At 42.3% G+C, this 72089-nt stretch overlaps 1 pseudogene; it reads right to left on the reverse strand.

Annotated features, from left to right (window-relative positions):
* Positions 1-29394: 29394 nt before the first annotated feature.
* On the reverse strand, positions 29395-29512 carry LOC126268512 (5S ribosomal RNA; annotated as a pseudogene).
* Positions 29513-72089: the final 42577 nt, after the last annotated feature.

Consider the following 72089-nt stretch of genomic DNA (forward strand, 5'->3'; position numbering starts at 1 on the left):
GATTTCTTCTTCACCTACGGCACGCAAAATCTCTGTGCATATTATTTAATATTGTAAAATTGTTTGGTGACAATTTTTCCGAAGTCTTTTAATCGCTGAGTAAATTGTTAAATTTGACTCTCAAGAAAAGTGTATAATAAAAAAGCGAAGCAGGTTTGTAAACTCCTGATCCACTCCTTCCCGAAATATCTGGTAGTAATGGTACAACAACGGATCTTCCAGGATATTAATGCGCAATGTATAACATTTATTTCAGCTGAGGGTCAGCTATTGGACCCTGCACCTATCGTCGATCCAAGGCAGGTCCTGCATTGCACAACAACTTTATAACACTACGACTGCTCTATGCAGTATAGTATCAGCCACCAACAGCTTCATGAAGCCTCCGACACTGATCCGCTAGGTCGTTTATCTATATTGTGAACACTATGATATTGTATCACTCTCTTCGGATTTGTCCAAAGTTATTTTTATGACCGAGGAACATCTCCGATAAGAATGACGTCTTGTCTACTGTTTGGTAACAACTTTGCAATCCAGTCACAGAGCTGCTCTGATAATAGGCTCATGTAACACTCCCTTCAGATATGGTCGACGCTATTTTCTACGTCCGGGGAATCCCTCCGTTGACGATAACATCGTATGCTCTATTTCCTAAGAACTTTCCAGTCCATTTAGAAACCTGCTCTGATGTTAGGCACGCTCGTATTTTGTTCTTGGGTGACAGTGGCGAATTGTATAAGACGCCTTGTGAAAATATTTTTCAGAAAGTCTTTGCTCCTTTAACGTTTTTAATCAAATGCGAAGTCAACATATTCACTATTTTTATTTAGATATTTACTCTTCGTTTATTTGTTGTAGACCACTTTCCTGATTAAAATAATGGACTGTTACATAGAAAAATGATTTTGCGTGAATTTTCATCGTAATCAATTTTCCTGTCCCTTTCCTTTCTGTTCTGAACATGAATTAAGTTTAAATTGTCTGTAACACTGTTTTTCCCTGTCTTTGTTCTACTGGTATCTCCAACATCTCGGTGGCTACGTGTCTTTTCCTGTGGCACCTCTGTCCATCCTCAGTCGAGTCTTCCTTCACTGAGGATATCCATTCCCAGCGGTGCACATTTCCTGGACCGCCCAGGACCATCGATAAAATGGGGACCAATTTTCCTTCCTCCCATAATGCCGCACCACACATCAACCCGCCAAGGTCACTGATGTTCCACTTGTCGCAGCCATCGTGGATTTTCCGTTCCCAATATTGCATCTTATGCAGGTTTACGTTACCGCTGTTGGTGAATGACGCTTCGTCGCTAAACAGAACGCGTGCAAAAAATCTGTCATCGTCCCGTAATTTCTCTTGTGCCCAGTGGCAGAACTGTACACGACGTTCAAAGTCGTCGCCATGCAATTCCTGGTGCATAGAAATATCGTACGGGTGCAATCGATGTTGATGTAGCATTCTCAACACCGACGTTTTTTGAGATTTCCGATTCTCGCGCAATTTGTCTGCTACTGATGTGCAGATTAGCCGCTACAGCAGCTAAAACACCTACTAGGGCATCATCATTTGTTGCAGGTCGTGGTTGACGTTTCACATGTGTATGAACACTTCCTGTTTCCTTAAAAAACCTAACTTTCCGGCGAACGGTTCGGACACTTGGATGATGTCGTCCAGGATACCGAGCAGTATACATATCACACGCCCGTTGGGCATTTTGATCACAATAGCCATACATCAACACGATATTGGCCTTTTCCGCAATTAGTAAACGGTCTATTGTAACATGGGTAATTATGACGAAACAAATACCGTCCGCACTGGCGGAATGTAGGTTACAGTACGCTTGTTCGCCCACTGCTTGAATACTGCTGAGCAGTGTGGGATCCGCACCAGATAGGGTTGATAGAAGAGATAGAGAAGATCCAACGGAGAGCAGCGCGCTTCGTTACAGGATCATTTAGTAATCGCGAAAGCGTTACGGAGATGATAAACTCCAGTGGAAGACTCTGCAGGAGAAACGCTCAGTAGCTCGGTACGGGCTTCCGTTAAAGTTTCGAGAACATACCTTCACCGAAGAGTCAAGCAGTATATTGCTCCCTCCTACGTATATCTCGCGAAGAGACCATGAGGATAAAATCAGAGAGAGATTAGAGCCCACACAGAAGCATACCGACAATCCTTCTTTCCACGTACAATACGAGACTGGAATAGAAGGGAGAACCGATAGAGGTACTCAGGGTACCCTCCACCACACACCGTCAGGTGGCTTGCGGAGTATGGATGTAGATGTAGAATGTTACGTGATACCACGTACTTATACGTTTGTGACTATTACAGCGCCATCTATGACAAAGCGAAAAATGTGGTCCAATTAAAACATTCATATTTCTTTACGTACTACACGAATATGTAATAAGAATTGGGGATTCCTATTTTAAAAACGCATTTGATATCCGTTTGACCTATGGCAGCACTCTAGCGGGCAAAGCATAGCGCCATCTGGTTTCCTCCTTCAAGTTAGACGAGTTTCGTTCTCTGTAGTTTTTTCGTTTAATACTTATTTCGTGAGATATTTGGCCCGATCACTATCTCTGGTCCACCCAGTATAAGTATCTTATTTCGGCTAATAAAAATAGGATTGAAGACTTTTTGATTCGCCCTCAAATTAAAAAATGATTAACATTTTCGTTTCAGTTTCTGTCTTAAAGTATTTCATGGTATCCCACAGTAAGGAATTTCGATTTCCGTTCCTTTTTTGATTACTAGGGAAGCTCGAGATTTAGTTTTGGGGTAAAAAGACTTGTTCGAGAACAGAATGTGTTCTACTCTGTAGGCGTTTGTCACTTGTTAGGCACCGAGGAACGATACCTGGTCTTGCCGCTGCATTTCAGCACTTACTTATGCTAAAATAAAGTGAGTTCTATTTCCTGTAGTGTTTGGATAACTTTTTGTAGGTAAATGAATGACAACTTGCTCGGTTTAACGCTGCTTCAGCTGCTTGCGTGACAGTGTCAGTAATGATTTGCTTGAACAACTTCTCTCATTTTGTTTCGTGCTGAAGGGAGTCCGCTCTACAACTACAATCGAATATGAGGTGGAGCAGTCGATACTCTTTCTTATAGTACGCCATAAATGTGTATGGGCCACATTTCTGCCCTTGCAGCGAATTTTAAAGGTAAGGATGAGCATTCTTGAGGTTTTGCAGCCTTTAACAACAACGTGCTTTACACCTTATTCCAGAGAATAAATTCGGAGCCTTAAGTCATATTTTTTAAAGAGACATGAGATACCCGCGTGCAGCTGACACTAGGCATTTTTTGGCAACCAGTTACTTTAGATGTGTGAAAAGCAGAAAGGCAGGAGATACAAGTGAGCAAATGTTCCAGATGTTCATATCCCAATTCCTCAATGTTCGCTTGGTTAAGACAGGGTCGCCACGACGTCCAAAACTTCATGTTTGCACAATGTGCTGCCTGCGAGCGATAAAAGGCTAAGCCTGTCTCGGCACTGGTCGATGTGTCTGTTATACTCATTCGTTCTCGGCATTTAGCAGTGGGAAGCGACACTTTCTCCCAGCTTTTAATGAGGCTTATTTGATCGTCACGACTTTCTTCAGTTCAGCAGAACCATGATATAAGCGCTGTTTATCCTTCGCTATTTGCCCATGGTGTAAAGGAAGTTCCCAGGTCCAGTGACTGTTTGAACAGAAAGAGCCAGTCTAGAAATCTACGTTGCAAACCTTTAAAAATGTATGGGAACCACAGAGGAGAAGGATAAAAACTCTTAAGCATCTTTTTTGAAAAAGTATAGTCAAAGGGTATTGCAAATTTGGACTGAAACCACACTAAAACGCCATGCAGAAAGAATTTAAAGATGTAGTTGACGATGGAAGAGCCGAAAGTAGTAGCGGTAAACTTGTGTTTGGCATGGGATTCACTGTTCTGTACATCGAGACTCACATGAAGCCATGAAAACATGATGGAATTGGTGGTGCAGATAGTAAATTTTACGTAGTCGCGCACATTATTACGTCGTCAGTTGCAACAGATTTTTTTATGAAACTGAACGAATAGTGTGGAGACACTATGTATTACGTTGGTTAAGACAAAGGGATTACGTGGAAAGAGTTTTCGATTTAAGACCCGCTTTTTTTTAGTTCGTGATGGTGAAAGGAAAGCAAGAACGAAAATTAGAAGATCCTAAATATATTGCAGACTTAGCATTTGGAGCCACACAGAACATATTGACCATTCGTATTGTATAATACAGATGTTTACACACAAGTATTAAAACTTCTAAAAAAACTGAATGGGAAGTCCACTAGTCTGCAATAGCTCTATTTATTGAAGTCGATTACAGTCTCACACAACCGGTTTCGCAGCTTTTCAGCTGCTTCATCTGGTGTATATCCGTAAAGAAACTGCTGGCCGGTGTGGCGTGCGGTTCTAGGCACTTCAGTCCGGAACCGCGTGGCCGCTACGGTCGCAGGTTCGACTCCTGCCTCGGGCATGGATGTGTGTGATGTCCTGAGGTTAGTTACATTTAAGTAGTTCTAAGTTCTAGGGGACTGATGACCACAGATGTTAAGTCCCATAGTGCTCAGAGCCATTTTGTAAGGAAATTTTTATAAGTACTTTGATAATTAATGTAAACGAGGAAGAAAATATTGTGCATGTGATTAGGAAATTAGATGCGGATCACATACACCCCACTAAGAATTGTCCTAATGATACATAATAAATGAGATTTGTAATTTCAAACCAAAAGATGGTTACTTAAAACGCTGTGTCATATGATATAGAGAGCGATTACAGAATGCCTCAGAGTAAATGGCGTGGCTAGACAAAGTTCACAGCCTCCTTTAGTTGGTAAAAACATCATCAATAGGATAAATGTCCAATCTATGAAAGTGAAGGAATGGAATTACTAATCAAAAACTGATCCTTGACAAAAAAAAGCTCTGTAGTGGTAACTAAAGAAAAAAATAACAGAGATGGTGACAGTCACAGGTACCTGGAACAACTGACAAAAAAGGGATTGACCCCACTGAGGAATTATGGTCGTCAAGCGAACTATTGCACTAGTTACCTGTGTTACATAAGAACAGATCGTGGGCGATAAAAACAATGATGTTACTATGGTGAAACAAAATTTTAAATCGTTCTACTCATTTCTGCAATATAAAATTCTTATATGGGTTGCTGAGTGCCTTTTCACAGTGTCTATATTTTTCACCTAAATTCTGCGGGATAAAAAAAAGCAAGATTTATATAAAACTTTTTTAAATGTTTTCGAATTATTTCTAAAAAGGGGCATTAGTAGGGAATGCGATGGTAGTTCTAGTTGTTTTTGTTCCGCTTAACATCAATAAAGTGGTGAAAATGTAGAGTGGTTAATGGAAGAAACTGTCTTCCTCAATAATTCTTTACAAATACTGCGAACAAAATTTATATCGTAACCACTAACAAGTGCGATACTTTGCATGACTTGGTGCTCACAGTCAAAAGCCTTGGGGGATAGGATGAGTGTTGGAGGCGGTGGAGAAGCAGCCATTCTATATTTCATGGTGTGATTTGAAGAAAGGTGGAGCTCAGTGTCAGTGGTGACGGTTTGCGGTAAATATAAAGAAGTACTGTTTCTTAATGTGATTTAGAGGTCGTCTGTTGAGAATTCATATGGCCTAGTAGAGAACTACAAAACATATTGGGACCTTTATATATTAAGAGAACGTAATAAACATAACGAAACCAACGATAAATATCTACACCGTAGGAAGGATGTTGTTTGCACAAAATCGCATTCAAATTCAAACAAAAATTGTTTCCCAGACATTAAGATAATGAGTAACCCATTACTAGTCCCTGTTTTTGAATAAAAAAGTAATTACCAAAGTCAAGTACATGTAATTACGAACAGTTCCTAACAACTTCAGCACTTCATTAATTCATCAAGCAGACGACTGCTTTTCAGCAATAATATTCTGGACTTGGTCGATAGTTATACCGGTATACATACTTTTGATGTCTAAAGATGTTATGTTGGTGGCACTGCTCATGTCGTTTAGTATGGAAATTAGACGTCCACGGTTGCATAATGAAAAGTTAGCAGGGTGTACGCAATGCTTGCTAATGTAACTGGCTGCTAACAACTACTCTACTTGATATCCAACACCATTTCTGGCTTTGATGATCGGACGCGCCTGAAGATATGTCCTATGTAACTGAATAACCGCTCTTAACCTGGAAGCTCGTGGATTCATAGGATGAGAGCTCTGTTTTGAAAAGAGGTGGGAAAAGATTAATAGGATTTTACATGTGTCTTCAGTTGGGCAGAAATCTTTGCCGTCAGATCGAATATAAATAGTTGACTGCAGGCTGCCCTCAGTAAGACATTGCAAGATGAGAAGCATCTTATTTCTGATTTCGTGGCGAAACGGTATGTACTTAAAAAGAAAATGGCACTGTGGAAGCGACAGTTTGACAAGGGATATTGTCCATCTCAATAACCTCAATGCCGTTAAAAAAAATGCGAATTTTGAACGGTTCATTGTGGTGTTGAAGGAATTACTGGAATATCTTTCTAGACGTTTCAGGACACTGCCAATATTACATACGTTTTACAGTTGTTTTCTAGACTGTGTGCCATATCAGTTGAAAGCGCCCCTGTGCATCTGCAGATGTATCTGGTCGATCTGCAGAGTTGTTCCCGTTTGAAAGAAATTTTCTTTTACGTTAAAACTGTCCTTGGGAAGAGTTTCCATTCTCCACAATGAGAATGCAAACGTCGTGTCAGTGTTTGAATCTATATATAAGCGTGAAAGGCTTCTTTTCATTATAAAACTAAGCAAGTCACAATTACTGGGCAACGTGAGAGACAAAAATCTGCCAAACTGTCTGCATCTATACGTATCCCGACAGTTTGTGCAAGCTACAAATTTTATCATACCTTCAGCACGCCAAAAATAAACAATATTAAAACTTTGTTTTATTTATGGTCTGTTTGTTGAGAAACATGAAATATGAAACAAAGCTGAATGCAGCATTTTCGCAGTCCCCGCCTCCCCTTTCCTACTTTCCCCTCTTCCCGCTCAGACAGCATGGCGTAGTAAAGGGGGAAGTGTGTACTGAGGAATGAATGTGCTAGGGTAAATAACATTCCACAAGATTTCGTGCAAACTTTAGACATTTTGAAGGCACACACCATATCGAAGACGAAAAGAGATGTCTATCGACTTTACTTAGCGTTCGGTTCACAATATGTGAGTTGAACATGACATTCAAAATAATAATATTCACCTCAAGTAGAGAGAACTGAAAGTTAAGCTTTCTCTTTATTGTAGGGTACGTTGATAACCTTGAAGTTACGTTATTTATAAATGTGAGAAGTTCTGCATTCATTTGGACTGGGCAGTGGATAAGGGAGAGTTAAAGTGTTTGCAAGAATCAAACACGAAACTTACTGAAAAAATTTTGCAAACTATTTTTCCTAATGCACGTTCATAAAACCCGAAATGAGAAGACTTGCTGATTCACAAGCAAAAAAACTGGTTCAAACCAGCCAACATTCAATTTAATAACGCATATGTTCAACAGTGTTTATTAAGGTGTCACAACTACATAAGCGTATTTTCAGACACTCTAAAACATAGTTCAGAGGTTGGTCTGTAAGTAGAAACGGTGGATAGACATTGTAGCAGATGAAATAAAGCAGCAGCTAGTTTGTCGTATGTTTTGTGAATAACGTACGTCCTCAATTATGTGCTGGATTTATTCCAATCTTTGTTTTCCTCCATAGTTTTTACATTCTACAGCTCCTTACCGTACCATGGAAGTTAGTTCCTAATGTCTTAACAGATGTCCTATCATCCTATCCATTCTTCTTGTCAGTGTTTTTCATATGTTCGTTTCTTCAGCGGTTTATCAATCCACCTAATTTTCAACACTCTTCTGTATCATCACATCTCAAAGGCTTCGATTCTCTTCCGTTCCAGTTTTCCTACAGTCCGTATTTCACTACCATACAATGGTGTGCTCCAAACTTACAATCTAGGAAATTTCATCCTCAAATTAAGTCCTATGTTTGATACTAGCAGACTTCTCTTGGCCATGAATGCCGTTATTGTCAGTGATAGTCTGCGTAATACGTACTTGCTCAGTCCGTCATGAGTATTTTGCTTCCTAGGTATCATAACCACAGTAACTTCGTGATCCCCAACTCTAACGTTTGTAACACCATAGCTTTGACACTACATACCTTTTGTTGATTCATTTTGCTTTCTATTTTGTTCAACATTCCATCGTTAAGCTTCTGTAATTATTCTATGATTAATTCGGTACTGCATAAAAATGTTTAGTTTTTTCTTTGTACAAACTTTGATGTCCTGATAAAATGCTATGGCTTTATTATTTAAATTCTTAGCCTCATTTGGAGGGAACAAAACTTAGTCTATATAAATGTAATTTTGTTTAAATAATTTTTATAGAAATACCAATATGAGCAAACGATATGTTTTGTTGAGAGTAATTACTTGCTGTTATGTAAAGACTGATCCTCAATAGGGGCTTTCAGTTGTTCGGTATGTAAAAGGTGGTGTGGAACTTATTAGCACGCGCAAAATGTGGTTGGCATGGATAGAAAGGTGGAAGGGAGAGTCAGTCGGGGATGAGCCACTAAACCACCAACAGCTCACGAAAAGGTTGTGAATTGTGCTGGTTAAGGAGGGGCTGTTTTGTGCCGTTTTCCAATGTGCCAAAGCCTCCGATGGATGCACTAACTAGCTGGAATTATGTTGGGGTTGGTGTCTATCATCACCACCAAGAAATGACAGGAGTCCAGCAATTCTACGTGCAAATCCACCTACCAACATGCACTCGCCACCACATTGTGCAATCAGTGTAATGGAACAGAACTATAGTAATGTACAGTGAAGGATCAGCTCACTATCCATGAGCTGTTAAGCTGATTGTGAGATAACTTTCGCCCTTGTCGGCTCTTGCTGTCTTCGGAATTATGTGCATTGTTGTTTCCCGAATGTCTGATGTATCGCCAGTCTCACACATTTTGTACACCAACGTGAATAGTTGTTTTGTTGCCACTTTTCCCAATGATTTTAGAAAGTCCCATGGAATTTCATCGATCCCTTGTGCCTTATTTTATCTATAGTCTTCCAGAGTTATTTTAAATTTTGACTCAAATACTGGATCTTCTTTGCCTTCTATATCGACGCCTGTTTGTTCGTCTATCAGGTTGCCAGGTAAGTCAGTCCTCTCACAGAGGCCTTCAGTACATTTTTTCCTCCTACGTGCTCTGTCCTCTGTGTTTAAAAGTGGAATTCCAATTGTAGTCCTAATACTACCGCATCAGACCTCCCGATGACCGTTTCTTTTCCTATTTCTTCACATTTATCATGCAGCCATTTCTCCTTGGTTGCTCTGCATTTCCGATTTAATTCCTAAGTAATTTTTATTGCTGTTTACCAGTCTTTCCCAGAACATTTTTGTACTTACTTCTTTCGTCGATGATGTGAAGTATCTCTTGTGTTAGCCAAGGTTTGTTGGAGTTACCTTCCGTGTATCTACATTTGCGTGAGCAACATCAGTGAGTGCCCTTTGTAGAGATGTCCACTCCTCTTCAATTGAACTTCCTACTTTGGTATCCCTTATTACAATATCTATATCGTGATTTAACTTCAGACATGTCTCATCATTCTCCAGTACTTGAATATCGCATTCCCTTCCACAATGATTCCTCCGGGCGATTCTCTTGAATTTACGTCTGCTCTTCATCATTACTAAATTCTGATCTGAGTCTACAAGTGCTCCTGGGTACGCCTTACAATCCAATATCGACTTCGGAATCTCTGTCTGTAATATAACTGAAAGCTTTCCTGTCTCCAGGCCTTTTCTAATTGTACGTCCTCCCCCTTGTGATTGCTGAACAGTGTATTCACTACCACAAACATATTTATTGCAGAACTCATTTAGTCTTATTCTGCTCACGTTCCTACTAAAAGTACATAATTTCCGGTAACCCTTTCTTCTACTTCCTCCATTACAACCGTATTCCAGTCAGCCTTGACTAATAGATCTATATCGTGATTTAACTTCAGACATGTCTCATCATTCTCCAGTACTTGAATATCGCATTCCCTTCCACAATGATTCCTCCGGGCGATTCTCTTGAATTTACGTCTGCTCTTCATCATTACTAAATTCTGATCTGAGTCTACAAGTGCTCCTGGGTACGCCTTACAATCCAATATCGACTTCGGAATCTCTGTCTGTAATATAACTGAAAGCTTTCCTGTCTCCAGGCCTTTTCTAATTGTACGTCCTCCCCCTTGTGATTGCTGAACAGTGTATTCACTACCACAAACATATTTATTGCAGAACTCATTTAGTCTTATTCTGCTCACGTTCCTACTAAAAGTACATAATTTCCGGTAACCCTTTCTTCTACTTCCTCCATTACAACCGTATTCCAGTCAGCCTTGACTAATAGATTGTCATCTCCTTTTACGTACTGGGTTAGCTGTTCAGTATCCTCATATGCTTTGTCTATCTCTTCATCCTGTGCTTGTAAACCTGAGCTATTGTTGTCAGTATTGGTTTCCTGCCGACTTTGGTAACAGTCGGATCAGTGTATTGTTCACAGTAACTCACTCTCTGCCCTACCTTCCTATCCACAACGAATTCTGCTACCATTATACCATTTTCTGCTGCTGATGATACTACCGTAAACTCATTTGACCAGAGGTCCTTATTTTCTTTTATTTCAACTCACTGACTCTTACTTTATCTAGATCGAGCCTAAGAGTGGCCCATTCGAAAGTCACTTTTGTACGTTTTTCTTGAATATTTTTATAGCTTCCCTGCCACGTTCAAACTTCCGACGTTCTACGCCCCGACTCGTAGAACGTTATCCTTTCGTTAGTTATTCAATATTTTTCTCTGTATCACGTCCACCTTGGCAGTCCTCTCCCAGAGATCCGAAAGCGCGACTAGCTCAGAATCTTTTGCCAATGGAGAGATCATCACAACACTTTTTCAGTTACAGGTCACACGTCCTGTGGATAAACATTATGGGATTTCAAAGCAGTGGTTTGCCATTGTCTTTTGCCTCCTCAGGTCGTTGATCATAACTGATTCTTCCCCCTTTAAGGGCAGTTTCCCATTCCAAGGACAAGAGAGTGGCCTGAACCTCTGTCCGCTCATCCTCCCTCTTTGACAAGGCCATTGGTAGAATGAGGGCGACTCCTTATGGCGCAAGTAAGCGATCGCCATTGTTGATGATTTTATTCAAAGTTTAAGCAGTGGTAGAGATCTAACCGGGAACCGAGGATGTTTCGATTTCTAGTTAAAGGTGCTAAAGCTAAAACGCGAGTGCACAATTCCCTTTTAATTATTTCGCAAATGTGTCACTTTTTTTCTATGCTTTTTTATTCTATTGGTAATTTGGTTTACTAAATGATTAACGAGTTTTGAGTATGTATTCGCATTTGCGTGTTTCATATTTAATTTTTTTAACTATTGACAATGACAACTCACTCCTGAGAGAGAGGGAGAGAGAGTTCTTTTATGTGTACATAACATAGGATACTACAGAACATACTTCTATGAAAGTAACCTTTTAGAAATGCGAAGGCGAAAAAAAGTTATACTTGGCGGTACTCGTACTCTCTACACTTCGAAACTCCTGAAACCCCACGCCTATAACTAGTATATTACACCGCGATGTCCTTTCGAAATTTCTGGCTTTGTACTGCAACTTAGATCTCATGAAGGCTTTAACCGCCAGTGCGTCATTAAGTGACGTTTAATCATAGCAAATCGTAGCAATAACGACGTGATTTTATAAATCTTTGCCGGCCGGTGTGGTCGAGCGGTTCTAGGCGCTACAGTCTCCAACCGTGCGACCGCTACGGCAGCAGGTTCGAATCCTGCCTCGGGTATGGATGTATATTATGTCCTTAGCTTAGTTAGGTTAAAGTTCTAGGGGACTGATGACCTCAGAAGTTAAGTCTCATAGTGCTCAGAGCCATTTGAACCATTTATAAATCTTTAGTGCATCGTGGGCTTGAAACGGCATAGTTTCATGAGACGCAAGTTACGATCTTCGGCAACTCCATGCGACGTCAAAATGACGTCACGTGTCCACGAAATCGTGAACTGTAGGTCTTCCCAAAAGTTCTGCGAGCTATCTCCGGGTTAAGGCCGGTTTGAGGGCAGCTACATTGGCCTTGCAGTGGCAACGGTGTCTTCGTCGACCGCACACGACGCGCTGCGCGACGCTCACAGGTTCGAGGGGGACGGTACGCTTAAACGTCCCACCATCGAGCCTTCGCGAACCCCACTCTTTCCAGCGCTCGCCGTCTCCTACAGGAGGAGCAACGGACGCCACCAAAGGAATTCGTCTTTGCATCACTCACTGCACTGAACTGTCTCCTAGCCAAGTCGTTTTTAAGACTTTGCACGCTCCGCACCTAGATCTCGGAAGACTTGCAGTGGGAATACACCGATGTACCACAACGCTTCTCATCTTAACAACCAGGTAGTAATTGCATCTTACACCTGCTAGCAAGTGAGTCAATGTCTATCATGTGTGTGTTCAGAAACTGATCCGGCACAGCACCATCGACGGATTAATAGTATTTCTAGTCGCATGTAGGGCAATTCAGCTGCCTCTACCGGTAAGTTTTATGCAACCTGCAACACCTTCAAAAACCACATGCGAGATTTTCACATTTTTTCGCTTGATACACGCAAACTATTAGTTCTACAGACAAAAAATAAACACGACCCTTTCGTAATAAATTTAGTGTCGTTCAGTTCTGTACAGGGATATGTTTTCACTGGAGGCCATAGTTTTGGAGTTATTCAAGAAAAACACGTTCGAAAGTCAATTTCGTACGTTTTTCTTGAATAATTCGAAAGCTAGGGCTTCTAGTCAATGCGTATCCCGCTACAAAATTTAACTACTTTAAATTTCCTACAAAAAGGTCACGTCCATAATTTCTGTAAGACTAAAAGCTTGCGTGTGGTAGTTGAAGGCGTAAAACCCATGGGAGGAGCAGCTGAATCACGCTGTACAGCCAGTCTGTCAGCTTCTAAATACTCTAAATAAATGTGTTTCTCTTCTATTTATTTCAAAGATGTCTGATGTGTTAAGTTACCTCGTAAACATTTCTGATAACTCATTGCCTTTTTATTTTACAGTCCTGGCCCATTCATAAGCTTCGACTATTATTTTATTCTCTGCAAGGTACCTAACAAGATTAATAACTTCTACAGTCCAATAGTTTGCGTATCATTGCTTGCAGAAATCGTGTTGGACTGCCGTCGCCTGCTATTAAAACATTTGTAATTCATAACAGTTTAAACTATTATCAGTGACCATTACATTATATTTGGTGGATACATACAAGACGTTCTGTCCCACTCCAATAATGTTAGAAACAAGCACTGAACCACAAAACTCGAGAAATGGCGTTTATACATTGTTCAGAAGATCCATTCTGTCAGTAATATCCAAAGAAATTTTGGTCTTATGTCAAAGCGGTAGGTGGATCAAAGCAGAATGTCCAGACACTATGTGACCAAAATGGTACTGAAACAGAGGATGACAGACTAAAGGCCGAAATACTAAATGTCTTTTTCCAAAGCTGTTTCACAGAGAAAGACTGCACTGTAGTTCCTTATCTAGGTTGTCACACAGATGACAAAATGGTAGATAGCGGAATAGATGACAGGGGGATAGAAAAACAATTAAAATCACTCAAAAGAGGAAAGTCCGCTGGACCTGATGGGATACCATTTAGATTTTCAACAGAATACGCGTAGGAACTTGCCCCCTCCCCCTTTCTTGCAGCGGTGTACCGTAGGTCCCTAGAAGCGCGTAGCGTTCCAAAAGAATTGGAAAAGGGCACAGGTCATCCTCGTTTTCAAGAAGGGGCGTCGAACAGATGTGAAGAGCTATATCTCTAACGTCTATCAGTTGTAGAATTTTGGAACACGTCTTGTGTTCGAGTATAATACTTTTCTGGAGACTAGAAATCTACTCTGTAGGAATCAGCATGGATTTCGAAAAAGACGATTGTGTGAAACCCAGCTCGCGCTATTCGTCCACGAGGCTCAGGGGGCCTTAGAGAGGGTTCCCAGGTAGATGCGGTGTTTCTTGACTTCCGCAAGGCGTTTGACACAGTTCCCCGCCGTCGTCTAATGCACAAAGTAAGAGCATATGGACTATCAGACTAATTGTGTGATTGGATTGAAGAGTTCCTAGATAACAGAATGCAGCATGTTATTGTCAATGGAGAGAAGTCCTCCGAAGTAAGAGTGAGTTCAGGCGTGCCGCAGGGGAGTGTCGTAGCACCGTTGCTGTTCACAATATAGATAAATGACCTTGTGGATAACATCGAAAATTCACAGAGGCTTTTTGCGGATGATGCTGTAGTACGTCGAGGGGTTGTAACAATGGAAAATTGTATTGAAATGCAGGAGGATCTGCAACGAACTGACGCATGGTGCAGGGAATGGCAATTGAATATCTATGTGTACAAGTGTAATGTGCTGGGAATACATAGAAAGAAAGATCCTTTGTCATTTAGCTGCAATATGGCAGGTCAATAACCGGAAAGAGTTAATTCCATAAATCATCTGGGAGTAGGCATTAGGAGTGATTTAAAATGGAATGATCATATAAAGTTGATCGTAGGTAAAGCAGATGCCAGACTGAGATTCATTAGAAGAATCCTAAGTTAATGCAATCCGAAATCAAAGGAAGTAGCTTACAGTACACTTGTTCGCCCACTGCTTGAATACTGCTCACCAGTTTGGGGTCCATACCAGATAGGGGTGATAGAAGAGATAGAGAAGATCTAACGGAGAGCAGCGCGCTTCGTTACAGGATCATTTAGTAATCTCGAAAGCGTTACGGAGATAATAGATAAACTCTGGTGGAAGACTGCAGGAGAGACGCTCAGTAGCTCGGTACGGGCTTTTGTTGAAATTTCGAGAACATACCTTCACCGAGGAGTCAAGCAGTATATTGCTACCTCCTACGTATATCTCGCGAAGAGACCATGAGGATAAAATCAGAGAGATTAGAGCCCACGCAGAGGCATACCGACACTCTTTCTTTCCACGAACAATACGAGATTGGAATAGAAGGGAGAACCGACAGAGGTACTCAAAGTACCCTCTGCCACACATCATCAGGTGGCTTGCGGAGTATGGATATAGATGTAGATGTAGAATATAACGGAACACCGGATTCAGCCGTCAGTAATAGAACACCACATTCAGCCTGTGAGGACTTTTTCAACTGGTGGAACGACGTCACTATCAGATTTCTGAACCACGACTGACCTTTGTTATATTAATGGTACATTGTCACATTGTCTTCTGGATGACATATAGATACTGTGTACTGAATTCTGTTACCCCGTAAGTATTTCCGATATTATGTGCGGCAGGTGGAAGTCATGTATGTACCCACAAAGATACTGTGACTGAAAAATTTCTTGTGCCTTTTGATGACTAATAATAACTGAAACTGGTAACAATACCGAAGTTATACATAGCAGCTGAAGGCAGTACATGATTCAGAGTTGCTACGACCTTTCTGGAAAACGACTTTTTTTTTAGTGCTGACGCTGCAATACACTGCTTTGAATGCCTTTTTGTTTCTGATGTGAAGTCCCATCCATGGCAAAAGCCCTCCGTACAAATCAGCTGAATTCTATTTAAAACGCTCAAAACATTGAAGAGAAATACTTTTTGCATTTGCTTGTACTCTCCTTATAGGTAAATGTAAAATTTGAAGAGAAAAACTGATGGTTTGTCCCTTGTGCGTACGTAAATATTGAATGTCTTGATTAACGTTTCTAAGTAAGTGGTATATGGGTATGTAAAACATTTCAAGTGTTGGTGAGGAATGAACATGCTTCATCTAGCGTAACCAGGGTTACATTGCTTTGGATCACAATGACCGAGAGAGGTGGCGCAGTGGTTAGCTCACTGGACTCGCATTCGGGAGGACGACGGTTCAATCCCGTCTCCGGCCATCCTGATTTAGGTTTTCCGTGATTTCCCTAAATCGTTTCAGGCAAATCCCGGGATGGTTCCTTCGAAAGGGCACTGCCGATTTCCTTCCCAATCCTTCCCTAATCCGAGCTTGCACTCCGTCTCTAATGACCTCGTTGTCGACGGGACGTTAAACACTAACCACCACCACCACCAGATCACAATGTGATTGGTGCTGGTGATCACCACGGAAGCAATCCGTAGCGCCAATTGGGAACAAAGTTAAGTCATGAAACTGCGTCTCATATTCCGTAGACGTAGTGGCGGCCAATGCAGAATATTCTAAACTACAATTCTTTTACGTGCCAACATGTCACCAAAGTGAAATGGTACGAAAACCTGATACCTCTCATATCTCTCAAATAGAGAAAACTGCCAAATCTTTAGCGGAGACTTCACTTCTGATGACAAGTCAAAGTAGCCCATATGTGGCCACAGCAGATGTACAGGATGACTGTACAAAGACTTTGAACACCAATCCTGAGTTTAACGACGTCTCTGTTTGCTGATTCTATATTGATTCCTGTATAAAGGATTTTCGTACTACGAGTACATGAGTATAGAACGTACCAGAGGAAAAATGCTCCTATGTGCGGATGGTCCGTGTACAATTAGGGTAACACTGAACCTCTGTATCTCGGAAACGGATGTAGATATGAAGAGAATTTTCAAAGTTACTCGAGAACTGAATCTTAGAAACACATCGTAAAAATCAGAGCCATTTCCTCTAGCCCTCTCGGAATCTGTGGTTGGGTTGTGGTATTCAAAACCAGGTTTTTGAAGTGTTTCTGAATAACGGGAAAATATTTTTGAAAACGAGGAGATGGGTCTTCTAGAAAAATGCCTAGTGAATATACCGTTAAAAGTTGTGCGACTTCCTGCGGTTATTTATTATTTAGGTTTCACGTCATAGTGTATTTTACTTGTAGAAGTAGGGTGATTTTGAATCTCTGTGTGCTTGAAGAGGACAGGATTTGTGTTTAACAATGAGGTCATTAGAGATGGAGCACATGCTCGGATTACGGAAGGATGGAGAAGAAAAGCGGTCGCGTCCTTTTAACGGAACCATCCTTGTACTTACCTGAATCGATTAAGAGATATCACGAAAACCTAAATCAGATGGCCGGACCCGGGTTTGAACCGTTGTTCTCTAGAATGGGAGTCCAGCGTGCTAGCAACTGCGCTACCACGCTCATTACCGTTTTTCTTTGAAACGGATGAAGATATTGACAAACGTTTCAAGGTTGCTTCAGAATATATAAGCTCTGGAACTCCAGAATATTTTTGGAGATTTCGGAGGAACCGCTCATGAACTAATGGGGCTTCCACATGTCACATCAAGACCACCGAAGACCACATCCAATGCAAAAAGAAGTAAACAATTTGCTCCATTTGCCTAAGCAAGAGGAATTGTGTAATATTAACAAGTTGATTCTGCATTGTTGGATAGTGACACAAAGAGGACTCTTGTTTTGGGTACACAAATGATTCCTAGTCAAAGGACTACCCAAGTAATCGACTCCGCCTTTTTATTACCAATAGACCCAGACTTACAAGCACTGGCAAATCCTATTTTTTATGGGTGGCGCTTTGGAACATAGGTACACGTGCTGTCACTTTGCATACCGATAAGTCTGCAAGTTTTCGTGGCCGTTGTCACTGATTATTATGCGTCATATTCCTCTTCTTCACTCCCTCATTTATAAAAGGCTATTTTTACACACATTTTTGAAGAAGGGCAGTTACTGGGTAAAAATCTTCTGCCTGCCGTTGGTGGACTGTCGTCATTGGGTAAATACTGAAAGCAGATACTGACGGGGGGGGGGGGGGCGTAGTGGAGGTGCTGGGGATCCTAATCCTAAATAGCTAAATAGTACTGTTGTTGTGCCGCCTCGGTTGTTTGCTGGTAGCTGTTTATGTTCCTCACTCACCGTGGCCGTCATCTCCATTGTAACTGCATTCTATATTTGGACAGCGTCACGGATTTTCCTTCTATAAATATTACTTTCTCTGGCTAGCACGTGTATGTTTTTAAAACCCATTACCTGGTCACTAACGCAGATATTAGGTCTTACAAGTGTGTCGTGTTCGTTCTTCTTAATTCGTTATTTTATTGTCCTTGCTAACCCCAAACGCCACTTCATACACTCTGGAGTGTGGGGGCGACCTGGCTCGTCCGTTATAAGCCGGATGTAGTCTTTTATCTCATGTTAAACGTATTCTTTGCACCATAGTTCCGAAAGATTCTGCCTATGCGGTCGGTTATTCTATAAACAAACGGGAGTGGAATGTGCAAGAGGTTCCCCGTTCCTCTGTCTGCATTATCCCCTTCACTTCCCTCGACGCGCGGAACTGGTAACTTCTGTCTGCATACAGAATCCATGTAAGGCCAGATATAAGCTTGTTAATAGTATGTTCGCTTTCAGCAGTCTGTCACTATCTACCTCAGCGCGTTTCAGCGCTCTGTGCCCTCAGTTATTGAAGTTAGCTATTGCTTCCTTAAGGTCTCCAGTGGAAGAAGAGAAAAACAGTGTCGAAGCTCAGAAAGTGTGTGTTTTTCTTCATTCATGTCCTATCTATTTTGAAACAATGTGTTTTGTAGCTAATAGAAGATTAATGGACTATGAGACCCTTGCAACACTACGGTAGTACTACACTGTTTTGCATTGTGAATTTCACGTGTGTGTCCTACATGACACAGTAGATTTGTATCCTATGAAAAGCCGGCCGCGGTGGTCTAGCGGTTCTAGGCGCTCAGTCCGGAACCGTGCGACTGCTACGGTCGCAGGTTTGAATCCTGCCTCGGGCATGGATGTGTGTGATGTCCTTAGGTTAGTTAGGTTTAAGTAGTTCTAAGTTTTAGGGGACTGATGACCACAGATATTAAGTCACGTAGTGCTCAGAGCCATTTTTATCCTATGAAAACGTTTGTTCACTTGTAAATAATCAGCAGTAATTTGCCATCACTTTTGGGAAATTTCGCTATTATCGAGCTATAATAAGTGAAATACTTCTAACAATAACAGTAAATAATAAGAATAATAACAATGATTGTAATAATAAAAGGATAATGGTCTGATGTAATGCACAATAAGTAAAAGGAATTCCTTAGTATCAGAAGACGAGCTTCTTAAATTGGAGAATACTTCGAAGGGAAGGAAGAACTCCAAGAAATTTCAAGCGGTGATGAGTGACTACCTTTGGATTTCTTTATGTAGAAAGGAGTAGGCGACAAAATACTGGAAGATTGTTATATTTTTAATATGGAAGTAAAGTTGTGATGAAATTGGCAAATACATTACCTGCAGGTTGTGTCGTGGCTAGATGCTTCACGTACACTGACCTGTTGGAATGTCTTCATTCTGCAGCTGGAACCATGCAACTAAGCCGAATTTCAACTGATAGTAGCTCCAACCTGACAATGAAATGAGACAGTCAGGCCGCGGTGCGAATGAACAGTCCATATGAGGAAATGCACAGATTTTTGTTGGCAAACGTATGACGATAGCTCGCTCCATCTGGAGAAGGGAAAGTGCCTGTGGGACAACGAAAGCAGTGGTTAAAAATGACAGAAATTATATCACCGTCAAAAGGCCATTAATAGTTGAAAGCCACAACGAAAATATGGGAGGTGTCGGTTTATTTGATCGCATCACTGCAGCATATAGGCAAACTATAAAACTAGAATGTGGACAGTCCACTCAGTATTTTATTTTATTTTTTTCTGTGTTCAGAATGAAATTTTCACTCTGCAACGGAGTGTGCACTGATATTAAACTTTTGGGCTCATTACAACTGTATGCCGGACTGAGACTCAAACTCTGGACCTTTGCTTTTTGCGGACAAGTGCCCTAGGTACTGGTGGAAATGAAACTGTGAGAACCCGTCGTGAGTCGTGCTTGGGGAGAGCAGTTACCCAGAAAGACAAAGCCCCGAGTTCGTCTCGGTCTGGTACACAGTTTTAATCTGCCAGGAAGTTGGTTTATCCGAGCTAATCCACTTACTGAAAACAGGTGGAACGACCACACCGCTCTGAAAATGAAAGGCAAAGAAATAATGGATTAACTGATGGTCAGGATTCAGATTTCAAATAGTTTGACCCATGCTGAAAAACGAGGAGATGACAACATGAGAGAGTACAGACAAGAAGATGTAGATGCAGTATCCACCCCACCAAGAGAAAACCAAACCCCCGGTGTAACATCCAAGCCAATCAAAAATGAATACAGGAACATTACACATGCTACTGATTGTTAGTCTCATCACTACTGTATCCCTGTCTGCAAAACTATAAGAACAAGAGTCTACTGCATGGAATGTCACTTTCACTTTTGTCCCTTGAAAGAAAGAAACTGTTTTGAAGCATAACACGTGAGATAAGGCCACAAATATCTTGTGTTACAGAACATCTTCTATGTGAAAATGTGAACTAGTTTCCAAAGTACAGTGACGTAATGCAATAATTGCCTTGTAATTGGTTCCTATTCATAGCAAGTTTACAAAATATAAAATCAATATGTTACCGAATTCCATTTTTACAATCTGCTTGCCTTGAATGCTAGTAGTAAACTACACCAGTAGTTTGGAAAATTCAGGCAATAACGTCTGAAAACAAATACAGATTCTTAACCTTGTTGGTGAAGGTTTTACATGTACAAGAAATATTTGTTTCATAAAAGACCATTTCTACCACGGGAACTGAAGAGCTTATTATTACTGCTTCGTTTTAGGGCCGTATTTATGAAAAGGTCATCATAGCCTTTGGCCATCAAAGTTTCCCTAATGAAATCTAGTCCCGATCGCAAGCACTTATTGCCAGTGTTGTGGAATGCACACAAAGAGATATTCAAAACACCTTGCTTTTGAGCTGTGTGGTAGTGCGAAGCGTTTACTAGTTACCTGTTTCTTTTGGTAGGTTCCCTATAAAAATCTGCGCGTTAGGCTTTGTCGGATCTTCTGTGGACCGGCACCACCTCGCTCTCAACATCCGAATAGAGCTGACATTCCGAGGAATGTTGTTCAGGAAAACGTGGAGTTAATGTAGCTCTTCCTTCCTTGTTGGGTAACTATGGAGTGTCTTGCAAATGGCGAAGCTAACGACATTGTGTTAGTTCCGTGTTACTTAATTTCTTTTGCTCGGAATGCTACATTAAAAGTCAATTACTACAGTCAACAGAGGTAAGCTAATAGTGAGGTTATGTTGTTCGAGAAACTCCCCTTTGTAAGTAACTTATAAGCCAGGAGCAAGATTCGACCCGCAACGGTTTCCATGGTACGTACTACTGAGCTACAAGCACAACTCCATATTACAGCTCTAATGTCCCTATAAAAAGTAATATGATTGTGATATTCCGTCTGCGAGTACCAGCGATGATGCGCTACCGTAATTTGATACAACGCTCTTTGCTCTGTCGACAACTCCCTTTGCTGAAAAAAAAAAAGAGAGGAGCATTTGTGGTTCCTTGTAATTGTCGGAAATAACTAATACCGATTGGACTTTTTTTTTAGGGAGGTATGCATATAAAAGTGATGTGAAGTGCAGAGGTCAACTCGTAATCGCATTTATCAAGAATAAAAAATTTAATTTGTGAAGAAAGTAAATATCGTTTTCGAACCTTTGTTCGATGTTGGATCTAGCCTCGCCTGGCGCTCTCTGAGAACTGGAGAAGTGGAAACCTCCAACCGCCAACTCGTCCTGTACCAAACCTGTTCTCTCCTTACGGTAGCCACAAAGGAAACATATTCATCTATAGTCAGTTTTTTCACAGATTTTTTTTAAATCTTAGACAGTTAAAATTTTGTAATGTATGCATCTAGGCAAAAAGTTCAAGAGTTTTTTTTATGCAGTACCTGTCTTCTCTTTGTCAAATACATAAAGTCAAAGAGCAAGCTAGTTAATTAAAGTTAATTAATAATATTGTCTTTACAACGTAGAAGCAGTCTCATTTGACAGCGAAGCTCATCAGTGTGTCAGTGTCTGTAATACTTCCAAAAATTTCGTTTATCATACAGGATGCTTCAGTTTCCCTGATAAATTTCTAGCTAAAAAGTACGTTGAAGTATTAGGTCGATTGTGCACATATTACGGCTACAGATGCGACTTAGCTGTGGAATAAGAGAATCGTATTGGTGTTTGCGAATCTTGCTAAACTTTGGCTGCACTATGCGTTGGTGACAAAGAAAATTTTTGCACGGGGCTCGACTCAAACCCGGGTCTTCCGCTTGACGCCAGCGGTCGCTTTGACCGCCACGGTCACCCGAGCACGCTGCCGGGACCCATCCAAACTTCCATACGTCACCACTTTCGTCTACATCCTATACTCACACAGATTATGTGAGTCCTGTACAGGAGGAAACGTATGGTTTAAATCGAAGCACCGTTATTCGGCGTGAAATAAAATATTGCAGTGCCTGTGTTGTTCTAAAGTTATTTGCAATGTCCTTCAGACATACATGCATGTCTGAAGCAACAGGCACTGTAGGGATCAACAACCATATGAACTACTAGACTCAAATTCGCATTTGCGAATGTCGCTGAAGTCTGGCACTGCTTTGCATTGGTGACAATAAAAATTTGTGCACGATTTGCACATTGCAAAATAAATTACAGCAGTACAGGCACTGCAGTGAAGTAACTGTGTAAGTTACGGAGATAGCTACGATTGTGTGTCTCAGGCATTGTGAGACGAAACGAAAGAAGCAAAATAGTGTGTTGCAATCCCCCTCTAGAAACGGACTGTCTGCAACTGTTTGTGAAACAAAAAGTACGCAACTATCACCATCCACGAGCGAAAGTAAGTGGCGGATCTTCTCCAAGCCCTGGAACGTAAACGTTGATTTCGCTGTAGTAGCAACTGTTAACCTGAGCACGCCTACCCTAGGTCAAATAATCACAGAAGGAGTTTTAACACTTACTTGCTGTAAAAAGACTTAAAACTGATCCTCCACTCATCAGGTATGCTCTCTTCCAATATTTAATAACAGATTACAGGTACTATTAGCAATTTGTGTCAGTTTTAAATGTCACTTAACGTTTTCTTACTTAAACCACATATTTACATAGCATTTATGTTGTAGCGTAATTAAACTAAAGTAGGTTGTAATCATTTACTTTTTGTTGGAGTTCAGAGAATACATTAGTGTCACACATATGCTTGTTGCGATGCAGAAAAGGCACCATTATAACTTACAACTCTTCAACTGTCACATCGCGTACACCTATGTGGTGTAAGAGAGCTAAATACCGCTTTATATGGTTACGAGTGTGTGAAGCAGTATAGAAGTGTTGTAGGACTTTACTATAGAGCAGTGCTGTGTTTTATACTCGATACTCACGTTGAAGGTAGGTAAATTTCGTTTGTAGCACTAAACAATATCATGAACAGCAGCCCACAGAAGAAGAGGGTACTTAGGTTATTTCTTCAAATTTTTCCTTTTCAGGTAGAATGTCAGTACCTTCATCTAAAAAAGGAAGCAGGAAAGATGACAGCATACTTGTCAGTTTTATGCAAGCGGCAGTTGATGACGGCGGTTTCCTGTGAGATATAAAAGCTGCTTCTGAAGAAAACCGTGAAGTTGTTCCGCTTTGGATGAAGAAGAGGTGATAACGTCTCTGGTCAAATAACTAATGAATATGCTGACGTATATATTGCCGCAAATGGTACTCTATGGAATAAAAGCCCCCCTACCGCCCCCCCCCCCCAAGTGAAAAATAAAAGGCCTGCACACTAGTTGTTGAAATTTATACCAGGACCAGCAAGGGACATAACCACTTACACTTCAAAAAAAGCTTGGGTTTTACATTTGCCATTGTGAATGAAATTGTGAGATGCACAAATCTAGAGGAAAGAAGAGTTTTTTTATCAAGAAAAATAAACTGGCACGATGTAACTACAGAAGAAATGTGCACCTTCTGCGAAATTTTGCTTTATATTGAAGCAGATAAAGGCTGAGATGATCCAAGCAGGGAACTTTTTCTGTTGGACTTGATCCACCCGTTTATGGTCAGCAGGTCTTCTAATCGCGTTTTACAGAAATCTATATATCTGGATATGGAGAACTTTATTACTATTCCTCAACCACAAAACAGTAGTAACATCAGCAACAGTACGGATAATCTTCAGAAGAGACGGTGTCCACTGTGTCCTGCTTCAAAGGGCAGAAAAACACTATGCTCTAAGTCCACAAAAATGTGTGCCAGGAACATAGCAGTCTTGAGTGCAACAACTGTTAAAATAGGTGATACTTTTTACTTTGATTATTTTTTCTTTGTCAGTACCATAATCATCAATCTATAGAGAGTTTTTGAAAAATAATGGTGATGGCTTATGTTTCAGTTGTCGTAACGCAATTTATTCAAAGAACATTTCTCAGGATTAAGAAGTATACAGTTTTTTATTGAATGATGCTGTTAAGAATCACATGTCTTAAACTGATAAGCCTTAAAACAAAATATTTTTGCGTGATAAAATACTTGTTTACAGTCATAACCTTATATTATTTATAACGGGTCCAATGGACTTAGGGTTCGTAAATGTACAAATGATATACATCATGCATAGAGGGGCTAAGGCATGTTATATGCTACATAACTACGTACGAAACAGACGTGTACAATATTTACACGTACATTGTACTGATGTCCTCAAGTTCATGAGAATACTCCACAACGAATACTACAGAAACGTATTTATCAATTACTGTGTAGATGAAGGCGCACTGCCGTGGCAATTGGATTACACCCTCTCTATTATGCAGGGTGAGTCAGCTGCCACTACTGTTGTCGTTTTGTGCATCCCGCAACGTCATACCTTGCCTCCGTAAACCACGCGCGAGATTTGCACATTCTCAAGCACGTCACGAGCGAACTATTAGTCCAATGGAAATAAATGAACAGGGCCTTTTTGTACAGAAATGTGATGTAGTTTAACTTTGTATTGGTATACTTTTTCGCTGAATGGCGTAGTTTTCCAGTTATTCAGGAAAAACTTTCAAAAGTGACCTTCAAACGCATCCCTACTCCCACATTCAGCCCTCAGCGTATGTTGTTCATGTCTCTCCCTCTTACTACTGGTCAAACATTTGTGATTGCATGAACTATTTTCCACATTCCAACATTTTGGTCTTCGTTGACTGGCATTATTACTCCACCAACTTAGTCGATCACTTACAAATTTGTGTAAGTGATGTTCGTGTAAATTTTACGTAACAATTTTGTGAATTTTAACGACGTAAAACGAACAATTACAAAAAAAAATGGTTAAATGGCTCTGAGCACTATGGGACTCAACATCTGTGCGAGGCAGGATTCGAACCTGCGACCGTAGTGGTTGCGCAGTTCCGGACTGAGCGCCTAGACGAACAATTACAATGATGTATTCGTTAGGCCTTATGACTACGAAACTACCGTGCTTGTAAGGATAAGGTTGGATCGAATTGTGCCGGCCGAGCGGTTCTAGGCGCTACAGTCTGGAACCACGCGACCGTTACGGGCATGGATGTGTGTGATGTCCTTAGGTTCGTTAGGTTTAGGTAGTTCTAAGTTCTAGGGGACTGATGACATCAGATGTTAACTCCCATAGTGCTCAGAGCCATTTGAACCATTTGGATCGAATTGTCAACATAATTAAATTTATTAACGTTAACGAAATAGTATGCTAAGTTGGTGATGTAATAGCTCAATCAATAGAAGATCAAATAAGGTCGAGTATCGGGAATAGTTCGTATAATCAGAAATTTTTGTAAGTGGTAGGAGAGAGTGCCACACATAACACGCGTACTAGAAACCCTGACCGAAAACGTATCCTAATACAAATTTTAGCTACATTAGATTTGCTACATAAAAATATTTTTCACTTTTTATGTAGGACTAACAGTTGGCGCGTAGCAAGTGAGAGAATATGAAAATCTCGCGCTTGGTTTATTAAGGTCAGTTGTAACATTGCGGGTGGCATAAAACGACGGAGATAGGGGCAGCTGTCTCACCCCGTATACACATGTGTTAACAAAATATAAATAAAGGTAAAATAACTTACACCGTGGGTTTTGGACCTGTGGTGTTGTGTATTCGCTGCCAGCGAACATCAAAGTACTTTTCTCCTACATTTTCTTTTGCGAGTTTTTATCTGTATGTTCTTCGGATGACAAACAAGTCCCACAAAGCAGACCTCCTCCTAAATTTTGTAATGTATTTTTCCGTATCGAAGTCCACGATGACAGAAAATTCCTCTGCAGGAACGCAGCAACAGGCAAATAAACAAATGTGAAAAGCCTACGCAGCTGTAACCGTGTCGACGGGTGGCCTTATACTGGCAGTCTGCGGTGCGACGTGTCCCATGCGGCTGCACGCAACTACGGCCGCAGCGCTCAATGGCCGCAGGCTAGTCGCAGGACAAAATAACGACCGAGTGGACGGCTGGCCGCTGCCGACTGCGTGTGCGTTGCTATTGGTTTTCGGGTCGTGCCCACGCAGCAAGCTCTATAGTGTAACGTCAGTTAGGACGAGACAAATGTAAGGAGAAAATCTCCGACTTGGCTGCGTTGTACTTCCGCGTTCCATTTATTCTTAGTCGCATCAGAATAGTCGCAAGTCTCGTTGTTACCGTAGCTACATTAGTGCGCCACCATCCTTAATCCCGTTCAGTATAAGGTCTCATCGGACATTCTCCTTTATGAACTCTTCGGTGGACAGTATATTATCGGCGAGACAGACCGTTGGTAGAAGAGCTCAACAGTCTGGGAACTGAGAAAGGATTTTTCTACGTTTCTTACTACCTTTTTTGTCACATCACATTTATAAACGAATCAACACGGTGTTTGAAAACATCGTTAGTGAATGAAGAGCAACAGGATGAAGAGCAACAGGCAGGTTTCATATTTCTAGATTTCCAGAAAGCGCTTAACACAGTGCCCCACCGTAGACTGTTTAAGAAAGTACGAACATATGGAGTAGATTACCGGATATGTGAGTGGCTCGAAGACTTCTTAAGTCATAGAAGCCACTGTGTTGTCCTCGACAGCGAATCTCATCAGGAATAAGGGTATCGTCAGAAGTGCCTCAGGGAACTGTGATAGGACCGCTATTATTTTCTATGTAGTTAAATGAACTGACAGACAGGATGGGCGGCAATTAGCTGTTGTTTGCTAATGATGATCTGAAATGATAACCGAAAGTCCTTTGAATGTTCGCGAGAGACTTTCCAGTTTACGCGAACTTGCTGACTGTAGTTCTTACGCCCGGCTTGAGAATGGGTATTCAAACGTTGAAAATATAGTCATGAATCATCAATCCATCACCCAAGCCGATGTCACATCATGATTTTGCGAGGCTATTCAGTAGTTAATTATTATTCCGTCGTCAAGGTGTCGCTACGTCGCGTATTCAACAACTACACGATGTAATTCCAGAGATAACATACCCTTGAACAATGATCAGAATGCGTAGTATTTCGGTGTAAACTTATTGTAGTTCACAGTTAATTTGTACTAAATCGCTTTTCACTTTTGTGTTATCCGAAGAATCAGTTAATTCCACAAACACACTTTAAATGCCCATTAAATGATGTATCCGAGTTGGCCGATGTGGCCGAGCGGTTCTAGGCGCTTCAGTTTGGAACCGCGCGACCGCTACGGTCGCAGGGTCGAATCCTGCTTCGGGCATGGATGTGTGTGATGTTCTTAGGTTAGTTAGGTTTAAGTAGTTGTAAGTTCTAGGGGACTGATGACCTCAGATGTTAAGTCCCATAGTGCTCAAAGCCATTTGAATTTTGATGTATGCGACACGAAGAATTGAAGTTGAATTAAAGTTTATTGTTCGTCGTAACTATTTGTCCCTACACTGAGCACACACACCGATTTTTCATTGTAAGTTCTTCGTGATTGCGTTTATCTGTTGCCTACTCAAGTCTAATAATTGAATTTATGTGGGCGATCAGTCTTTTTCTGTGTCCTTTTATGTTCATGACTACTAAGAATCACGAAGGCTAAGTCCCATCACAAATCAGCAATCACACGAGTTACTTTCTGTCACATATATCGACTATCCCGTTATCTGTCTAAACGATAAAGATGATTTTACTTCAGTCCGACTTCTGACCAATACTTCCAGTCGTAAAACTTTTAAACTTCAGATCTTTTTAAAACAATCTAGTAGCGCTTAACATGCGTACTACCGTTGCAAGAGTGCAAGAGAGAAGTGAAGTTAACATCTCCATTGCCGAGTTACATTGTAGTCTCAGCGAACTTGCAGCTCGATGCGGCTACAACTCTCTCCTAGGATAAATGTTATCTTTGGTCAATTTATGGTATGGGCTTTAACATTTCGTAAATAATAGTTTTTGAATTCTTTCTTTAAAATTTCTGTTTGCATCATATGGTATTCATTCAGTCCTTTCTTTATGAAAACCATTAGTATTTACATAACATTCCTGTTAATCAAAATGTCAATAATTTGAATTTTGTTATCAGTAGGGATATAGGACATTGTTGCGACCTATTCTTGGGTAATGCTCGAGTGCTTGGGGTCCGCACCGGGTCGGATTAAAGAAAGATATCGGAGAAAGTCAAAGGCGGAATGCTAGATTTGTTACCGATAGGTTTGAACAACACGCAAGTCTTAAGGAGATGCTTCGGTAAATGAAATGGGAATCACTGGAGGTAAGGAGACATTCTTTTTTAGGAACACTACTGAAAACATTTACAGGAACCGACATTTCACGTTGTCTGCAGGCCGATTCTGAGCCGTCAACACACATTTCGCGTAAGATCCACGAAGATACGAGACATTAGGGCTCATACGAATGAACAGGAATGGAAATGACCAGAAATAGTAGTACAGGGAAACCTCTGCCACGCACCGTACGGTGAGTTGCGGAGTATGTTTGTAGATATAGATGTAGAGCTTACGGTGCACAGACTCTGCCAACAGTTGTTCCATCTTCTTGTTGTGCTCAGTTTTATCCAAAACAAAAGGTGCATTTCCTCTGTCCGCTCTGGTGATCACGGTGCGTTCATTCCTCTTGACTTCATAAAGACACTTCCTTTCCTCCGCTTATATCCTTCGGTGGTTTCGCTTTACACAGAATTCTTCATACCTTCTGTCTTATTTCCTCTGCCTGAATCATTTAACTCCGTCCAAACCGACCGGCCGCCGTGTCATCCTCAGCCCACAGACGTCACTGGATGCGGATATGGAGGGGCATGCGGTCAGCCACCACTCTCCCGGCCGTATGTCAGATTACCAGACCGGAGCCGCTACTTCTCAATCAAGTAGCTGCTCCGTTTTCATCACAAGGGCTGAGTGCACCCCGCTGGCCAACAGCGCTCGGCAAACCGGATGGTCACCCATCCAACTCCTAGCCCAGCCCAACAGCGCTTAACTTCGGTGAACTCTCGGGAACCGGTGTTACCACTACGGTAAGGCCGTTGGCTGCCTGAATCACTGAAAGAGACAAATAACATGTTTCGTCTACGCTGATGATTTCTTCCATGGGAATTCCCTTACATGTAGTCGTGAAACTAAGACGTTTCCTCAGCACTGCGATAGCTTCTTCACCGAGTCCTTCAGACGAAACGCATAATGCCACTCGTTTTCGCTCAAGAATGGTACCTTCCCCGTACACTTTCCTTGCTAATTTGTTGTATTTCTCTTTTTGCTTCAGAGGACTGACACATGATACCCCCGCAATATGATTAAGAAAGAGTATGACTGAAATATGACACCGCATAACGACTAAAAAGATTTTATCAACAGAAACGCGTTCTATAATTCTACCGCAGATTACACCTGCGATATAGGTCCAGGAATGGTGACATAAGATCTTGAGAAGACAAATTACATTCTTTAGCTAGAAGATAGTTTCATTAACAATACACTCACTCTACATCTAACGTCAGATTTAGGGGAACCTTCAAAAAGTTGATAATCAGAAATCCTTGACGCTGTCCTAGTTAAGCAAGCCGTAACATTATGCCAAGAAGCGGCATAGTTGTATCGAACACTTATGAGATACAATTAGAAAGTAAAGCGTAAAGCGTTTAGACTCTCTTGTTATCATTGATTTCGACGTAATCTCGTGAGAATAATTAGATGAGACTTTTATCCATTTCCAGAGAATGGGCAGTATAGGAGTTTTGCATGATATCACCTCTATTGATGGTTGTCCATGGTGGTGTTGAAACGTACCCTTAGAAAAATTATAAATAACTGCTTAAACGGACACACAATATTTTTAGCGCGACGCAGTCTGACTTTCAAAAATCCCTACAAAAGAACGGCCCTGACTAACATTAACCTATACGTTTCACAAATCACTTACCTCACAAAAATCTTGGTTACTCAAACTACTGCAATACTGCCAGCTAAATAAAAGATTCAAATTACGGAAGGCACTAACTACTAGTATAGTTAGCAAATGAAAGAATTTAATAGAGAACAAACAATGTATTTACCTTAATAGTGGCTCTGAGCACTATGGGACTCAACTGCTGTGGTCATTAGTCCCCTAGAACTTAGAACTACTTAAACCTAACTAACCTAAGGACATCACACACATCCATGCCCGAGGCAGGATTCGAACCGGCGACCGTAGCAGTCGCACGGTTCCAGACTGCGCGCCTAGAACCGCGAGACCCCTTAATAGTGTTCAAAAGTCATAATGTATATAGGAGTTCATGGCATCCCGTCTTACAAATTTCAAAACTCCGCCGTCTCTCTCCACATCTACCACTGCTGGCGGCTCATCTCCAACTGCGCAATGCTACGCGCTGTTAACATCCAGCTGCCGCTGCCCAACACTACAATGGCAGACAACAATGCAAACTAGCCACAGGCTGCACATAGCACAGCCAGTGATTTTTATACAGAGCGCTACGTGGCGTTGCCAGTATAAAAACCTAAACAGCCTACTTACAGTGTCTTTCAGTAATAACCAAACGTCGTGTTTCTCGGATTCGAACCCATCCACTGGTTAAATTTTAGATACAACTCTTCAACAATGATGGCCGAAGACTTGCAGCATAAAAAGTCACCTTCATTCTGCCACCGGCCTTGCCACAGAGGACAGAGAAGTGGAAGGAGGTTCAGGGCACTCCCCTGCCCTTAGGGTTGGAAACTGCCCGTGAAAGGAGGAAGAATCAGCAATGATCAACGGCACGAAGAGGGTATGGTAACCGCCTCTCTAGAGACACATGATGTGTATCCGCAAGGCATGCTGCCTGTAATTGGAAAAGAGTCATGGTTAGTCCCTTATTCGGGACTCCAGGAAGGGACTGCCAAAGGAGAAGTAACTACAAGAAAAAGATGGAATAACCAACGACGTTATATTACAAGTCGGAGCTTGGAATGTTAGAAATGTGAAAAAGCAAAGTGAAAAGTTTCAATATACATATTACGAGGTTACGCGTGTTTAGGCGAGCTAATCGGCCGCGCAGTATTGGCAAGAGGTGTATTCTCTTGTGCAGCTGAGTGTTGGTGGACAGCCCAGGAGCCGTCAAAGCGCCGAAGCCGGTCCATAGGCAGCGACCATTACTGGAGACCCCAGGTGCGAGGTGCGGGCATAAAGGTTTCACCGGAAATGGGAGGAAAATCCCGTTTAGATGCTGCGTCGATCGCTTAGCAGGACCAGCTATTCTCCCAGCAATCGTGGTCTTTGAGACAAACTGAAAGATGGCTTCTTGCAGCTTTTTAAGAGTCTATAATAATTTACAATCAAATATTAACGCAAATCTGAATACTTCGGCTATACCAGATAAATCCGATAACACAACAATATTTCAATATCTTTAAAACTACAAAAGTTATTATTTCACAGTGAATAAACATGTACACAATGAACGTCTGAATTAAAAACTTATAATCGCTTTTAACAAACGCCGTCTTATACTATAGCATTGCACTGTAGCTATCATCCCTGAAAGCTACATATCTGTATTTGTTTCATTCACTGATTTACGGCGTGTCTTATATCGCTCTCATCATGCAAATGTTTGTCAGAGTATCCTATTCTCCACATTTGCCTGCCGTTGTGGCCGAGCGGTTCTAGGCACTTCAATCTGGAACCACGAGACCACTACGGTCGCAGGTTCGAATCCTGCCTCGGGCATGGATGTATGTGATGTCCTTAGGTTAGTTAGTTTTAATTACTTCTAAGTTCTAGGGCACTGATGACCTCAGATGTTAAGTCCCATACCGCTCAGAGCCATTTGAACCATTTTTTCTCCACATTTACACAACAAATGAATAGAGCATCAATACCTCATATTCTATCATACGTGTTTACTTATTTAGTAAACAGTTTAGTATTTTGCTAGTCACTTTATAACAATGTTGACTGCAAGTAGTATTAAAAAACTTTGCTAATTTGGAAGTCATCAATCGCATATGTTAGCGGACACCACAATTGAAAAGAGGAGCAAAAGACACTTCTGTTAAGGAGGCATAAATAACTGTTTAAACGCCGGCCAGTGTGGCCGATCGGTTCTAGGCGCTTCAGTCTGGAACCGCGCCACTGCTACGGTGGCAGGTTCGAATCCTGCTTCGGGTATGGGTGTGTGTGATGTCTTTAGGTTAGTTAGGTTTAAGTAGTTCTAAGTTCTAGGGGACTGATGACCTCAGATGTTGAGTCCCATAGTGCACAGAGCCATTTGAACCATTTTTAACTGTTTAAACGATACTTAAGGACAGTCTGTTGCCAATTATTGTGACCACACTTGCACAAAAATCCTGGCTTATATTTGTTATAAATTATTCGAGTGTAACTAAATGTTTACGACACTTCATTTTTTAAATATTGTTGTAATATATTAGTTTAGTACAGGAAGTAGTCACATTGAATCATTTCGTGTCTGCAGAGATTAAGGACGTTGAATTTTTGCTGGGTATGGCCTTAACCCATTAGAAAAGCAGATAGTAGCGGAATACTAAGGGAGGCGAATGGAGACTGGGACTTTTCGAGTGAAGAGCTGAAGGGAGCGATTCTGAACACTTTTTAGCGAGTTCTGTAAGAATGCCGACTTGTCTAGAGTAATGTACGTGATTCAATAATGTAAGTGATTGTTTTTGGGCGGTGGACAGCCGCTACAATACTCTAACTTCTGAAGAGACGTTATGTTTCGAGAGATCTGAATATGCTCCAGAGAAGGACTAACTCTCTCGCTGCTTGATTTACGGAACTGAGAATAGATGGAGTATGAATCTTCGGATCAAATGTGTTCATTCGTGAATTATCATGTTGAACTCCGAACTGTTTTGTGCTGGTGAATATTTTGTGTCCTGTGATTAAAAAAGGATTTTCTGCATATCTTTGATGACTGTTTAGTTTAGCGGTTTTGCTACCATTCTCATAACGCTCTCAACGTGACTTTACTGCAACTGATTTGGGCATTTTCTGCCTGTATTTTAAATGAGTATCGTAGGGCCACTTTACGTTTATTTGAGATATCCTTTCTTGAATAAACATTATTTAGCATAATTCTTTGTCGTCTCCATCAATTACAGACGTCAAAATAGAAGCCTTATTATTAAATTACTCATTAATCTTTTATTTTATACTTCTGCGTATTTTACTAATTCGCAATTCTAGCCAATGCCTAGGCTATTCAACTGCAGAATCACAGCTACAGGTTATCATTTGCTGCGAATTAGCTCTGGATCATGGAAGAAGACGTGTCCGTCTCGACACTATGATTACATGAGCTATTCTTTTTTAAACAGTGCCATACGTACCCCAAACACCTAAAGTACGAGCTGTTCAAAAGAGTAACTCATCACCAGTAACGGTTAGATACCGTCGCAACATAGTGGAGGTCAGTGACATGAAATGGAAAGAAGACGAGGATTTGTGCTTAGACGAATGTAGGATAATATCAACTATAGCAGAAAATGGTATAGCGGAAACAGGACTGGCTATGAACAGTAAAGTAGGACAGAGACTGAGCCACTGTAAACAGTTAAATGATAGGGTTGTTCTCATCAGGTTCGAAAGCAAACGATTGCCACCAAGGGTAGTTCAGGTAAACATATCAATGTTGCAAGCAGAACGTGAAGAGATAGAAAAATTTGTGAGGAGATTAAACTAATAATTCAGTATGTAAAGAGAGGTGAAGATTTACTAACCATCGGGGTTGGAACGTAGTTGTAAGGAAAGGAATGGCGTCATGAGAGAATATGGTTTTGGTGGTGGGAATGAGTGAGAAGAAAGTCTAATTGTGTTCTCTGCAGATTCACTGAAGAAAGGAACAGAAGAGAAACACTGACAAGAACAATGGACAAGTGTTAAGACACCAGGGCACTAGATGGAGTTGTAGAGGGTAAAATGTGTAAGAAAAGACAGAGACTGAAATGATCCAACAAATAATTTGAGACGTAGGGTGTAAGGGGTACTATGAGATGGAGAGGTTAGTGCAGGACAGGAATTCGTGGAAGTTGTGACAATATAGAAAAGATAAGCAGCGCGTAAGAGGCGATGTTTACACGTGTGGTATACTGAGATGGAGAGTAATTTCGCCACTGTAACGATATAGGAAAGAAAATGATCGTATAACATCCGAAGTTAGGACAGGTGGAATACCGGAGTGGAGAGTAGTATCGCCAACAAAAATATAAACCCTGTAGAATATTTTTCGGGTACAGAGGCAACATCTAAAGGTAATACGAATAAGGAAGCCAAGTACACCGGACTGAGGATATGAAAAGAAACAGGAATACGCGCAACAGAGAAGCCTTCAAACCCATACACGAGATTACTAAATGTTTGTAAAGTACCTAGTACCAACATCCTACCAGCAATCAAATGCATGTGGGTACAGAGTGAGAGGATTAATACTAAACGAGTACAAAGTCTGAAAATAGCTGGCACGAAATAAACTTCTTCAGTACGTCCAAACGAAAAAAGAAGAAAAACAGTGTGCAGATACGTGAAGTGACTTCCGGCAATTTATGCATTCTATGTCACGAAAATTTAAAAGTCATGGGTGACTGGAATTCGGTAGTAGGAAAAGGGAGAGAAGGAAACTTAGTGGGTGAGTATGCATTGCGGGTAAGAAATGAAAGAGGAAGTCGCCTGGTAGAATTTTGTGCAGAGCATCACTTAATCATAGCTAACACTTGGTTCAAGAATCATGAAAGAAGGTTGTATACATGGAAGAACCCTGGAGATATTAAAAGGTATCAGATGGATTATATAATAGTAAGACAGAGATTCAGGAACCAAGTTTTAAATTATAAGACATTTCCAGGAGCAGATGCAGACTCTGTCCACAATCTATTGGTTATGAACTGTAGAAAGGTGGGAATTTAAGGAGATGGGACCTGGATAAACTGACTAAACCAGACGTTGTACAGCGTTTCAGGGAGAGCGTAAGGGAACAAATGGCAGGAATGGGGGAAAGAAATACAGTAGAAGAAGAATGGGTAGCTTTGAGAGATGAAGTAGTGAAGGCAGCAGAGGATGAAGTAGGTAAAAAGACGAGAGCTAGTAGAAATCCTTGGGTAACAGAAGGAATATTGAATTTAATTGGTGAAAGGAGAAAATATAAAAATGCACTAAATGAAGCAGGCAAAAAGGAATACAAACGTCTCAAAAATGAGATCGACAGGAAGTGCAAAATGGCTAAGCAGGGACGATAGATGATAAATGTAAGGAAGTAGAGGCTTATCTCACTAGGGGTAAGATAGATACTGCCTACAGGAAAGTTAAAGGGACCTTTGGAGAAAGGAGGAACACTTGTATGAATATCAAGAGCTCAGATGGAAACCCAGTTCTAAGTAAAGAAGGGAAAGCAGAAAGATGGAAGCAGTATATAGAGGGTCTATACAAGGACGATGTACTTGAGGACAATATTATGGAAATGGAAGAGGATGTAGATGTAGATGAAGATGAAATGGGAGATATAATACTGCGTGAAGAGTTCGACAGAGCACTGAAAGACCTGAGTCGAAGCAAAGCCCCGGGGGTAGACAACATTCCATTAGAACTACTGACGGCCTTGGGAGAGCCAGTCCTGACAAAACTGTACCATCTGGTGAGCAAGATGTATGAGACAGACGAAATACCCTCAGACTTCAAGAAGACTATAATAATCCCAATTCCAAAGAAAGAAGGTTGACAGATATGAAAATTATAGAACTATCAGTTTAATAAGTTACAGCTGCAAAATACTAACGCGAATTCTTTACAGACGAATGGAAAAACTAGTAGAAGACGACCTTGGGGAAGATCAGTTTGCATTCCGTAGAAATATTGGAAACCGTGAGGCAATACTGACCTTACGACTTATCTTAGAAGCTAGAGTAAGGAAAGGCAAACCTACGTTTCTAGCATTTGCAGACTTAGAGAAAGCTTTTGACAATGTTGACTGGAATAATCTCTTTAAAATTTTGAAGATGGCAAGGGTAAAATACAGGGAGCGAAAGGCTATTTACAATTTGTATAGAAACCAAATGTCAGTTATAAGAATCGAGGGGCATGAAAGGGAAGAAGTGGTTGGGAAGAGGGTGAGACAGGGTTGTAGCCTGTCCCCGATATTATTCAATCTGTATATTGAGCAAGCAGTGAAGGAAACAAAAGAAAAATTCGGAGTAGGTATTAAAATCCATGGAGAAGAAATAAAAACTTTGAGGTTCGCCGATGACATTGTAATTCTGTCAGAGACAGCAAAGGACATGGAAGAGCAGTTGAACGGAATGGATGGTGTCTTGAAGGGAGGATATAAGATGAACATCAACAAAAGAAAAACGAGGATAATGGAATGCAGTTGAATTAAGTTGGGTGGTGTTGAGGGTATTAGATAAGGAAATGAGACACTTAAAGTAGTAAAGGAGTTTTGCTATTTGGGGAGCAAAATAACTGATGATGGTCCAAGTAGAGAGGATATAAAATGAAGACTGGCAATGGCAAGGAAAGCGTTTCTGAAGAAGAGAAATTTGTTAACATCGATAATTGATTTAAGTGTTAGGAAGTCGTTTCTGAAAGTATTTGTATGGAGTGTAGCCATGTATGGAAGTGAAACATGGACGATAAATAGTTTAGACAATAAGAGAATAGAAGCTTTCGAAATGTGGTGCTACAGAAGAATGCTGAAGATTAGATGGGTAGATCACATAACTAATGAGGAGGTGTTGAATAGGATTGGGCAGAAGAGACGTTTGTGGCAGAACTTGACTAAAAGAAGGGATCGGTTGGTAGGACATGTTCTGAGGCATCAGGGATCACCAATTTTAGTATTGGAGGCAGCGTGGAGGGTAAAAATCGTAGAGGGAGACCAAGAGATGAATATACCAAGCAGATTCAGAAGGATGTAGGTTGTAGTAGGTACTGGGAGATGAAGAAGCTTGTTCAGGATAGAGTAGTATGGTGAGCTGCATCAAACCAGTCTCAGGACTGAAGACCACAACAACAACAACAACAATGTCACGATTAGTTATGTAACTTTAATAACAGATACATTTCTTATCAGAACAGAATTTTGTTTGTGTAGATTTTATAGTCCTACTTTTTTTTTTAATTTCATTCTTTTTATTGTTTTCTTAGACATGCAATGGTAAAATGCCCTACCGAAGCATAAAGAAGGTTAATATTGTCTTATTTTATTTAAAAGAACCTGACTACGTTATTTACCCTACTTACCATATTTAACCTTCCCAAAAATTTTGGCATGCAAACATATTAGCGCTCTCTTTAACATGCTATTCATACCTCACTGCACAAGCGCCCCTAAGTGTAACTCGCTCACACACACCAGAGCATCATTGTAAGTCGCTCATACCCATCTGCTCCCACTTGCCCATTCTTATTCACTCACTCAACTGCAATCACTATCATTATCTCTCTCCCTCCCTCCCCCCCCCCTTTCTCTCTCTCTCTCTCTCTCTCTCTCTCTCTCTCTCTCTCTCTCCATCCCTCTCTACCTCTCTTGCTCTCTGTCACTATAGTCTGGATCACAGCCTGAATCGTAGTCGTTCTACTACTACTACTGCCTGATTTCATCGTCACTGTTTCCCTCTTGCTCCTTCTTCCTGCCGCTATGTCATCCATTCCTTCCCACTGCTGTTGTCTCTTCTCACACTGTCCCTATCTTCCTCATATTATTGCTATAGAATGTCTCTCATTATCACAGGCTCTCACCCACTTCCACTCCCTATTTCTCTTTAAGCCTCTCCCACTAGCCCTTCTTTACATCACTCTATTCCTAACACTGTTTTGTCACTGCCAACTACCTTCTACTGCCACTGTGTCCCTTTCTTTCTCTTACACTGCCCTTATCTCCTTCGCTCTTTCTATACCATAACAACTGTCTACTGTCTCCCAGTATTTACTGCTTTTTCTTTCTCTTCCCTACTGTCACTCTCTCGTTCCCTATCAGTTTAAAGAGGCCGAATATGTTCGCATGCAAAAAACATTGGGAAAAACTTTAAAGATGATGAAGAAGGTAGAGTAAGGCAGCTGGTACCCCACTTTTAAGTCAGTCTTTCAAATGAAACAGGAGCAAATTATACTTTTTTTGACATCCGATTGCAGCGTTTCTCTGTTGGTACCTTTCTTTTCCTGCAGGACAAGCCACTCGTAAGAAATGAACTTTAGGGTTCATTAAAATTTTGGTAACTTACTTATGTGAAATTGAAAGGACGCAAAACTAATTTTACACCTCAGACCGGATTTTCCATGCACATAAATTTTGATTTAATACTTCACCACTGAATTTCCAGAACCATTCTGACGATAACGGAGACACTTTACAGCAAATTTGTGTGCACTACGTACCTTTATAAACTACGTTTCCTCTTCACACCGGATATTACCTGCGTGTTTTACGTGTACAAGTATCGTAACTTCGTATCTCAGAAACGGATAAAAGCATCAAGAACATTTTGAAGGTTGATCAAGAATCTTAAAAACTACAGTCATTTGCTGTGCTTAGCCGTCTTGGAATCCGTGACTCCGATTTGGTACCTAAAAAGATGTTCTTTGGGGGTTCTGAGGAACCGCCAGCCCATGAATGACATGTGCCTACATAAAAGGATTACCTTTTTATTCCATTTGCGTAAGTTGGAAAAAGTGTGTAATATTCAAACTTTGACTGATATTGTGGGACAGTTACAGTAAGATCCTTCTGTTGGGTACATACAGGATGGTTTTTTCAACCGTGTACAAACTCTAGGGACTGGTCGATGAGAAGATACGTCCAGAAATGCATGGCTTCCATGCCAGAGACCATTTATTCAATCATACATTGTTACAGAGACTGGTCTAATACACGCTGTACCATGCACCCACAATTACAGTACGTGTTGAAAATAGTTTCCACGTGCCTCAATGCATGCGTGCACGCGCCCTAGCATGTTCTGTCTCACACGTTCACATGTGCAGCGCTGCATACGGACAGTGCCAAAGTCAGCATGAATACGTTGCTCCAATGTCTCCACAACTGGAATGGGCTCTGCATACACGATACTTCTGAGATGGCCACATAACCAGAAATGGCACGGGTTGATAAACGGTGAACGAGCAGACCACGAAACTGGACCCCCTCGTCCGATCCATCATCCAGAGAAGACACGACTGACATGTCTCAGGATGTTAACGGCGAAATGGGCTGGAGCACCATCGTGTAGCAGTCACATAACCCCTCGAATCATCAACGGCACTTCTTCCAGCAGGGGAGTTTATACCCGGTGGAAAAAAAATCACCTTGTACATTGTCCCTAACCCATGCGCTATACAAAACGATTCACACTACATTTGTCATTAACAAAACCCGAGGTATGAGCGCCGAAAAAGTCCCGTTTTAATGCGCAGCGTTTTGGAGTATGTTAGACTGGAACAGCTGTCGCATGGTTCAAATGGCTCCGAGCACTATGGGACTTAACATCTTAGGTCATCAGTCCCCTAGAAATTGAACTACTTAAACCTAACTAACCTAAGGACATCACACACATCCATGCCCGAGGCAGGATTCGAACCTGCGACCGTAGCAGTCCCGCGGTTCTGGACTGTAGCGCCTAGAACCGCACAGCCACCGCGGCCGGCAGCTGTCGCATGTTTACCGATCTTTTTCATAACGGAAAGGCTGAAAAGTGCTACTGGTTACATGACTAAAAGCTCGTGGAGCCTGGTCAAAGATGGTCGAGGATGGGCCTAGGGAGGTTCTGACGAAATAAAACAGAGAGAGAGAGAAACAGGCTGAACTTAAGAATGTACTTTGACAGTACGGAATACTCAAATACTCACATGAGGCAGGAGTAGAAGGCGACTGCCAGTCTACGTGGTCGAATAGAATAAAAGCAGTAGGAAACGTGAGAAGAGGCTACTCACGTTCGATTGGCTGGTGTCCGGTCCTGAAGAACAGACACAGACACAGACACAGAGGCGTGTGGCAGGGAGTCTGCTGCTCTGTCTGAAGGGTCAAGTACAGGAGAGCGCCCACGCTGTGCTCTGCCCTGTAGGGCGCTTCAGCAAACACACGTGACTTGTCTAACACGTGATCCGTTTGTTATTGGTCGCGTGTGGTTGGTGTTGCCTCCAAAGGCGGACGGGGTGACGTAATGCTAATGCGGCAGGTGTTGTCAGGCATGTAGACATTGTGGGAACTTAACACTGGGAGTGTGCAAGACGCGATTGATACATTCGAAATACACTCCTGGAAATGGAAAAAAGAACACATTGACACCGGTGTGTCAGACCCACCATACTTGCTCCGGACACTGCGAGAGGGCTGTACAAGCAATGATCACACGCACGGCACAGCGGACACACCAGGAACCGCGGTGTTGGCCGTCGAATGGCACTAGCTGCGCGGCATTTGTGCACCGCCGCCGTCAGTGTCAGCCAGTTTGCCGTGGCATACGGAGCTCCATCGCAGTCTTTAACACTGGTAGCATGCCGCGACAGCGTGGACGTGAACCGTATGTGCAGTTGACGGACTTTGAGCGAGGGCGTATAGTGGGCATGCGGGAGGCCGGGTGGACGTACCGCCGAATTGCTCAACACGTGGGGCGTGAGGTCTCCACAGTACATCGATGTTGTCGCCAGTGGTCGGCGGAAGGTGCACGTGCCCGTCGACCTGGGACCGGACCGCAGCGACGCACGGATGCACGCCAATACCGTAGGATCCTACGCAGTGGCGTAGGGGACCGCACCGCCACTTCCCAGCAAATTAGGGACACTGTTGCTCCTGGGATATCGGCGAGGACCATTCGCAACCGTCTCCATGAAGCTGGGCTACGGTCCCGCACACCGTTAGGCCGTCTTCCGCTCACGGCCCAACATCGTGCAGCCCGCCTCCAGTGGTGTCGCGACAGACGTGAATGGAGGGACGAATGGAGACGTGTCGTGTTCAGCGATGAGAGTCGCTTCTGCCTTGGTGCCAATGATGGTCGTATGCGTGTTTGGCGCCGTGCAGGTGAGCGCCACAATCAGGACTGCATACGACCGAGGCACACAGGGCCAACACCCGGCATCATGGTGTGGGGAGCGATCTCCTACACTGGACGTACACCTCTGGTGATCGTCGAGGGGACACTGAATAGTGCACGGTACATCCAAACCCATCGAACCCATCGTTCTACCATTCCTAGACCGGCAAGGGATCTTGCTGTTCCAACAGGACAATGCACGTCCGGATGTATCCCGTGCCACCCAACGTGCTCTAGAAGGTGTAAGTCAACTACCGTGGCCAGCAAGATCCCCGGATCTGTCCCCCATTGAGCATGTTTGGGACTGGATGAAGCGTCGTCTCACGCGGTCTGCACCTCCAGCACGAACGCTGGTCCAATTGAGGCGCCAGGTGGAAATGGCATGGCAAGCCGTTCCACAGGACTACATCCAGCATCTCTACGATCGTCTCCATGGGAGAATAGCAGCCTGCATTGCTGCGAAAGGTGGATATACACTGTACTAGTGCCGACATTGTGCATGCTCTGTTGCCTGTGTCTATGTGCCTGTGGTTCTGTCAGTGTGATCATGTGATGTATCTGACCCCAGGAATGTGTCAATAAAGTTTCCCCTTCCTGGGACAATGAATTCACGGTGTTCTTATTTCAATTTCCAGGAGTGTAAATTACTGTATGAAAATCCTAAAGTATGCTTAGACTGCCTAGCTTATCTGCTCATTTGCAACAAACGTAATAATTGTAGAACATATCATTTGAAAAAGTTAAGAAGATACATGCGATGAAATGCAATGCAGGAAGTAAATCGGTAGATGATCAAAGGCCCTATGCAACGAGTATGTAAATTCTGAATCACGTTGAGACACACTACGTAAAAAGGAGCGTCACCCCCATTAAATACACAATTATCTTTAGTATCGACATATTGTGCAGCGTACTCGCTGATTTAGTTTAGTTCATGACAGATTAATAAATGCAGCTGCTGGACAAAATGGGTAGCAATTAAACACTACGGAAAACTGTAATCGCCAAATAAGTGAGAGTGAGAGAATAATCTGACGAGAAGAATCGTTTATACAATATGACTTTGACATGAATTAAACAAAAAATATATAATTTAGCTTCTTTATAACAAGCAAATTTTTAGACATAAGAATATTTGTAGCGAGCTCAGTGTTCTAATGATTTCAACAAATATAAAGTTCCTGGTCAGATATTTAGCAATAAAATGGAAGTAATGTTCCCACCTGCGGATTGTCTCATTTATCAGATGTTGAAAAAAGACTGTTATGCCGTCCGCTGTGTCCGAGCGGCTCTAGGCGCTTTAGCCTGGAACCGCCCTGCTGCTACGGTCGCAGGTTCGAATCCTGCCTCGGGCATGGATGTGTGTGATGTTGTGGAGCGGCGGGTGGAATAATTTGTTATTAATGTTCCTATATTTACACTTGAACCGTTGTCTGGATTTACAATTCCCTCAACAGACATAGGTTCTGATTTAAGTTTAACCTCAGTTTCTTTTGGTGGTTCCATCGCCGACAGTCTTTTAGCGCAGGTTAGTAAAATTTTTAACAGCTTTTCACTTAACTTAGTTCCTTCTGCAGGACGTATGGCATTGCCGGCGCGTTGAACTCCTGACGGCACTTCGACGGCTGCTGTGTGTTTGCGTGGCCCGCAACTGCCGGTGCCGGTCCAGTTGCTCCGGCGGACGACTGCGGTGAGGCGAAACTGGCTTCTCGCGACGCCTGCAGAACCAGAATACTGTTTCTACTAAATTATTATGCAAAAGGAATCTAAATATAAATTTTTAAGTTTCTAGCTCTTTTCTGTTGCGCCAATGATTTTTACAGAAAACGTCCAATTTTCGAAAATGGTTAAAGTTATTGAACTGACAGTCAACACATATTGATTTAGTATTACTCCTGACATGCTAGAAACGTTTCAGGTTATGTACTTGATTTTTAAAGTATTGCGCAACATTTATGACGTCAGAGCTAGTTACAGCGGACTGGCTGCCACACAATGGAAAGACTGATGTGAATTTTATACGGCGTGAGTAGGCTGCTTCCCTGCATCACCCTCTACTTAACTTTTTTAAATGTAAATGGGAAAAAAATAATTACACTCCTGGAAATGGAAAAAAGAACACATTGACACCGGTGTGTCAGACCCACCATACTTGCTCCGGACACTGCGAGAGGGCTGTACAAGCAATGATCACACGCACGGCACAGCGGACACACCAGGAACCGCGGTGTTGGCCGTCGAATGGCGCTAGCTGAGCAGCATTTGTGCACCGCCGCCGTCAGTGTCAGCCAGTTTGCCGTGGCATACGGAGCTCCATCGCAGTCTTTAACACTGGTAGCATGCCGCGACAGCGTGGACGTGAACCGTATGTGCAGTTGACGGACTTTGAGCGAGGGTGTATAGTGGGCATGCGGGAGGCCGGGTGGACGTACCGCCGAATTGCTCAACACGTGGGGCGTGAGGCCTCCACAGTACATCGATGTTGTCGCCAGTGGTCGGCGGAAGGTGCACGTGCCCGTCGACCTGGGACCGGACCGCAGCGACGCACGGATGCACGCCAAGACCGTAGGATCCTACGCAGTGGCGTAGGGGACCGCACCGCCACTTCCCAGCAAATTAGGGACACTGTTGCTCCTGGGGTATCGGCGAGGACCATTCGCAACCGTCTCCATGAAGCTGGGCTACGGTCCCGCACACCGTTAGGCCATCTTCCGCTCACACCCCAACATCGTGCAGCCCGCTTCCAGTGGTGTCGCGACAGGCGTGAATGGAGGGACGAATAGAGACGTGTCGTCTTCAGCGATGAGAGTCGCTTCTGCCTTGGTGCCAATGATGGTTGTATGCGTGTTTGGCGCCGTGCAGGTGAGCGCCACAATCAGAACTGCATACGACCAAGGCACACAGGGCCAACACCCGGCATCATGGTGTGGGGAGCGATCTCCTACACTGGCCGTACACCTCTGGTGATCGTCGAGGGGACACTGAATAGTGCACAGTACATCCAAACCGTCATCGAACCCATTTTTCTACCATTCCTAGACCGGCAAGGGAACTTGCTGTTCCAACCGGACAATGCACGTCCGCATGTATCCCGTGCCACCCAACGTGCTCTAGAAGGTGTAAGTCAACTACCCTGGCCAGCAAGATCTCCGGATCTGTCCCCCATTGAGCATGTTTGGGACTGGATGAAGCGTCGTCTCACGCGGTCTGCACGTCCAGCACGAACGCTGGTCCAACTAAGGCGCCAGGTGGGAATGGCATGGCAAGCCGTTCCACAGGACTACATCCAGCATCTCTACGATCGTCTCCATGGGAGAATAGCAGCCTGCATTGCTGCGAAAGGTGGATATACACTGTACTAGTGCCGACATTGTGCATACTCTGTTGCCTGTGTCTATGTGCATGTGGTTCTGTCATTGTGATCATGTGATGTATCTGACCCCAGGAATGTGTCAATAAAGTTTCCCCTTCCTGGGACAATGAATTCACGGTGTACTTATTTCAATTTCCAGGAGTGTAGTTTGTACAGGTGGTTCCTCAAACTCATCCAATAGTTCCTTTTGGATTTGTCTCCAACTGAAGTGATCGGCATCTGTCTTCATTACATTTAGGTCAAAGTATGTAGGGGTTTCCTGAATTACGTTTTCAGCTGCCTTTTCCAGTCGGTTTATTAATTTCAAATCGAAACACCGCACGACTTCATTACATTTATGTTGCTGAACATGACCCAAATTACTGTAGTCTAATCGATTCTGCGCCTCCGGACCGGGCATAACACTAGTTACAGCTAAACCACTTTCACTATTATCGTCGGGTTCGTTCTCCAGTGACAACTGGTCACAGCTACTGGGTTCATCAACCCCCAACAGGCTATCCTCTACATTCTCACTTACTGTAAGTAGGCTGTTAAGGTTTTCTTATTGGTAACGCCGCTTAGCGCTCGGTATGAAAAATCACTGGCTGTGCTGTGCGCAGTGTGTGTTTAGTTTGCATTGTTGTCCGCCATTGTAGTGTTGGGCAGCGGCAGTTGGATGCTAACAGCGCGTAGCGTTGCGCAGTTGGAGGTGAGCCGCCAGCAGTGGTGGACGTGGGGAGAGAGATGGCGGAGTTTTGAAATTTGTAAGAATTGGTGTCATGAACTGCTATATATATTATGACGAGTAAGCTGGCAGTAGTGGCGCTCGCTGTATTGCAGTAGCTTGAGTAACGAAGATTTTTGTGAGGTAAGTGATTTGTGAAACGTATAGCTTAATGCTAGTCAGGGCCATTCTTTCGTACCGACTTTTGGAAGTCAGATTGCGTTGCGCTTAAAAACTATTGTGTGTCAGTTTAAGCACAGTCGTGTATAATTTTTCTAAGGGGACGTTTCATTACCTCCTGTCCAAAATCTATTAGTACAGTATCAACATCATGCACAGGCAGTTTAGATAAGATCACTTCATCCTCATCGTAAATATAAGCATGAATTTCTTCTGCTTCTTCACCTGACAATTCAATATTTTGTAGCTCTTCCCTACAGTTACACTGCTGCGCCTTCTCTTTCTCTTCCCACTTAGAAAGCGTCTCTAACACGGTATCTATCAAATACTGTGAGTGATCTAATATTTCTGCTGTATCCTTAGATGCTACTGACCCCTCATCCACATGTTTAGTCTGAGTATTCTGATCCGTCTTACCAATTACTGTAATTAGTGGCTTAGGAAAAATAACCGCCTGGTGAGCGCCAGTTTCCTCATAGACGGGAACTAGTTTTCCTGCCTCGGCCTACTATTGTTTCCTTTGTTTCCATTATAGTTAACTGGCACAGCATTCCATTCTGCACTGTTGTTTATCTGCATAATTTTGTTCGGAACAAAATTACTATCATTTGGATGCCATTGTTGTTTCTGATAATTATTTCTCCAATTCCTACCTCTCTTAGGATGGCGAACACCTACTGTTCTGATGTTAACATTGCCATTCTGCTTGTTCTTAAAATTACTACTAGTGTTATCACCATTTTTGTTATTACGTGCTTGCTCCTCATTGGCAGCAACACGTTCTGCACGTTCCAAATATTCAATGAAACGATCCAGATTGTCTCTAGGGCCAGATATAATTCTAGTTTGCCCATACCATGGTAGTTTGTCTTCAAGACCCAGTATTATCATTTCAGGTTTAAGCTTTTCGGCCAAATGTGACAAACGTGAGATCCATGACCTGGCAAACTATTTAGTAGATTCCTTACCTACATTGAAGCGTTTTCCACTCCAAAATTCTCTCAACACTTCATTTTGCTTATTACTAGACCAATACTCATTAATGAAAGCTGTTTTAAATTCCGCTAATGTTTTACACTTCAACATAACATCAGATGACCAACGCATGGCGTCACCTGCTAAATGGCTTGTAATAAATGAGATTTTCTCTCGTTCAGACCGAGTTGGTGGAATCACATCTTCAAAATCGTTCCAGAAATCTAGCGGGTGGATATTTTTATCTGCATCGAACCGCAAGGACTGCCGACATCCGATAAAAGCTGCATTTGCAGCTACAACTTGTTGCATACTACCATCACCAGAAGTTACTGAAGCTACTTTAATCTCAATGTTAGCAATGTTAGTACTAATATTTTCTACTCTCATTTCAACATTATCTACTCTTTGTACAATATGAGTAGTATCAGTTTTGATTGCGTCTACTTCTGCTTGACATATGTTTACTTTTATATTAACATCTTTAAACCTATCTGAACACAGTTCAGATTCCGCCTCGATCTTTTCTCTTAACTTGTGCTCCAGCTTCGCTTCTTCCATTTGGAAGTCTTTATGAACCTCAGCAACTTCGGATTTTACTGTTTTATACATTTCAGAAAATTGTTGAGCAACCTTTTTCTTAATATCCTCATAGTTGTAATCAATTTTATAATTCAAACTGTCCAGACCCTCTTTCAATTTATTGTAACCAGCCTTGAAGGTATGGTCCATTACCTCCAATCGTTTATTAAAATTAGTTTGGCTGCCAAAATCCTGTTATTTACCTCAGTTATATCAGATTTGAATTCAGCTGTCACTTAAGCATTACTGGCTGACATTTTTGCATTACTGGCAGTTATTTCTTGTAATATTACATGTAAATCAATCTTTGAGTTGCTCACTATCTGGCTTTTTATCACACTCAGTTGACGAAAAACTAGCTCCAATACCAGAATCATCAAAACTAAATGGAACTTCTGATTGATCAGTCATATCTAACTTTTCCTTTTTAAACTCTACCACCTCAGTTGACTGTTTCGTTTTGTATTCATCAGGTAAAGTATCATCCAATAAATTAAAAATTTCTGATTTCTGCTTTACTACAGGGGTCTCTATTATTGAATCATTGCCACTTTTCACAATACTGTCACGAGACAATACTTCATATTTCACTTTAACATTACTATTTTCATGCATATTTACACTTGAACCGTTGTCTGGATTTACAGTTCCCTCAACAGACATAGGTTCTGATTTAAGTTTAACTTCAGTTTCTTTTGATGGTTCCATCGCCGACAGTCTTTTAGTGCAGGTTAGTAAAATTTTTAACAGCTTTTCACTTAACTTAGTTCCTTCTGCAGGACGTATGGCATTGCCGGCGCGTTGAACTGCTGACGGCACTTCGACGGCCGCTGTGTGTTTGCGTGGCCCGCAACTGCCGGCGCAGGTCCAGTTGCTCCGGCGGACGACTGCGGTGAGGCGAAACTGGCTTCTCGCGATGCCTGCAGCGTCGCTAGACTCAGTGCCAGCTCCGTCAATCCAGATGCGTTGTTAATCCAATTGCGTCGTCCACATGCACCCGTAACACTATTACTCAGTTGCATGTCGCATTTCAATCCTGAATCCGAATATTTAAAAATCACTTTCAGTTTTACTCAGTTTCTTTCCCAGCCGATGCACCAAATGTGGGGCGGCGGGTGGAATAATTTGTTATTAATGTTCCTATCATTTATTTATTGCTGTTGTGTGCCGTTCTCAACACTGGCTCTCTAACTACAATATTGGCAACCAGGAAGTGATTAGCAAAACGTGTAGCCTGTAATTAGAATTCCTAATGCCCACTTCATCTGAGAAATACATTTATAGCTACAGCTTATAGCACTGAGGACTTAGGAGATTGTCTGGGATTCATAATTAAAAACCATTCGCTCTAAAATGTTCACTCTATTCTGAAAGTCATAGACCTAAAAGAATCCACACAATCCAACTACCAGAGCTGTTCAGAGTCTAATGCGCTGATGCAACTATAACTGTTCAAATTAAATGTTTAAGTGAGTGCTTGCCATAATTTGATGATAATGTTCATCAAACACCATGCTAAATAATGGTAGAATGTCTGTCCCACGGCGGCACGTGAAAATACGAAATACACAAAACGATTTCATGGTTACGCGTATCCCGAGTACCTTATTAATGCATCCGACGTTGTTTACAGCAATGATACCCACGCAACGCGACTCCCGCTACAGGCGGTGCGCTAATCACCATCTGGAGAGAACTGGGGCCTTTCTTTCTCATGCAGTGTTCTTATATATAAAGCCGCGGTGCGGACGGCTAAGGGAACGCCTTATCAAATCCGCTTTCCCGACTAGCCGCTGGGTTAGTAATGCACCACTTTAAGTTATCGAATAAATCATTGCTTCCTTTGCTGATGGCCTATGAAGCTTTCAATGTAAATGTGAGAAATACACAGGTAAGTAATCATAATAAAAGTCTGATGTGGCTAAGTCAAATATTTCGGGCGAGAGAATTAATTTCATTACACTATACGCAGTAGACGAGCTCTGAACTTGCCCTTTGGAGATACGCTATCGCTATAGTTTTATAGTTATTCAGCTGAAACTTCTCACATCTTTATGATTATAGCGGATCTCCCTTCTACTTAAATTTAAACATCCTAGCCTTATTTATTCGCCTACTTAATCTATCTTGCTTCCCTAATTTTTAAGACAAAAACCAGAAAATCATGAATTTCAAGTGAAATCTAGAATACTGTTTCTACTAAATTATTATGCAAAAGGAATCTAAATATAAATTTTTAAGTTTCCAGCTCTTTTCTGTTGCGCCAATGATTTTTACAGAAAATGTCCAAATTTCGAAAATGGTTATAGTTATAGTGATATTCAACACATATTGATTTAGTATTACTCCTGACATGCTAGAAACGTTTCAGGTTATGTACTTGATTTTTAAAGTATTGCGCAACATTTGTGACGTCAGAGCTAGTTACAGCAGACTGGCTGGCACACAATGGAAAGACTGATGTGAATTTTATACAGCGTGAGTAGGCTGCCTCCCTACAATGTCCTTAGGTTAGTTAGGTTTAAGTTTTTCTAAGTCTAGGGACTGATGACCTCAGATGTTAAGTCCCATAGTGCTTAGAGCCATTTGAACCATTTCTCAAAAACATCAGTGTTCTAATTCGTTTCAACCAATACTGGTGCAAACCACAAGCCATTTCATTTGCAAAAGTGTAACTGAAACAGATGAATAACTTCTGATACTGCTCAACCATTGCAGAATTCTTGCAGTGACAGAGGCTGGCCGGAGTGGCCGTGCGGTTCTGGGAGCTACAGTCTGGAGCCGAGTGACCGCTACAGTCGCAGGTTCGAATCCAGCCTCGGGTATGGATGTGTGTGATGTCCTTAGGTTAGTTAGGTTTAATTAGTTCTAAGTTCTAGGCGACTGATGACCTCAGAAGTAACGTCGCATAGTACTCAGAGCCTTTTTTTTTCTTTTTTCTTTTTTTGCAGTGATAGAAAATGTTTATAGTTAGCAGTCTTCATGAAAACTTCAAGTTAATACAAAGAAAGAGAAACGAACCCTACAGCGATTATTGACAAATCACTTGTTATACAAAGATGTTCGAGCACCTTTTTCCGAAACGAATGATACATCGTGATTACTAGAATTTCAGATTAGTCTCACATTTGTAACATAGAGCTAACACTTGCCTATAACGTGCATACAGTCTACAGAATAGGCAGCCTACCAGGCGACTTCCTCTCGTGCCTCCTCCCATGGAGGTCCATTGATGTTATTGTCACCACCTCTTACGTCACGAGGTGGCAACACTAGCAGTGAAGGGTACATAAAGTGTGTTGGTGGACCTGGGAACACTGTAGTCGTTGTCGTAATTTGGAAACAGAGCTATTTTGCTGAAAAGTTCACAATCATTGGCTTTGGGGATACGGGTTGAAGCATTCCCAAACGCCTGCGTATGTAAACTGTTAGAGTGCCGCCGTGGTTAAAGTATACCGTGCATGGCAGAAAGGCGCTATCCTACACCCGTGTCGAGGAAACTGGTGCACCGCGGACCATATATGACGGGTGAACAACGGCTGCGATGATACTTACGAGCGACTAGACGTGCAGCTATTGAGCAGTTGACTGCCCAGATGAACCAAGGCGCTAGGAACAGTGTCTTCAAAGACCTTTCAGCGAACGATGCTGACGCTTGGTTTTTGCGTTCATGCTGAATGCTGTTCTTTACCGACGAAAGCTGGAATTTGCACGATATTACCGCTATTGCTCGTCCTCAGATTGGCTACATGTGGCCTTTGAAATGAAACACGTTTTATGCTCCATAGAACAGATGGTCGTTGGCGTTCACGATGTGACCCGTCTGAAAGCAAACTCCCTTCAACAATTTTTGGAAGGGTCTTGGTCGCAGGAGGGAGTGTTATGGCCTGGGGAATGTTTTCGTGGCATTCCCTGGGTGAACTCATAATTATGGAAGGACCTATGATTCAACATAAGTTTGCCTCTCTCCTTGGGAACCATGTCCATTTCAACATATAGTTCGTTTCTCCTCAGCATGATGGCATCTACCAGCAGGTGAATACAACAGGTCACACAGTTGGCAGTATACGTTTGTGGTTCGAAGAACACCAGGTTGAGTCTACTGCACTCTCGTGACCACCAAACTCCCTGGATTTAAAACCAACGGAACCTCTTCGATCGGGCAGTTCATATCTAAACCCAGTCGAGAATCTGTGGAGCCCCCTCAATCGGGCTGTTCGCGCCTCGGATCCTCATCCAGCGCAGCTGGCCACAGCACAGGAGTCGGCATGGCTCCACACCTCTGACGGTATATTTCAGAACCTCATTGCCTCTTTTCTTTCACGTATCGCAGAGATCCGCGTTGCAAAAAGCGTTTTTTTTTTTCATGCTTTTGACAGGTAGTCATATTAATGTTACTGGACAGTGTACAAAAGGTGATCTGTTGTTTCTTGTAGCTCAACGCAAGCACTTCTTGCAATGATATGGAACCGTCATGGATGTATCTTCCATCAAATGCATCCAGAATAATTCAAACTGACCAACCCTTTCAGATACTATGCAGACGCAAAGGTAACAGGATAACTTGCTCCTAGTCGGTTAAAAAATCTGTAGAAAGCAAATTTCGGCAGTAGGGAGACATTAAAACTTAGTGTATCAATAATTGAGCCGACAGGTGAAGCACATACACAGCGATGGCAAGATTTTCATACACCTGCATGAAACTGAGTACGGTGGTAAGGAAATCAACTGCACGTATTTAACGTCCAATGAAGTTATACAGAATGAGGCAGCTAACACAGGGAATCCGAAATATCTCCAGAACGTGTAAATATATCTAGGTGGGGTTTTTGCTAAGCTATTGCGAACAATGCATCAAATCTTCTGACGTTCGCAAGCAATGTTTAACGTTTATAGTTGCCGAATTACGAGACCGACATTTTGTAGTCGAACTGACTGTTGCCATTCGTGCATCGCTGAATGGGGAGGCAAAAGGCAATTAGTGTGTCTCTGAGCAGCGGTCTGTGCAGACCCAAATGCGACGGTGGAAGCTGCGATGGCAGCTCATCAGGCATTGCAACGGAACAGTAGAGATAGCCATTTGGCTGTACTCAAAAGACAGAGTATCTTCTCGTGGGTGACGCAGTGGAATTCCACTGGTAGTGTTTCGGACCGTTAGTCTGAGCCAGGGAAAGAAGTGTTCCGACGTATGAGAGCGTGGAACGGGCGCGCGTATCATTTGAACACAGCCGTTCATGGCGACGACGTGCAGAAACATTACAGCTGTTACTACGTTCAGTGAGCCGCTTCCTGAGTGACTCATGGATTCAAGAGTTGAGAGACACTGATAGGCAAAACAGACTTCCCAACTCCATTGACATTTGAAGTGATTAACCGTGAGCCATTGTCATCAACAACAGCTAATTCCTGAAGAAAAAACTGTTTCATGATTGTATGTATTAGTAACCAAAATTACAGGTATTGGTCTTAGGAAAGTCCAAGACGTTTACAGGAAAAGTCCAGGCGATTGCAAAAGCTGTGGTATAATTGACATTTGTAGGAATATTGGTCCTGTACTGCTCTCCCACCCCACCCCACCTCACCCTCCTCCGTTTCCACTCCTTTTTTGCCATGACGCCAGAGGTGTAGCAACAGTGAATACCCCATGCTACAGCGAAATGTTGCAGAATTTCCTCATTACAGAAATGAAGACAAGAGGTTTTGCCGAATTATGCTTGTTTTGACAGGATGTCGCAACGGCTCACATAGCACACCAAAGTATAACGATACTACCACTAGCGCCCCAAACCGCATTGCATCCCGCTTTAGCGTTATGACTTGGTCATCCCATTCCTCATATGTAACGGCTTCGGTTTACTTCCCCTGAGGTTACGCGAAGAAAGTCCAGACGACAGACATTCGCCGTGAAATAAGCACTAATCCGCAGGCTATGTTAAGGCACTTAATAGAAGCGTTCCCGCGATATCTTCAACATTGGAAACAGGGGATATTTCGAGAAATTAACTTTCAAGGTGTAGTGAATAAAGGAAAATACGTGGGACGTAGCTGCTTTGGGAGTTGAAATAACTCAACAGCTGCACTTGAAAATTTGTGACCAGACAGGGACACAAACCGGATGCTACGCTCCTCTACAACGAATGCCTCAACCACCTCGGCCACCCGGATCCACTTCCTCTCTAACACCACATACGTAAACGTGAATGAGTTTTGCCACTATATGTTACATACTGCAATAATGTCCGCACCCGGAAGCTGAGTGGTCAGCGCGACAGACTTTCAATCCTAAGGGCCCGGGTTCGATTCCCAGCTGGGTCGGAGATTTGCTCCGCTCAGGGACTGGCTGTTGTGTTGTCCTAATAATCACCATTTCATCCCCATCGACGGGCAAGTCGTCGTAGTGGCGTCAGATCGAACGACTTGCACCCGGCGAACAGTCTACCCGACGGGAGGCCCTACTCACACGACATTCATTTATTTTACTGTAATGATTGACAATGTCTGTAATTCTATTTCATAACTGTATCAAATTACTACTTGCATTCACCACGTTTCTGTTATCATTTGAAGTTGGTGGATACAGTACGCACCACCCTGTACATAAGTATCTGTTACATTTTCCTGAGCGTTCTACGAGGACTTGGACAACATCACATGTGCGTAAGCTGATCAAACAGTAACAAGACAACAGCGCACGCCGTAACATACTTTTGACCGTGAAGTAGGCCAAATGAGGAAGACACCACCACCACCATTTTGCTGGTGTCGAGATAGATGCAAATGAGGCCCCTTCTAATCTCTCTTATTTGATACAGTGTATGGCCCTCTGACTTAAAGTTCTGCAGCACCTATCTGTTTTTTGACCGTTGCAAAAATGGGCGCCCGTTCTCTCCACAACAGGTGTGAATAAGGGAGATGGTGTGTTTTTAATCAAGAAAGAATTTTTGTTGGATGGTGAATCAGAAGTTAACTCTCACTTGAAAGGAAATATCATTTCGTTACAAATTTCTTAAATTAGTTCATAAAGAACAAAGAACATAGCCTGTAGCACACACTTATACACTCATATAACAAAACTCATGGAATAGCGATATGCGCACATGCAGATGGCAATAGTATTGCGTACACGAGATATAAAGGGCAGTGAATTGGGGAGCTTTCCTTTGTACTATAGTGATTCATGTGAAGACGTTTACGACGTTCATGACCGCAGGACGGGAATTAACAGAATTTGAACTCAGAATGGTAGTTGGAACCTGACGCATGGGATATTCCATTTCAGGAATCATAAGGGAGTTAAATATTTCCCAGGTGCACAATGTCAAGAATGTACCGAGATTACCAAATTTCAAGCATCATCTGTCACCACGAACAACGCAGTGGCCGACGGCCTTCAGTTAACGACCGAGAGCAGCGGCGTTGGCACATTGCGTGAAATCAACGTGGTCTGTACTACTACATATCCATTGGACAGTGCGGCGGAATATGGCGTTAACGTGCTATGGCAGCAGATGACCAACGCGAGTGCCTCTGCTAACAGCACGATTTCACCTGCGGCGCCTCCCATGCGCCCGTAGCCATATCGGTTGGACCTCAGACTGTAAAACTGTGACCTGGTCAGATAAGTCCCGATTTCAGTTGGTAAGAGATTGTGATACGATTCGATTGTAGCGCAGGCGTCACAAAGCAATGGACCCAAATTGTGAACAAGCCACTGTGCAAGCAGTGGTGACTCCATAATGGCGTAGGCTGTGTTTTCATGGAATGGATTGGGTCCTCTGGTCCAATTGAATCGATCATTGACTGGAAATGGTTATGTCCTACTTGGAGACCATTTGTAGCCATTCATTGATTTCATTTTTTCCAAAGAACTATGTCATGTCATTGTACCATACATGTTTGCGATTGGTTTGAAGAACATTTTGGACAATTTGAGCTAATGGTTTGGCCACCCTGATGGCCCGACATGAAACCCATTGCACTCCTATGGGACATAATTGTGAGGTCAGTTCGTTCATAAAATCTTGAATCAGCAGTATTATTGCAACAAAAAAAATGTCGTGGTGTGACTAGGGCATCCCGTCGGGTAGACCGCTCGCCTGGTGCAAGTTTTTCGATTTCACGCCACTTCGGCGACTTGCGCGTCGATGGGGATGAAATGATGATGATTAGGACAACACAACACCCAGTCCCTGAGCGGAGAAAATCTCCGACCCAGCCGGGAATCTAACCAGGGCTCTTAGGATTGACATTTTGTCACACTGACCATTCAGCTACCGGGGGCGGAAACTATTGCAATTATGGACCGCTAAAGAGGTAGCATTGCTCAATATTTCTGCAAGAGGCTTCCAACGACTTGTTCAGTCCATTCCACGTAGAGCTTCTGCACTACGCCGGACAAAAGAAGGTCCGACACGAATTGAGAGGTATCCCATCACTTTTGTTACCTCGGTGTAAGGGCGGTGGCTTCCTAAAATTGTAATTAAGAAACAAAGTAATTCCCCCACGCAGAGGGAGCCAAACCGACCATGTACCTTCCAGAACCACTTCCTGTAGCGAAATCCTGTTGGACTGAGCGAGAGAGGATAGTGATTAGCAAAATGGACTCGGGTTCGGCCATGCATGTTTAGGCTTTCCGTGATTTCCCTAAACCGCTTAAGGCAAATGGCATGATGGTTCCTTTGAAAGGGCACTGCCGATTTCCTTTTCCGTCTTTCCCTAATCCGACCTTGTGCTGAGTGACCTCGCTCCCGACGGGACGTTAAACATTAATCTCATCCTCCTCCTCCATATCCAGCTGCTGTAAGGTATTGTAATTCTCGTTTCCCATTGATAAATTTAAGTGCTGCTGACTTTAATGTTCGTCTGTTACGCGTTTCTTACATATAAATTCAGGATTTGCCTAATCTCACAAAATAGCGGAGCTCTTAGAGAATAAATGTATTGATGGTTATCCAACGACCATCAGCGATTTATCTCTAACAGGTTTTCTGTTATCGTCATGAAGACGCAGGTACCAAGCATTAGCACACTGAAGATTTACTGGAGAGGAAGATTGTACAGCTATCTCTAACACCAATGGAAGCCATTACAGTAGCTCCTTTATTCTTCGACGACGCTGGAGCTGCCCTCGGCGTAATACGAGAGTCGTTCAGTAAGTAATACAACACATTTTTTCATCGGCCAATTTCAGGTGAAAAAATGCAGAGTTTGTTGTGGGTATTTTAGCCCCTATTGATTCATGAAGCGTCGTTAGATGGCGGTGCTATACGTAGCTTTCAGAATGTCATCTGTAACGTAGGTGCGTTCCAAGCAGAGAGCTGCTGTTGAGGCTCTTTTGGCAGAGCACCAGAGCACTGCAGAACGTCTACGGAGTCTGTAACGAACAGAAGTACAGCGAATCGTTATGCCAGGTGTCTGTCATCGTTGCAGCAAGGTCTCGCACACGTTTCCGATTTCTCGAGTGTCGGTTAACCGCACACAGCTGTGACTCCTTTAATGTTGAAAGTGCGGACACTTTCATTCGAGGTGATTGACGGACCACAATCAGGCACCTCGCTGCTCAACTGGACGTCTCTGTTGGTAGTAGTGCTGATGCACTCATCCAACAGTTTAGGTACTCAAGTGTGCGCTACCCTCAGGAAACTGGAGAAACGACTTCAGCGTGTTCCTCGCCACAAAGATGCAAACAAACTTTCCCTTCTCCATGACAACCAAATCCTCACACAAGTCTACGCACCCGACAGCAGCACTAGAAACTTCATTGGACTGTTCTTCCTCATACGTCCTACAGCCTGGATCTCGTACCTTCCGACTTCCATCTGTTTGGCCCGATGAAGGATGCGCTCCGTGGGAAGCAGTTCGTGGATGGCAAGGTTAATGATAGAGCAAGATGTTGGTCCCGATGTCTACCAGTAGAGTGGGCATACACGCTTACCCAGTATTCAACGGAGATCAGTAGGGTTTAGCAGCCAAAAGAGTGGGGAATAATACGGTGTTTTGGAATTCTGAATAAACCAATATTCTTTCAGAAAAAGAATTTTGCGTTACTTACTGTACGCTTCTCGCACATCCTGATGAAATAGCAACATAGTGGCTCCCGTGGAGCTCCTGTAAGGATAACCTCCTAAACATTTTGACTGTCAGCCATGCCGTTTTTCAGTCGGGCCCTCCGACAGAGCCGGCCGCGGTGGTCTCGCGGTTCTAGGCGCTTTAGTGTGGAACCGTGCGACTGCTACGGTCGCAGGTTCGAATCCTGCCTCTGGCATGGATGTGTGTGATGTCCTTAGGTTAGTTAGGTTAGTTAGGTTTAAGTAGTTCTAAGTTCTAAGGGACTGATGACCACAGCAGTTGAGTCCCATACTGCTCAGAGCCATTTGAACCATTTGAACCCTCCGACAGAGGAGTTCGTCGGAAACGTCGGGGAAGAAGGCCAGTGTTCACTCTGTCTGCTTGCCGGGGGGTCTCATCCGAGATGTGGAGGAGGCCCTACCGGCGGCGATAGAGAGCACTGGGTGCACCCGACTGCAAATTGTTGCTCATGTCGGCACCAATGACTCTTGCCGTCTGGGTTCAGAGGTCATCCTCAGTTCGTACAGGCGGTTGGCGGAGTTGGTGAAGGTGGAAAGCCTCGCTCGCGGGGTGGAATCAGAGCTAACTATTTGTAGTATCGTTCCGAGAACCGATCGCGGTCCTCTGGTTTGGAGCCGAGTGGAAGGCTTAAACCAGAGGCTCAGACGATTCTGCGGAGAGCTGGGGTGCAAATTTCTCGACCTCCGCTATCGGTTGGAGAAATGTAGGGTCCCCCTGAATAGGTCAGGCGTGCACTACACGCCGGAAGCGGCTACGAGGGTAGCGGAGTACGTGTGGAGTGCACATGGGGTTATTTTAGGTTAGAGAATTCCCTCCCTAGGCCCGACAAGACGCCTCCTGAGACGCGGCAAGGCAGGAGTAGGCAAAATGCAACAAGGAATAACAATATTAATGTGCTAATAGTAAACTGCAGAAGCGTCTATAGAAAGGTCCCAGAACTGCTCTCATTAATAAACGGTCACAACGCCCATATAGTACTAGGAACAGAAAGTTAGCTGAAACCAGACGTAAACAGTAATGAAATCCTAAACTCTGATTGGAATGTATACCGCAGAGATAGGCTGGACAGTGAAGGGGGAGGCGTGTTTATAGCGATAAGAAGTGCAATAGTATCGAAGGAAATTGACGGAGATTCGAATTGTGAAATGATTTGGGTGAAGGTCACGGTTAAAGCAGGCTCAGACATGGTAATTGGATGTCTCTATAGGCCCCCGGGCTCAGCAGCTGTTGTGGCTCAGCACCTGAAGAATAATTTGGAAAATATTTCGAGTAGATTTCCCCACCATGTTATAGTTCTGGGTGGAGATTTTAATTTGCCGGATATAGACTGGGAGACTCAAACGTTCATAACGGGTGGCAGGGACAAAGAATCCAGTGAAATATTTTTAAGTGCTTTATCTGAAAACTACCTTGAGCAGTTAAACAGAAAACCGACTCGTGGCGATAATATATTAGACCTTCTGGTGACAAACAGACCCGAACTATTTGAATCAGTTAATGCAGAACAGGGAATCAGCGATCATAAAGCGGTTACTGCGTCGATGATTTCAGCCGTACATAGAAATATTAAAAAAGGTAGGAAGATTTTTCTGTTTAGCAAAAGTGACAAAAAGCAGATTACAGAGTACCTGACGGCTCAACACAAAAGTTTTGTCTCAAGTGCAGATAGTGTTGAGGATCAGTGGACAAAGTTCAAAACCATCGTACAATATGCGTTAGATGAGTATGTGCCAAGCAAGATCGTAAGAGATGGAAAAGAGCCACCGTGGTACAACAACAGAGTTAGAAAACTGCTGCGGAAGCAAAGGGAACTTCACAGCAAACATAAACATAGCCAAAGCCTTGCAGACAAACAAAAATTACGCGAAGCGAAATGTAGTGTGAGGAGGGCTATGCGAGAGGCTTTCAATGAATTCGAAAGTAACGTTCTATGTACTGACTTGGCAGAAAATCCTAAGAAATTTTGGTCCTATGTCAAAGCGGTAGGTGGATCAAAACAAAATGTCCAGACACTCTGTGACCAAAATGGTACTGAAACAGAGGATGACAGACTAAAGGCCGAATTACTAAATGTCTTCTTCCAAAGCTGTTTCACAGAGGAAGACTGCACTCTGCTTCCTTCTCTAGATTGTCGCACAGTTAACAAAATGGTAGATTTCGAAGTAGACGACAGAGGGATAGAGAAACAATTAAAATCGCTCAAAAGAGGAAAGGCCGCTGGTCCTGATGGGATACCAGTTCGATTTTACACAGAGTACGCGAAGGAACTTGCCCCCCTTCTTGCAGCGGTGTACCGTAGGTCTCTAGAAGAGCGAAGCGTTCCAAAGGATTGGAAAAGGGCACAGGTCATCCCCGTTCTCAAGAAGGGACGTCGAACAGATGTGCAGAACTATAGACCTATATCTCTAACGTCGATCAGTTGTAGAATTTTGGAACACGTATTATGTTCGAGTATAATGTCTTTTCTGGAGACTAGAAATCTACTCTGTAGGAATCAGCATGGGTTTCGAAAAAGACGATCGTGTGAAACCCAGCTCGCGCTATTCGTCCACGAGACTCAGAGGGCCTTAGACACGGGTTCACAGGTAGATGCCGTGTTTCTTGACTTCCGCAAGGCGTTTGACACAGTTCCCCATAGTCGTTTAATGAACAAAGTAAGAGCATACGGACTATCAGATCAATTGTGTGATTGGATTGAGGAGTTCCTAGATAACAGAACGCAGCACGTCATTCTCAATGGAGAGAAGTCTTCCGAAGTAAGAGTGATTTCAGGTGTGCTGCAGGGGAGTGTCATAGGACCGTTGCTATTCACAATATACATAAATGACCTGGTGGATGACATCGGAAGTTCACTGAGGCTTTTTGCAGATGATGCTGTGGTGTATCGAGAGGTTGCAACAATGGAAAATTGTACTGAAATGCAGGAGGATCTGCAGCGAATTGACGCATGGTGCACGGAATGGCAATTGAATCTCAATGTAGCGAAGTGTAATGTGATGCGAATACATAGAAAGATAGGTCCCTTATCATTTAGCTACAAAATAGCAGGTCAGCAACTGGAAGCAGTTAATTCCATAAATTATCTGGGAGTACGCATTAGGAGTGATTTAAAATGGAATGATCATATAAAGTTGATCGTCGGTAAAGCAGATGCCAGACTGAGATTCATTGGAAGAATCCTAAGGAAATGCAATCCGACAACAAAGGAAGTAGGTTACAGTACGCTTGTTCGCCCAATGCTTGAATACTGCTCAGCAGTGTGGGATCCACACCAGGTAGGGTTGATAGAAGAGATAGAGAAGATCCAACGGAGAGCAGCGCGCTTCGTTACAGGATCATTTAGTAATTGCGAAAGCGTTACGGAGATGATAGATAAACTCCAGTGGAAGACTCTGCAGGAGAGACGCTCAGTAGCTCGGTACGGGCTTTTGTTGAAGTTTCGAGAACATACCTTCACCGAAGAGTCAAGCAGTATATTGCTCCCTCCTACGTATATCTCGCGAAGAGACCATGAGGATAAAATCAGAGAGATTAGAGCCCACACAGAAGCATGCCGACAATCCTTCTTTCCACGTACAATACGAGACTGGAATAGAAGGGAGAACCGATAGAGGTACTCAGGGTACCCTCCGCCACACACCGTCAGGTGGCTTGCGGAGTACGGATGTAGATGTAGATGTAGATGCCCTGTTGCTCCCCCAGAACATAGAACTACGTAAACCTAACTAACCTAACGACATCAAACACAACCATGCCCGAGTCAGGATTCGAACCTGCGACCGTAGCGGTCGCGCGGTTCCAGACTGTAGCGCCTAGAACCGCTAGGCCACCACGGCCGGCTGTTGCAAAATATTCCTCTTAAAAACCGTAACGCGCCCCTAGTGCCCCCACCTGCTACCTCTGATTTGAATAAATCTTCGTATCAAAACACTCAGGGGCTTGAAGTTCAGTCGTGTGCCTTACCGTTTCTCCTATTCTCCAGCTTTTAGTACAGAAATAAAAGAATACGAGAACGCTGTAGATGACGTTGCGTCTCCCCTGCTCAGGTAACCAGACGGTCCCATTCTACCGTTCAACGCTGCAGTAGTAGTGTGAATTTCTGTTACATTGCATTACAGCTGTCACCCATCATTGTTTTCACTGTAGTGATGAAACAAAATAAAATGTGTAACTGCATACTGATGGAGGATTCAATCAACTACTCGACTCCACACTTGAATTCACCGTATTTATTGCAATATCCGCATATACCCTGTTTTAATGAAAACAAACAAAACTGAACTTATATTGCATTAAAAATGAATAATAACTGTAGTTTGTGAACAATACACTGCAATACCTGAATGTAGGCTGGTGCTTGTTGTTTCACGATCAGTCAAACTCAATCAAGCTTACTATGAAATACAGTTATCCGAGGAATCCAAGCATGTCACGGCTTTGGAAATTATATGAATTTAATCGGGTGCCGTTTAAGTTGGACACTGGGGAAGCTGTGCTCCCACGTCTTTTAGATCGTGTTTTGGGGAAGCTCAAGTTTTGTTGCATCTACAACTGTCTTGTCGATGTGGTCATGTGTAGTCGCTACTCTGCGGAACATGTAGGTCATCTTGAACAAGTGTTTTGAGGCTTCTTTCTGCTAGATTAATTGTTAAACCGTTTAGGATAACTCTTGCTAGGGAGCAGATTTCGTTTTTGGGGCACCGGTTTCCAGTGACGGTATTAGGATTGAACAAGAACTTACCTCTGATTTTAGAATGTTTTCTCCCAGTAAGGATAAGAAAGGAGCGACCAGACTCATTGACATAAGCAATTATTTTAGGAAATTTATTCCTAATTTCGCTCAACTTGCGGTTGTCCTTAATAACCTTCGAAAAACGAGACAGAAATATATCTGGAGTAGGAGCAGAGTCCTGGAGTACGACGGAGCCTGGCGACCGCCAAGTATTTGAAAAACAAGCCCTGCCTGCCGAGAGGGCCAGTGCTTGATGTGGAGCAGTCGTCGCCGTTATTGGTGTTGGGAATGGTCTCCGATTGTGTTGGATTCCCCTAACTGCGGATTTGAGCTACCGCTCATTGACTGAAGCTATAAGCGTTTGGAGTGGATAGCGCTTTGTGCAACGGTTAGTATCATTTACCTGTCTGTACTCGGCTCCAGCCTTGCATGGTGCTCTGAAATTTGTTGCGCTTTAATTTGAATAGAAAAGTTCCCATACAGTTTATTTTGAGTGGATTTGTGTATATTTAGCTTACCTTATGCGTTTTGGGTCTTGTGAGGTTCCATGGGCCAAGTTTATGTGTAAAACTGGATGGTTAAGGGCTGTTTTAAAATTGTTGCATCTCATTTCTTATTTTATAGAGATATGAAATTTTGAGACTTTGGAAGCCATTGTTAATACGTGTTTGAATTGTTTTAGATCCTATTTTGCAAACTTAAGACTTTATTTTTTTCAGGCTAAAATGTTAAGCTAAACACCATCAGTTATACAGGTAACACTTGTGCATCCTTTAAGACACTGATTGCAATAACGGGCCCTTGTCGGATCTGTGTTGATAAAGCCTTACTTTTAAAGTATGTTATCTGGACTTTAATATGTTCACTTCATTCTGTGTGGTTCGAGTTAGCTCTGGTCTCTGAGATACATCGGCGAGAGGTGTTGTAAATTTTTCTTGTTTTAGACTCCATGTCATGTTAAAACGTGTAAAGGCATTTCTAGATGCGTAGATGACAGAATAATTTTCTGGCTTCTTAGCATTAGCTTCTTCGCAAGGCACCTTTTGGCGAGTAACGCTAGAACAGGCTTGAGTTATCTTGACTTACTTTATTTGTGCCTAGGCTGTGCTATTCTTGTCCACAGCTTTTGCTAATTGTGTTCCTGAGTTTCGGACCGACCATCGCGTGATTATAGCGTGCCGCGAGAGGGAGGCCTGTTGGTGTGGCACCGTGGTGTTTGCCGTGTTGGCTGGTATCTGGGGCGGTGCAGCACCATGGTGCACAAGTTTTTTTATGTAGGCTGTATACAGATTAAGCTGAGTTTTATCAGCCTTTCTCTGACCTATCTAAAAGTTATTGTTTTAACAACTGTCTACATCTGTAGACGTCATGTTTTCCAGGGTATTGTGAGCTTTAAATTGAGTCAGTTATATTTATTTCACTCTGACTGCTAGTGAGCCTTATTGTGTAAGTTTTCTAAGCAGTGTCTTGTATACAATATTTTCCTGTAAACTGAAGGTTATTTTTAAAGTCTTTATTTTAGCAAATAATGTTTTAACACAACGTCACCTTGTACCATATAAATATTATTTCATTTTTTAAATAAAATTTGTCTGTTGTTCACCTTGTCCAGATGTAGATCGTTCGTTAAGGCTGTTTGTGTCTACCTACATCAATGTCTAAATTGTCTGTTGATGGTTTTGGGAATATGTTTTACAGAAATCTTTTATTTAACTATCATTAAATATCAACTGTTACAGCCATAAAGGGTCACACAGTTTGATATACTTTTTTAAGAATTATCAACAAATATTCTTTTTCAGACTCCGTTATGGTGCTAATGATTTTAATTATCGGTTAATCTTAAGTGGTGAATTCCAGAGCATTTTTAAACTGACACAAATTTTATTTTTCATGCTTTTTGTTGAAGTGTTATTTTTATTAAACATAAGCATGCATCTATAAATGCAAATGAAGACAGATGTGGGCCTACTCTTCCAAGTCTTATTTTCCCATACTGTTCTGTGTTCAGGGATATTCAATATTTTCATAATTGCTTTCTGACACATGCTTTATTTCAGTCCAAACAAGTGACTTCCTACAAATTATCAGGGCAGGTCAACTTATTCAACCACTTCCTGGTTGATATGTCTCGTGAAATATCACACTCGTAACAGCTTCCTTTTTTCCCTTTCTTTCTTCTTATGGCCTTTTTACAGTCTCTTCCATTCCAAGCAGTGCAAGCCACGCCTCCTGATACCGTTAGGAACCCGTGGTGCTTGACATCCCCTTTCTATTTGGGGCTTTATCAGTTCCCATGCAAGATTGGTTAGGAAAGAAGTTCTCTTCAGCTCTTTATCTTCATTTTCGATGAATTTGTAAATGCAAAATGCATTTATTGCAGCTAAGTTCAGTAGAGCGTAGAATACTATCGTAGGCCAGCACCTTGTATTTCGTGCCATGTCATTTTTGTGACATTTGATCAACAATTTCTTTCATGTTGTGAAATGTTATGATCTGGAGCTCTTTCGCGTCCCCTGTATCGCTACCGATAACATATTCATGATGCATTGCAGAAATTGCAAAGACAGCTTTATTCTTCTTGGGACCAGTGCTACGCAAGGTTCTTCTCCTTTTGAAAGTCGAAAATTGAAGAGTTTTCTGTTCTTTGTTTATTTGGTAGTAGCTTCAAAGGTACTTTGCATTTATTTCAGCGAAGTATTCCACCAAAAGTAAGACACTTATCTTTGAGACTTTCTTTTAGAGAATACGCCGAGAACCAGTTATCGGCGGTCACATTTCTGTTAGTGTCTGCAGTTGGCCCTACCATTCTTATTACTTCAGGATGTGGCCTATTGATTTGTTTGTAAGGTCAATCGGGCTGCGAACCAACAAAGTTTTCTAAATTTGCAACAGATGCTGTCTTAGCATCAAATAAAGCAAATGTTTTCAGCCTGTACTTAACAGGCTCGCTAGATATGAATTATTCCTAAACGATAACTGCTGATCACCTGTAGTAAGGAACTCATTTGGAGAGAAATATTTGTGGAAATTATGTGCTCTTATGTAAGAGACTTGTTTTATGTGAGCTAACTTATCAATCTCCTTTTTCAAGTTTCTCTCTCTTATATCATCAAAACGTAAGGATAGTAATAGAAAGCGAAATCCTTTTCGCTTTTGATAAGTAACATTATTCTTCGCCACTGCCTTTGTATTTGTCCCACATTTGATAATCTTATTGTGCCCGTAAGATACAGTAAACCCAACAATGCTCTGACCTCTGTGTCATGCGTACTACGGGCATCTCTGAGCCCTCCAAAATATGACCGGGCGGTTTGTCTGTAAACATTGGTACAACTGGTTATTGTTCCAATGAAAATATCATCAAACAAAAACCGAAACAGTCCATCTTCAGAATTTATTTCATGGGCTTCGTTTCGCGGCCCGCGCAGATGTGTGATTATATCTTGTGTCCGAGCACATACGAGGGCTGTTCGAAAAGTAAATTCCTATCGGTCGCGAAATGGAAACAAATGTGAAAATCAAAAATGTTTTATTTGCAACAGTTAGCTACATCTTCCAGCCACTTGTTTCCATAGTCACCGCTCCGACTCCAACATTTGTCGTGGCGTTGTACCAACTTTCCAACACCCTCATCATAGAAATCAGCCACCTGCCTTCCACTAATTCTCTATGCTGATATACAGCTCGTAGTTTGTGCCAAAACGTTGTCTTCACAGCCAGCAGTTCAGGTGAGAAGCGGTGAAAATTAGAGGAAGTCAATTACGGGTTACTTTGTGGGTGATCAAACACTGCCCATCGAAAACCTTTTAGGAGCATCCTAATTGCTCTTGCAGACTGCGACCGAGAATTGTCACGAAGAAGGAACCGTATGACAGCCACATTTTGTGGGTTGCATGACATCAGGCGAAATCTCTCACCACGCCCTCACACTTGGCGGTAGACACCATTTTGTAGGCACGTTTACGTGCTCACCGTACGCTCAGAACTGAAAAACGCGACGTGACGCGATTGACGAGCATACTAAGGACACTGCTCAACACATACCTTTATCGGATTTTCGCAGTGGTTTCCATTTCGTTATCAATGGGAACTTACTTCCAAATAGCCCTTACATGTTGGTTGGGAGCTCCATTGTCAGACATTTTGTGGTCTTATCTCCATACAAGAAATACCTTTCATTTGTTTATGGAATATTATGTCGACTCTGGGAAGAACAATACGAAATATTAATGTTCCGCAATAATGTTTATTAGTTCGTTGTGAAACACCTTTCGGATTCTTAGGCCATTGTTAGATAACTTAATGCTAAACAGCGAGAATTCATACCTGTACAAAGAATACTGTACAAAGATATGTGACATTCTATGAATACATCGATACAAGACACAAGCTAGGTGCCATACCTAAAGAAACACTAAACAAATAAATCTTATATTACAGTACACTTTGTGAGTGTATAAAACAGAAATGTTCTACAGGTTAGTAATGGCACTGGCCACTATGTCACATGGACAAACTGGTGAAGGTGACAAACACACCGAATAAATGATGGGGAAGAAATACGTCTGTGGAATGTGGGTGTGGAACACTTACAACGAGCCTCTTAGTCAATGGTGAGAGGAATAATAACTGGCTGCTTCTTTAACAAGGACGAGTAATGGAACTGTGTTCGGTCGTTAAGGACCAGGCCAGGATTCTTTGACCAGCTTATTAATGGCCAGAACTTAAGGTAACATTAGTTTTCTCTCTTTAGTTAATTTATGGAGAAGATCACATTTTTCATATGAACGACATTCATTCAGAGCATGTTCAGCATAGTTGGAATCTTTCTTCCTTACTCTCACGCTCCTTTCAAGTTGTTACAGCCCTGCCTGATTGAGATACACATAATTTTCCACACAGATTGCAGGCAATTCTATAAATTCCACTCTGTTCTGAAGGAGTAAACTTATCTTTACTGTTGAACAGAAGGTGGGCAACAGAATTACTAGCGTAGAAAGCTGAAGTATATTTCCTGGATTTTAATTCCTGGCAAGAACCTGTGAATTCCTATCCACGTATAGCATGGAGACCCATTTGTTATTAGTGTTGTTTTGTGCTGGTAAGGGAGAGCTGTTATCCTCTGTCTCTTATTTTTGCTGAGTATATTTTCAATCAGTGTAGGACTGTAGCCATTACTGTATGATATTTCTTTATTTTGTTTTTCAATTCATTTTCAAACTCTGGTTTGTTTAGGGGTACAAATAGTGGTTACTGATGTCGATGGTGAGGTCTAAAAAGTTGATAGTCTCCTCCCAACTCCATTGTAAACTTTATTTTATTGTGGGGTGAATTCAAATGTTTATTTAATTGTCTGGTGGTATCTGTCCACAAGCACAGTACATCATCCACATACCTAGTCCAATATTGTATTTTATAACTTAGAGACTCTTTATCTGCAAATATTTGTTCAAAATCATCCATAAACATTTCGCTAATTAGAGGCTCAGTGGTGACCCTATTGCTAACCCGTCTGACTGACTGCGGAGACTGTTGGAACAGGAAATAATTTTGTTACAATAATTCTGTTGCCAAAATTTATATCGTCTGTTTCCACAGAATTTGTTTCGGTTTTCTGTAACCATTTTGTTAAAATTTCCATTTCACCTGCAACAGGAATAGTAGAAATCAAGCTGCTAACATCAAAGGAGACTAATTTTACACTAGGTGGAATGGGTATATATTTTAGTTTTTTTCACTAATGAAAGTTAATTATGTTAAACTGTTTCATTTGCATCATCACTTAAAACAGTCTCTTCTTCATTCTCTGTTATCTCTTGCTCAGAAGTTAAATGGTGGTCACTGAGTACTACGTTGTCTTCTTCACCTTCAGAGTCATTATAGAAGATGAGTTCGTCCTCTGCATCACTAATTTCGTCAAACCAAGCCAACAGTGTTACGGTATCAGAAATTTTCTCATCATTCCTCCCTTTATTTGCTACAGACATTTGACAACAGTATTAACAGTAATCGTGACAGCATAGATTCAAAGAAAATGTAAAAACGGATAGAAATACAGATGCAACGTGGAGCTTATTATATAATGTTTTGTAGAAGCCCAATAATATAGACGTTATACACTGAAAAGTAAATAAATTACATACCCAAATAGGAATGGTAACACCAATTGTCGCGTGGGTGACAATTGAAAACCAGAGCATCCAATGTGGATAAATTTATTGTTATACTCCCTAACATCAGCCACAGCCAATAACAATAGCGAAATACTGACCTTTAAAGTGGAACTCGAAGCTATACAAATTCACTCCTGTGGACAATCCGTACAGGCAACAGCATAACGAAAAGAAAATCGCTGGGTGACATATGTCACTCACATGATTACCCAAGGGTTAAGGGGTGTTCTCACAGAGAAACTGTGCCACACACTAAGGACTAGGTGGAAGCACCAATGCACCAACGTGCTGTGACTGGCCCCTCCCTGCGGCGTCGGTGAGGGATCTTGCCTTTTACCTTCTCTTGTCTGTCGTATTGGCTGTCACTGCCTTACATCATGAACACTACTCTTGTGAGTAATTTGAGCTCACAGTAGCTTGGAAAATCATTCAAGTAATACCGAATTATTCATTAGGCATTTTCTGCTGCACTATCCTCCACTAGACGCTTTACTATTTGAAATAAGGTTAATTATGCACTAATTATCATTAAGTTGGAATAAGGCAGAATGGAGAGTCGAACGTATCGGGAACACCAATGCCACGCTGGAAGTCATGGCCACGAAGGTGTTGGTGAAGCGAAACGTGCTAAAGATTAAATGCGATTTTTGTTGTGGCGTACAAAAGTACACTAGCCGGCAGAACTATAACATATAAAATATTAATTCACTTCATTATTCTTTACACTATAGATATGAATATTTACTTAACTTTGTACAATCAATTTACACATCAAGGGTCTGAGTATTTACACTGTCTCTGAATGTTGAAGAATAACTTGATACAGAAATATTTTACGAGAGTGTTCACTTGAGGGATGTTCAAATGCCTGTCAGTTCTTGAGGGACCAAACTGCTGAGGTCAGAGGTCCCTAGTCTTACACATTAAATTAGCTTACGCTAAGAACAACATACACACCCATGCCCGAGGGAGGACTCGAACCTCCGGCGGGAGGGCCCGTGCGATCTGTGACATGGAGCCTCAAACCGCGCAGCCACTCTGCGCGGCACTTGAGGAATAATTGGTGTAATGTTCACATTAATGTTCTGCATGTGACATTAAATATACCGGTGACCTGTCTAAGACGATGCTGTGGTCATGATGGTTGACTGCGAACTGAACCGACAGTTCTCTTGCTCACCCATAAGTAGACCATCGATTGCAGTGGCGTAGCAAAGCGCTAGAGGCGTGGCTGCGCCGACGATGCTCATTCGTCGACGCAGCATGCAGCGACTATACTCTTCTGTGGTTCCATTGCAAGGTGCCTATCTTGCTTTGGCACCCCGCCATTCGGACGACACCACAGTATTTGCAGAACACCCCTTTGGTTGATCCCAGTCGCACGCACAAGCTACCTTGTAGTGACACGTGGATTATGTGCTTACCGCCGCTAAAATGTAAGTTGTGTTTCTCACCTCAGTTGCTTTCCATTGGAATATTCTACTATTCACTCTTCCAGTTGCTTGAACCTTTCTTATAATGTTTGCAAAGACAGATCGCGAGGGCTTGGTACTATCGGGATGCCTTCCATCGTAGAATCGCATTGTTGTTCTGTTTGTTGACATTCGTCACGAACAAAAACCGTATTCACTTTGTTGAGTGTGGTGCACATTTTGAAAGTCTGAATGGCTTCACGGGAAGCTATAAGATTTCTTCAAGAGCACAGACTGATGGGATTGAAGCACACAGATAAACATACGAACTGTATCTGAGTTACATGTTTTCTGACATTTGGCACGAGGGATATTTGAAAGGAGGATATAAGATGAACATCAACAAAAGAAAAACGAGGATAATGGAATGTAGTCAAATTAAGGCGGGTGACGCTGAGGGAATTAGATTAGGAAATGAGACACTTAAAGTAGTAAAGGAGTTTTGGTATTAGGGGAGCAAAATAACTGATGATGGTCGAAGTAGAGAGGATATAAAATTTCAAGGAAAGCTTTTCTGAAGAAGAGAAATTTGTTAACATGGAGTATAGATTTAAGTGCCAGGAAGTCATTTCTGAAAGTATATGTATGGAGTGTAGCCATGTATGGAAGTGAAACATGGATGATAAATAGCTTGGAAAAGAAGAGAATAGAAGCTATTGAAATGTGGTGCTACAGAAGAATGCTGAAGATTAGATGGGTAGATCACATAACTAATGAGGAAGTATTGAATAGGATTGGGGAGAAGAGAAGTTTGTGGCACAACTTGACTAGAAGAAGGGATCGGTTGGTAGGACATGTTTTGAGGCATCAAGGGCTCACCAATTTAATTTTGGAGGGCAGAGTGGAGGGTAAAAATCGTAGAGGGAGACCAAGAGGTGAATACACTAAGCAGATTCAGAAGGATGTAGGTTGCGGCAGGCACTGGGAGATGAAGAAGCTTGCACAGGATAGAGTAGCATGGAGAGCTGCAACAAACCAGTCTCGGGACTGAAGACCACAACAACATTTGGCACATTAGGACAGACAACGAGATGGCAGTTTGCAGTGCTGCTGTCACTATTTCATCAAGTTCCATGTATATAATGTAACAAATTTCCTTGAGACGAAAACCTTTTCTCACCCGATGTCCTCCGAATCATGGATGAAGGGCAACAGGCAGATTCCGTATTCTCAGGTTACCGGAAAGCATTTGACACGGTGCCCCACTGCAGACTATTAACGAAGGTACGAACATACGGAATATGCTCCCACACACATGAGCGCTTCGATTACTCCTTACGGTACTGAATCCAGTACGTTGTTTTCAAACGCGAGTGGTCATGACAGACAGTATCGGCAGGAGTGCCCTACGTAAGTGTGAGAGGTATGTCCTCTGTATACATAGTGATCCGACGGTTAGGATGATCTGCAGCCTGCGATTGTTTGCTGACGATTTTGTAGTATGTGGGAAAGTATCGTCGTTGAGCAACTGTAGAACAGAGTACAGGATGACGGATTTTCGATTTGTTATGATGAATGGCAGGTTCATGTGTCAAGGAATATGTGTAATATAGAAAGTGTGTGAGAAAAGTAATAAGACTGCTCATCTACCAAAGCTTTTTTGTTCCAAACAACAATAACTTTGTCCCCTTCAAAGCAGTTACTTTCGGAAGCTATATACTGGCGGAGTCGTTCCCATTATGGTAGCAGCGCTCGAACGCTTCAGCTAGTAGCGCCATTTACATGTCGGTCACATTCTTTCGAATATTTTCCACGGTCCGAAAATGACGACATTTTAAATCATTTTTCAGTTTCGGAAAAGAAAGGAGTCACAAGGACTCAGATTAGGTGATTAGGGGGTGTGGGGAAGAACAGGAATGCCTTTTGAGGTGAAAAAGTCTGTGGTGCAAGTGACTGTGTGACATGGTACGTTTTCATGCTGAACCATCCTCTTGTTTTCAATATCTGGTCTCACGCGATTCACCCTTTTCCTGAGTCTTCCAAGGACATATTTATAAAACACTTGGCTCACAGTTTGTCCTGGAGGAGCAAATTCTCTGTGCACGAAACTGACAAGAAAACAAATGAGCGTTGTTTTGATCTTAGATTTACTCATCCTAGCTTTCTTCTGTCGAGAAGATGTCTCAGTGATCACTCGACTCTCTGCCGCTTTTTTCCAGGATCATGCTAAAAAATCCAGGATTCATCACTTGCGACCTCACGACTGAACCATTAGTGGTCAGTGGCACTTCAGATCAACGCACACGTTCCTTCGATTGTCCTTCTGTTCAGTAGTGAGGTTTTCCGGCACCATCTTGGTAAAAATTGTCAA

The sequence above is a fragment of the Schistocerca gregaria genome, chromosome 4 (genome assembly GCF_023897955.1).
Source record: "Schistocerca gregaria isolate iqSchGreg1 chromosome 4, iqSchGreg1.2, whole genome shotgun sequence".
NCBI classification, from domain to species: domain Eukaryota; kingdom Metazoa; phylum Arthropoda; class Insecta; order Orthoptera; family Acrididae; genus Schistocerca; species Schistocerca gregaria.